Source organism: Vipera berus (assembly GCF_964194415.1).
Source record: "Vipera berus genome assembly, chromosome: 3".
Classification (NCBI taxonomy): domain Eukaryota; kingdom Metazoa; phylum Chordata; class Lepidosauria; order Squamata; family Viperidae; genus Vipera; species Vipera berus.
Window position 1 is genome coordinate 39,434,324 of NC_138204.1, and position 60,948 is coordinate 39,495,271.

At 39.3% G+C, this 60,948-nt stretch overlaps 2 protein-coding genes across 14 annotated transcripts; one reads left to right on the plus strand and one right to left on the minus strand.

Moving 5' to 3' along the window:
• Positions 1-8,452: 8,452 nt before the first annotated feature.
• MOV10 (Mov10 RNA helicase) lies at positions 8,453-56,997 on the minus strand. Of its 13 annotated transcripts, XM_081323397.1 has the most exons (29): positions 56,811-56,994; positions 51,307-51,403; positions 49,772-49,902; positions 47,713-47,939; positions 46,063-46,303; positions 41,792-41,917; positions 39,472-39,634; positions 37,482-37,636; positions 35,862-36,038; positions 34,511-34,658; positions 34,109-34,270; positions 33,837-33,940; positions 32,276-32,373; positions 30,984-31,103; positions 29,950-30,052; positions 28,725-28,842; positions 28,435-28,629; positions 27,636-27,701; positions 25,790-25,915; positions 23,549-23,637; positions 22,971-23,086; positions 21,719-21,859; positions 20,697-20,741; positions 19,766-19,832; positions 16,960-17,126; positions 15,939-16,030; positions 13,193-13,258; positions 12,827-12,894; positions 8,453-8,774 (listed from the first exon to the last, which is right to left on the minus strand). In XM_081323397.1, the coding sequence occupies exons 1-22, from the start codon at positions 56,942-56,944 to the stop codon at positions 21,795-21,797; spliced, it is 2,961 nt and encodes a 986-aa protein (XP_081179523.1). In that variant the 5' UTR covers positions 56,945-56,994; the 3' UTR covers positions 8,453-8,774; positions 12,827-12,894; positions 13,193-13,258; positions 15,939-16,030; positions 16,960-17,126; positions 19,766-19,832; positions 20,697-20,741; positions 21,719-21,794. The 13 variants fall into 13 exon arrangements, with proteins under 13 accessions (XP_081179523.1, XP_081179516.1, XP_081179521.1 ...); XM_081323390.1 differs by lacking the exon at positions 15,939-16,030; XM_081323395.1 differs by lacking the exon at positions 15,939-16,030 and having other exon boundaries at positions 13,193-13,274.
• On the plus strand, positions 13,199-19,749 carry RHOC (ras homolog family member C). Its single transcript, XM_081323403.1, has 4 exons — positions 13,199-13,370; positions 15,056-15,176; positions 16,951-17,081; positions 18,969-19,749. Exons 1-4 carry the CDS (start codon positions 13,215-13,217, stop codon positions 19,140-19,142), a joined length of 582 nt encoding a protein of 193 aa, XP_081179529.1. The 5' UTR covers positions 13,199-13,214; the 3' UTR covers positions 19,143-19,749.
• Positions 56,998-60,948: the final 3,951 nt, after the last annotated feature.

A 60,948-nucleotide genomic window follows, 5' to 3' on the forward strand; every position in this document is an offset into this window, starting at 1 on the left:
TCTACTGTCTGGCTTGGCTGCCTTGACCAATTTTAATGCTTATCTCAATCTTTTGGGGTATGTTTCATGGCTACTTTGATGCATCACAGTAGCCATGAAACTGATTTTTATGGGTTCAAATTTTGGTCTGCTGTTTTTCCTGCCTGTTTATCCTGTCATGCAGAAGAATGTGAGTGTTTACAAAGGGCACATAGGTATATTATTTTCCTTCAGAGTTAGTGTGAAGCCGGTTTGCCATACAGTAAAACCTGTAGCATCTCTAGGGTGAAAGAAAGTGGCAGAGTTACTCCTGTCTTATTTAATTTGTCCCCAAAACAAACTGAAAAAAATCAGTAAATAATATTTTTGGATAGGCACACTAGCTTGTAAGCCGCCCTGAATCTTCGGAGAAGGGCGGGATATAAATGGAATTTAAAAAAAAAAAATACAGATGAGGTCAGTAGATGCCAGGTTTTTTTCCTGCTTGCAAAAAGGACACATTTTGCAAAAGAACCAGCTGCCGCACTGAAAGAGGCAGGGAATTCTGTTTTGCTCAGGGCTGAGAAGTCAACATAGTGAAAAATAGCAGAGCAGCAGAGGCATAACATGAACTGCAGGATTTTTTTCCCCCTCAAGAGACAGAGTCTAAACAGGCCCCTTTGGAGGATTTGGGGTCTACTAAGCATAACGCTATAAGACAGCAATTCCTGATGCTGACCCAGACCACCAGTAAAATATTGGTATTGAATGATATATTTTTAATCTGCTGGGAGAAGATCGACTTTTGAGTTCTCTCCTAATACCCTTTATCACATACCAGTTTCGAAGAGGGTAATGATACCTCCCACATGTCCAAAGGGCAGATTAGTGATTTTGTATTTTGTTTTTAGATTTTGTTAACTATATTGAGTGCTCAACTGAATGGCAACATGGAATATGATTAAAAATATAAGAGGCATGTCCTAGTTAATCCCAAATTATTTTTGATGGAGCCAAGTCTAATATCTATTCTTGACAGGGTTTTTCCCAGTGTCATCTGGATTTCTAGCATATTTTGTTTTTAAATGAACATGTTCTGCAGAAAGAAAAAACTTTGAAAACCCCTGCACTATAACATCTTTGTTTGAAGTTTCTGTTTCCAGTTACATTTGTATTGATCTCTACTGACATCTGATCTAGATTTTGGCAAAGCAACAAAAGAAGTAAAGCACAGTTAATTGCAAAATGGCAGAGATATTCCGGAGTACACAAAAGATAAGTCTTTATCGCCCAAGTTGAATAATTCAGACTAAATCAGAAGGAAATAATACTTCAGCAGAGAGTTCAACTTCCATATAGTAAGCCTTCCTGTCATCTTCTTTTTGAATCCTCAAATTTGAATCCTCAAATTTGTAGTTATTAAAGATTTTTATACAAGAATGTTTTCTAAAATCCTTCAACTTTAATGCATGAAGACTCATACATTTTAGCAGATTTCTTAACAGTTGAGATTAATACAAATGTCACTGTAAACAGAAAGTGTATTTTTGTGATTTTTTTTCAAAAAAATTGGTCCTAGACTACAGAGTTTTGCTTTGATTGTGTGTTCTAGCAAAGCTGGATGGGGAATTCTGGGAGTTGAAGTCCATACATCTTCAAGAGGCCAAGGTTGAAAAATAACTGTGCTAGGTCACAGAGTTGGGTTTGACTCCACTATGTTGACTGAATCTAAAAAGGCTTTTGGATAATTTTCTCTGGAGTTTGATCTGCTAAGATGCCTTACATGTTGTCATCTTCTTTACCTTCACTCTCTGTGCAGTATTTCTGGAATTGGGTGCTGCTTCCAAGATTGTGCTTTTCATTTTGTGCATTATGCATAATCCTATTCATGATTTTTCTGTTCTTTCTTAAATGGTATATTAGAGGAGCACAGAATATAAACAGGGCTAGTGGACAAAAGATAGCATTTCATTCCCAGTGAGTAGTAGTCTTGATCAAGATTGTGCTGCTGTAGAAAAGATAGATGTGGCAGCTGGTCATTGTAGTCACCAAATCACATAGTTTAATGTCAATAATGGGGAAAAGCAGAACGTGTTTCATTTATGGTATTTCTAGTAGATTATCAGAACACCTGTTTCATTTCTTCCTTAAACATATTTTGGTTCTGAGACTGCCTTGGAAGTTTTGTAAATCTTCCCCCACCTGAAGATTTAATATTACCCTGTCACTCCCTAAACTACGCATTTATAGAAAAGTTCTGGATGACTCAGTTTGCCTCTTGTTTGTGTACATTGGTTGGTTTAACAAATTCAATAAAGTCAGTAAGTAGCTATTAACTATTCTGCATGAATGCTTCAGAGGAATTGTACTGCTCTAAGTTATTGAATGATTACACAAAAACCCTTGGCATATGAGAGGTTCTGGACTAAGAATATTTCTGTATATTATAAATGAAAAAACATGGCTGTTTGGGGTATATTTGGGGTTAATGTGAAAATGTAATTAATGTAATCTAATTAATTAATTTGATTATCCTTTTTTGGGCCGCAAAGCTTCCCTAACCATGGCAGCCAAAACCCAATGACATAATGTCCAACCATTTTCAGCTGAAAGAACATATGACAAGTGTAGCTTATGTAATGTATTGGGCTTGCTTGTAACACCATGTGGTAACGGCTGGTAGGCTGTTTAAGCTGGGAGCTAGCTAACGGCTCCCAGCACCTCAGACATCCCGTCTCCAGCGCTGCTATTGGTTGCCCCTAGGTGGCAATGGGTTGCTTCAAACCTATTGGCTGCCGACTAGGGGCCAGGGTATAAATTGCTGCATCTGCAGCCCAGCTCTCTAGTTCAGATCCTGCAAGCAATAAACCATGTTCTTTGCTGAACTCACTCGCCTCGTCTTCATTCCTGTGCAACGAACCCAGTACACAACACTGGCGACAAAGGTGGGATCCTGCTTCTCCGTCGAAGCTGAAAGTCACCAGGGGAGAGGCAGCGCATGCCTGGCGGGAAAAGCAATTCCCCCCCTACGTTCGGCTAGCAAGCCATGCTAGCGACCACGCTCTCAGAGGAGCAGTCCCTGAGCAACGGAGAGGCAGGATTGGAAGAAGCAGAAGCCAGCCGCGAAGACCAGCAGAATGCCCAAGGTCGGAAGGCTGTGAGAGTTCGACATCAAGAAACCAGAAGGATGGCCCTCGTACCTGTCCCAGGTCGAGAACTACCTTCGGGTGAACCAGGTCGCAGAGGATGGACTAAAGGCCGCCACGCTGCTTTCTGTGTGCAGCCCAGCGATGTTCAATCTGGCCGAAAACCTGTTCGCGCCCATGCCGTTGGAATCCGTCTCCTACGCTGAACTGAAGAAGAAGCTCGGAGAACATTTCCAACTGAAGATGTCAGTGATTGCATGGCGCTACGCCTTCAAACAATAAATACAGCAGCCGGGAGAAACCGCATCCGAATACATCGCGGACTTGAGGCAGGCCGCACGCCTATGCCGATTTTCAGACATTGAAGAGCGACTTCGAGACCGGCTCATCTGCAGCCTCCGCAATTGAGAGCTGCAGCAAAAACTTTTTGCCAGAGAAGTCCTGTCGTTCGAAGATGCCCAGAACGAGGTCATGGTGGATGAAGCTGCTGGTGGAGCCGTCCAAATGATCCGGCCTGCCAAAATGACACAATACGAAGAAACTGTCCACCACGAGGACACCGAACTCACCGAGGAGTCAGAAGAAGACGCCAAAGTCGACAAGCTGCACAGACAGCCCAACCCACAGCACCGAAACAGCAAGCAGCAAGAGACTAATTACAAGGCAGATCTCTTGCCTAGATGTCCAGGTTGTGGCGGCCACCACCAATGCTCAGACTGCAGGTTCCGGACAGCCACGTGCCGGGCCTGCGGAAAAACCAGCCACATCGCAGCAGTTTGCAGAGGTCGCCAGAGGGACCGGCCATTACATTGCCAATCAGACAATCCGACCAGGAGAGGTACTGGGGCCCTGGGGCTGTTCAGCGTGGGTTTTTGCTCAAGCCGCAGAAGTGTATGTCACACCGGGGCCCGACGCCCCCTTAAACCCAAGTATAGACTCCAGGTGGAGCTGCAAAGGGTCCCCTGTAAGATGCAGCTGGACACAGGTGAAGCCACCTTGGCCATTAAATTTAAAGGGTTTTCAGGGCACCTGGATGTTGTTGTAGTAGGGGGCCAGAGAACGAGCCTAATTGGGCTTGACTGGTTTAATGCACCAGGTATCCAAGTAACCGGTATCAACCGGACACAAGTCACGAGTCTAGCGTCAGTTTGCAAGGACTTCGCAGACGTATTTGATTCAGCCCTAGGAACTTACACGGGCCCACCAATAGCATTTAAATTAGACCCAAATGTGGTTCCCATCAGGATTAAGCTTTGCAGGGTCCCCTTTGCCCTCAAGCACAAAATTGACATGGAACTAGACAAGCTTGTGGAACAGGGCATGTTGCAACCAGTAGATGGTGGGGAGTGGGAAACTCCTATTGTAACACCACTTAAAGCCAATGGGCAAGTGAGAATATACGCAGATTACAAATGTACAATTAACCGGGCCCTTAAACAGCACACATACCCAGTTCTAGTGGTGAGCCACATCCTGGCATCTTTGCAGGGTGGCACCACTTTTGCAAAATTAGATTTGGCGCAGGCCTATCAGCAACTACCTGTTGATGAGGCCATGGCCACAAAACAAGGACTTCGTAATAAGTCCTTACTCAGGTCCACAAACTGGCAGCCAAGCCAGCCCATGCATAGACCCTGAAGGCTCACACAGCCCAAGCAACGAGGAGTTGGCCGTAGAGGAGGGGAGCTCAGAAGTGCAACATGGGTCCCCTGATGGAGAAAGCCAACCTGATGGCTACATCCACTGTGCTAACTCTGCTGAACAAACTGACTCTGGGGTGGGTCAACCTGGAAAGGCCAGCCAGAGAGCACCAAGCCACTCAGAATCACTTGAACTAAGAGACACTGGTCTACCCAGCCCGGCGGGCAAGCTGGTAGGCCAGGACGTGCCTGGGTCCCCAGGCGTTCCACAAGGCCATGCAAACCACCTGCATATCTGAAAAATTTTGTTCTGTAATAATAAAGCTATAATGTTGTACGTATGTACCTTGTATTTAATGCTGACCTACAAAATTGTAATGGACAATGGAGCTATAATGTTTTAAGTACTTTATTGTGCTGCTAAGTGGAACCTATTCACACCAGTGTTAAGTCTTTGTAAAGTGTATTGCTGTAATTACTATTGTTGCTATAGTGTTGTTTGTTCTAAGGGGGGAGGGGTGTTATTTATTGAGCTTGCTTGTTAACACCATGTGGTAATGGCTGGTAAGTTGCAAGAGCAGGGAGCTAGCTAACGGCTCCCAGCATCTCAGACAACCCGTCTCCAGCGCTGCTATTGGTTCTCCCTAGGCAGACGCGGTGGCTCAGTGGGTTAGGACACTGAGCTTGTCGATCAGAAGGTCGGCAGTTTGGAGGGTCGAATCCCGAGTGCCGCATAACAGAGTGAGCGCCTGTTACTCGTCCCAGCTTCTGCCAACCTAGCAGTTCGAAAGCACGTAAAAATGCAAGTAGAAAAATAGGGACCACTACGGTGGGAAGGTAACAGCGTTCCGTGCGCCTTTGGCGTCTAGTCATGCCGGCCACATGACCACGGAGACGTCCTCAGACAAGCACTGGCTCTTTGGCTTTGAAACTGAGATGAGCACCGGTCCCTAGAGTCGGAAATGACTAGCACGCATGTGCGGGGGAACCTTTACCTTTACCTTAGGCGGCAATAGGTTGCTTCAAACCTATTGGTCGTCGCCTAGGGGCCAAGGTAAAAATTGCTGCAGCTGCAGCCCTGTTCTCTAGTTCAGATCCTGCAAGAAATAAACCATGCTCTTTGCTGAACTCACTTGCCTCGTCTTCATTCCTGCACAACGAATCCAGTACACAACACTATCTAATGGTCATTTGGATGATTGTGGCTCAGATATACCGTAGTAACCTTATTTTCATCTACCTAGAGATCAACTGTTGAGGAACAGGTAGGCTATCCAGTGACCCTTAAAAGATGTTTTTTCAGCGTGAATGAACAGCGTATACATGAAACTAGGGAAGCTGAAGATGTGCTGTTAATTGGTATTATTTCCAGACACAGTGCTGTTTGCAGTGGTGGGATTCAGCCACTTTGGCATTTTGGTAGCTAATTTTTTGTTCCTCAGGCCTATAATGGACTTCCAGAAGTTGCATCCACACAGAGAACCGGTTGTTCACATATTTGAATCCCACCACTGGCTGTTTGTATTACTAATAATGGATATTCAGGTACAAGATGGAGCAAACCACAAATAGGTTGAATATCTGTTGAAACAGAAGAAAGGCCTTGTTAAATTAACTATCTCTTCACATTAACTATCTCTTCACATTCTTTTTCCACAACAGCCACTCAGATATTGAAAGAAAGCTTGACAGAACACCAAGCTTCTCTTCCAAGCTTCCTACTCATGTTCTTCTATATTGTTTACAAGGTAATACTGTAGTATAGCAATAGCAATAGCACTTAGACTTATACCACTCCATAGTGCTTTACAGCAGGGGACCCCAACCCCTGGGTCATGGCCCATTTGGAACCGGGCCACACCAGCAGTGGTGAGTGTGCGTGTGAAGAATAAATTGCTCAGCCTACCAGAGGGAAGGCTGCCCCCTCCCCCATCTTACATGTGGATTTGGTGTGTGCCATGGTCTTTCTGGCTCTGGTTCATGTTTTTATGCAGGATTTTTACATTTATGTGGCTCAGCATTCTCCTTGCTATAATTCCCTACTGCTAATACAGTATCTTACCACCATACCTCTTCAGAAATAGGAACAGCTGATTGCTGTCAGTTTACATTATACTTCTTTTCTCTATTCCTAAAAAGTCACTTCTACAGAGTTCTGGTACCTTTTGACATCACAATTTTCATTGGGTTATTCAACACTAACCCATGAATTTATTGCTGGGGGGGATAGCAAGGAGAAAACTAGGAATTGTAAGACAAGTACATTGCTCTTAAGATTTAAGGGAAAAGGCACTTACTCTCTTAAAAGGGTTGACAAGGAAACAGTGTGGAAATCTGGAGAAGATGCTATATTATAAAGCTTAGAGTATCCAAAATATTCTAAAGACTAGGTAGGGTGAGATTAACTTTTCTAATAAGCCATTCTTCTTTCACAGTTGAGCTATCTGCATCTTTAGGTCTTTTGTGATCATCGTCTTCATATAATAAGTAATAGAAAACCACAGCTGAAATCATGAAGAGCTTTAATAAAGGTGACTAATATTATCAGCCCAAATCATTCCAGTCAGGATGAACCTTCTGCATTGAAGATTATGAACCATAATCTACCATCTTAGTCCTGTGCAGTCTGGTATATAGATGTTTTCCAACTTCCCAGACTAGAATTGAGAATGACTGGTCCAAAGCCACCCAGCTGGCTTTCATGCCCAACAGAAATTTATAGCTGGATCTGTAACCTGAATCCTTCTGCTCCTAATCCAGCAAGTTAATCACTACATCAAAGCAGTCTTTATTAATGTTATATGTTCTTTTATTTGTGCTTTATTGAAAATAATATGTTTCCTCTTTTTAAAAAAATGCCTAACTTTTGAATGTGCACCCACCCATACCTGTATTCTCTTTTTTAAATCTCTGCCCAAAAATCACAATGTACCAGTAGAGTCAATTGCATATAAGGAGGGGTAGATCATCTACAGGCCAAATGGGGCGCCTGAAATGGGCAGAGCTAAAATGTCCAGCCTATCTTTTGTGGAGGGGAGCAGGAAATGAAATTTAATAGGCAAAATAGATTATTTAAGGAGCTCACTGGGTGACACTCTTATGTCACAGACTATTCCCACCATGGCCCTTGGAAAACAGTTTTAAAAATATTGTGTCTTGCAAGTGGACTGGAGGCTAAAACATATAAAGAACAGTTGCTGGAATTGGGTATGTCTGCGAGTCTAATGAAGAAAAGGACTAGGGGTAACATGATAGCAATGTTCCAATATCTCAGAGGCTGTGACAAAGAAGAAGGAGTCAAGCTATTCTCCAAAGTACCTGAAGGCAGGACAAGAAGCAACGGATGGAAACTAACCAAAGAGAGAAGCAACCTAGAACTAGGGAGAAATGTTCTGACAGTAGAACATTTAATCAGTGAAACAACCTGCCTCCAGAAGTTGTGAATGCTCCAACACTGGAAGATTTTAAGAAGAGACTGATCAGCCATTTGTCTGAAATGGTATAAAGTTTCCTGCCTGAGCAGGGGGTTGGACTAGATGACCTCAAAGGTCCCTTCCAACTCTATTATTATTAAGTGGACCATTCTGGTGCATAATTATTTTTGGATCACTGATTTGCACAGCAGCACCAGAATGTTGGGGTGGGAATGTTTATTTGAGTGTAGAAAGTTATTTTATCTTAAGTGTAAAATAAAACCTTTCAAATATGTTAAAAGGCTAGCTTAAAATTTTATTCTTGAGAAAAAGATGTCTCTTGGCATGTGCAATACAGAAAAATGATGGTTTAGAGTAAAGTCCCTAAAAGATTTTATTGCAATTTTCATTTTTCTAGTTTTTCCCCCCAAGTACAAATGCTTATTCATGATTGGTTTGCTTCTGTTGCATCACTGTATTCCAGGTTCACTTCATAGTTTCTAAAATAAACTCTGCTGGAGTGAAATCAGTGTAAAGGTTAGATGCTGTAATGCTTCTGTGGTTTTGTAGCTGATTCATACATCTGTTTCAAAATGGAGCCCAGTTCTTCAATTTCTCTGTGAGTAGGAAAATAAGCAAAAAGGCTTCAGTAATCATTATCAGTCTAAAGCACTGGGATATGATAATTTGTATAAAACAAATCTCCTAGATGTATCCTAATTCTCAGCCAAATTTTCATCACCATGAGACATACAAATGAGTTTCTAATTACCGTATATACTTGAGTATAAGCCGAATTTTTCAGCCCACTTTTTGGGCTGAAAAATCCACTTCGGCTTATACTCCAGTGAACAAAAAAAAAAAAAGAACTTCCACCCCCCAGTTTGGAGAGCTGCTGCTTTCATCAAACATGGACGAAGGCAGCAGCTCTCCAAACGGGCTGCGGCGGTTTGGAGAGCTGCGCGCGCAGCTCCGCCGCCACCTCTGCAAGCCTCCGCTGAGAGAATGGGGCGGTGGAAGCTTGCCACCCATTTTCTCGGCGAAGACTTCTTTCGGGGGATGCAGCCTCTGTCACCCCCTTCTCTCAGCTGGGCAGCTGAGAGAAGGGGGCGACAGAGGCTGGATCCCCCGAAAGAAGTCTTCGCCGCTGAGAGAATGGGCGGCAAGCTTCCCCGCCCCATACTTCGTGGAGCGCTCCAACGCCTCGTTCTCTCGTCTCAGCAGAGACTTGTTTCGGGGGATCCAGCCTCTGTCACCCCCTTCTCTCAGCTGAGAGAAGGGGGCGACAGAGGCTGGATCCCCCGAAACAAGTCTTCATCGCTGAGAGAATGGGCGGCAAGCTTCCCCGCCCCATACTTCGCGGAGCGCTCCAACGCCTTGTTCTCTCGTCTCAGCGGAGACTTGTTTCGGGGGATCCAGCCTCTGTCACCCCCTTCTCTCAGCTGGGCAGCTGAGAGAAAGGGGCGGCAGAAGCTGCATCCCCCGAAAGAAGTCTTCGCCGAGAAAATGGGCGCTGAGATTTTCTCGGCGAAGACTCACCTTCTCCCGTTCACCTTCAGCAGCTCCGCCAGGCCCGTCCAGTGCCCTGCTAGCAGAGCTTGACAAATGCAAAAGCTGCTTTGGTTAAACACTGGAAGGTTTAATGATTAACCCACCCCACCCCACCTGGTCTTCTTGCTGTTTCTCCCCATTCTCACTCCTACCCACAGGGGCTCTCTGCCTCTTCTACTACTTCTTTTTCTTTCTTTCTTTTTTGCTGAGGTGTGCGTCTCTCTCTCTCTCTCTCTCTCTCTCTCTCTCTCTCTCTCTCTCTCTCTCTCTCTCTGTGTGTGTGTGTGTGTGTGTGTGTGTGTGTGTGTGTGTGGTGTGTTATCTCGAACCAGATGGGATGGCAAAGTCAAATGCAAATGGGGATCTTGCAGATCTTGCCCTGCCTTTCCCCCCACGGTTACCTTCTGTTCTTGATGAGCTCATGAGTGCTCAAGGACAAAATAGGGCAGGGCAGAGCCGGCAGTTAAAAATAGGATGCAGATAAAAGGAAAGGTAAGGAGGGGTTCAGGTTGAGAGGAGAGGCTGCGTAGCCTTAGTGTAACTCCTGTTTGGGCTGACTGGGTTGCCTCTGATGGGCTCTGACAGTGGAACAGAATGGAATAGAAAATATGGAATGGAATGGAACAGAACGTAGAACAGAACAGAACAGAACAGAATAGAATAGAATAGAAATATAGAAAGAGAATAGAATAGAATAGAATAGAATAGAATAGAATAGAATAGAATAGAATAGAAATATAGAAAGTGAATGGAATAGAATAGAATAGAATAGAATAGAAATATAGAAAGTGAATAGAATAGAATAGAATAGAATAGAATAGAATAGAGAATGGTGAATAGAATAGAATAGAATAGAATAGAATAGAATAGAATAGAATAGAATAGAATAGAATAGAATAGAATAGAATAGAATAGAATAGAATAGAGAATGGTAATAAGAATAGAATAGAATAGAATAGAATAGAATAGAATAGAATAGAATAGAATAGAATAGAATAGAAATATAGAAAGTGAATGGAATAGAATAGAATAGAATAGAAATATAGAAAGTGAATAGAATAGAATAGAATAGAATAGAATAGAAATATAGAAAGTGAATAGAATAGAATAGAATAGAATAGAATAGAATAGAATAGAATAGAATAGAATAGAATAGAAATATAGAAAATGAATGGAATAGAATAGAATAGAATAGAATAGAATAGAATAGAATAGAATAGAATAGAATAGAATAGAATAGAATAGAATAGAATAGAAAATGGTAATAAGAATAGAATAGAATAGAATAGAATAGAATAGAATAGAATAGAATAGAATAGAAATATAGAAAGTGAATAGAATAGAATAGAATAGAATAGAATAGAATAGAATAGAATAGAATAGAATAGAATAGAATAGAATAGAATAGAATAGAAATATAGAAAGTGAATGGAATAGAATAGAATAGAATAGAATAGAAATATAGAGAGAATAGAATAGAATAGAATAGAATAGAATAGAATAGAATAGAATAGAATAGAATAGAATAGAATAGAATAGAATAGAATAGAATAGGAGCTGGAAGGGACCTTGGAGGTCTTCTAGTCCAGCCCCTTGCTCAAGCAGGAGGACCTATACCAGTGGTGGTGAACCTATGGCACGCCTGCCAGAGGTGGCACTCAGAGCCCTCTCTGTTGGCACGTGCACCACCACCGCTGCCAGCAGCAGGTCCTTGTCGGTTGGTGGACTGGAAGAAAAGGGAGGGGGAAGCATTTTACATGCGTGCATGCGCGCACGGGGCCACGAGCAGGCACATGCTGCAAAGGGGGCGGGGCTAGTGCCTGCGTGATACTCACTAGCCCAGCCCCGTTCTCATGTGGTGCGGTGCCTTGTATCTGCACCCTGCGGCGCGGCGGTTGGCGTTTTTGTGCCTTGCGGTACGGTGGCCCATTTTTTGCTCCCCCTTTTTTTTCGTGCCAGAGGCGGCACTCAGAGGCGCCTCCCTGTCCCCTCCCCCGAGGGCACCAGAATGCCGATGCTGCCTTGGCACTTTGTGATAAACAAGTGGGTTTTGGCTTGCGGTTTGGGCACTCGGTCTCTAAAAGTTTCACCACCACTGACCGATACCATCTCAGACAGGTGAATGTCCAGTCTCTTCTTAAAAACCTCCAGTGATGGAGCACTCTTGATTTCTGGTGGCAAGCTGTTCCACTGGGCAGCTGAGAGAAAGGGGCGGCAGAAGCTGCATCCCCCGAAAGAAGTCTTCGCCGAGAAAATGGGCGCTGAGACGCCTCATTCTCTCGCTCAGCGGAGACTTCTTTCGCGAGATCCAGCCTCTGCCGTGCTGCACCGAGAGAACAGCAAGCCGCCCCATTCTCTCGGCGGAGCACTCCACCGCCCCATTCTCTCGGCGGCTTGCCACCCCGTTCTCTCATCTCAGCAGAGACGTCTTTCGGGGGATCCAGCCTCCAGCTGCTGCATTTCCCAGCCTCGGCTTATACTCGAGTCAATAACTTTTTCCAGTTTTGGGGGGTAAAATTAGGGGTCTCGGCTTATACTCGAGTCGGCTTATACTCAAGTATATACGGTATTAATTTTTTACAGAGGATTCTGAATAACCTCTTATAGTTACCACAATATGTATTTGTGACAACTAGATAGATTCCAAGAAGAATGTAACACATAGTAAATTAACATACTGTATTTTATATTGTCTTTTTAAAATATAAATACTGTGGAAATTCTAAAATCATTAGAAAAGAAATGGTGCGTGAACAACTTTTTTGTTTCCTTTTCTCTTCTGTTGATATTATTGCTGTCTCTTTATTTCCAGAATTGCCAATTTGTTACTCTTCAGCTGAGCATACCCTCTCATCATTCTTAGTGATTTGGCCAATCCTAGCGGCATCAATTTAGGAAAACTTGTCTTAGATTCTGTCATTATCCAAGGTGATGGCATCTTAATCAAGATGGTGCCACCATGGAATAGGGTGAATAGAGCATTTGATGAATCTTTTGTCCTGCCAATGAAACAGATGGTGGCATATGGCAGGTGGTAGAGGAGATTTTCTAGCAGATTCCCTAACTGCAATTATGTTGGGCCCCTCAGGACAACCAGGCAATTGTACACCATGCATACCCTGTAGCTCATTGCTGCTTTCTTCTGAGATATACTGTACCAAGGCCCCAAAATTCTCACAGCATGATCTATTGGCAGGGAAACATTGTATTATTTCAGTACATTATTGGGTAGTGCGTATATTTTTAATCTTTCAATCAGTGTACAGATATAAAACTTAACTATGGAAGTTTGGCTTCCATTCCCTTGTTTTAAATATTCTATTTCTGATTACACACTTTCTCCATAAGTCATTCCAAATAAATAATTTACACTTCTTTGATTCAAACTTGTCCTATCTGGTCCAAAATATATTTTGTTCACAAGGAGTAATATGCTGTAATGTTAGACTTATTTGTTGTAATATGAACTAAACTGCAGGCCTACCTTTCTTTTTGTCTCTACAGTCATGGCAGCCATCAGGAAGAAGCTGGTGATTGTGGGAGATGGTGCCTGTGGGAAGACATGCCTATTGATTGTTTTTAGCAAGGACCAGTTCCCAGAGGTCTATGTACCAACAGTCTTTGAAAACTACATTGCTGATATTGAAGTAGATGGGAAACAGGTAACTCATCTTCTTTAAAAGAAGAAACAGCTTCTAAGTAATATTTGCTTTCCACCCTGGATGCTACTAGTTACTATTGCGATAAAGGTTTTTTCTGCGGAACCATTGGTATCTGATACCGATTCCCCTTAGAAATTTCACTGTCTGATTACTCAGCCATGAACAATCATATAATCAGGACTAAAAATTTTAAAACAATGGGTTGGAAGCCTTTTTTTTTCAAGTGTTAGGCTCCATATTTGTAGATTAAATGAAACACTAAATTTCATTTAATGACTCCTATCCAATACATACACTGAAATGATAATTCTGCATCAAAAAAGCCTACATTCCCTCTCTCTAGTTAAATATTTTTTTTATTGAAAAGTTTTAACATACAATTTTTCCCTTAGAAAATCCCCTCCCCCACCCTTCTCCCTCCCCCCCTTCCTCCCCCCCTCCCCTCCTCCCCCCCCCCGACTTCCCAGAGCTAAATACAAGGTATGTATAAAAAAAAACAATCATAAACAACCATATACTAACAACCATAAACTCTAAAATCTATCACTCTCTAGCTTATATAGGATAAAACAATCCTTAGTAATATTAAATATATATATATAAAAACTAATATAGAAAAAGAAACAAAGAAAGAAGCCTTATTCAAATATAAAACTTCTTAACCCTATACTTATTCTGGATAAACTCTCTCTAGTTAAATATTGATCAGCTTGTTTATGACCTTACGTAAATGGAATTTTAACATCATGAATACTGCTGTCTTCTTTCTAGTTGCATATGTACCCCAAGCTTCTTCACCACCAACATCTGACACCAACACTATCAGGGGGAAAAATGCTAACCTAACTGTAAACTGCTCACCATCATTTACATAATGAGTTGTGTATAAATTTGATTAAAAGATAAAATAAATTCCAGAAGGATTCATTTGAAATATAATTAAATTGATAAGATTCACTACGTAACTGTACATTTGCCAAAGATCCATGCCGTCATGCCCTGTTTATTTTGCTGAGTAGCTTTGAGCAATGTTTGCCTAGTTTCACAATTCTCCAGCTGATAAAGGCCAATTTGATGAACACGTATTTGTTTTAAGGACTACAGTGCAAAGAAGTAAATTAGGAGGGGTCTGATCTTCCATTTCTATCCAACACTCCCCTTTCATGTGAAGAGTCAATCCTCATCCTTACATTACAGATAAAATAAAACATTTAAAATGTACATAGCTGTCCTGCACTTCTGGTTTGGTTATGAGTCCAGGTGCCATTTGTCAGACGATTTCATATACCAAATTTGCTCATAAAATTAGTATAAAACTTTGAATTTCTGAAAAAGTGGAAACTTCAGTAAAACTCTTCTGGTGCTTCTTCTAACATTCTATTGATTGCCCTCAATAGATGTTCCTGTATTTAATTTTTATAGTGTTTGTGAATTTGGTGTTTGAATGCCCTTGAGAATGATGAAAAATAGCAGTCTGCATAATGGCCATTGTTAAGTACAGGGTGTAATATATTTAATTGCTTAATACTGGTAGATATCTTGCCAGGCTGCTTAAAATTGTCAGGGAGCCAAGTGAGAAATGAGGGAAGCAAAACAGTTGGATATTTTTTTTCTTCAGTATCTGTATTTAACTACAGAGTCACAATTACGTTGATTAAGGGACTGATTTTTTTTTTCATTTATAGGTGGAACTGGCCCTCTGGGATACAGCTGGGCAAGAGGATTATGACAGGTTGCGGCCTCTCTCTTATCCTGATACAGATGTCATCCTTATGTGCTTCTCCATTGACAGTCCAGATAGTTTAGGTAAGGCTATAAAATAACTCATATTATAGGTCAAGAATGGTCAACATACTGTAAGTCTTCCCATGTATTGCTAGAGCTCCATTCTATCAGGAGTAGTTACCATGCCATCTGAAGCTGCTTCTTTGGTCAATAAAGCAGGTGACAAACAATTCTCTGCTGGACAGCTTTACTGTTACAGTCAACAATCTTTTCAAATGTCCAGGTATTCTTCAAAGCGAAAATGATGTCCTGGAAATAGTATTGGGTGTAGCATGTAATTGATGTCACTTAGTTGTAAAGGTCAATAAGAAAAGATTCACATATTTCTTTGGAAAGTGCTAAAAAGTTATGATAAACTTCTATTGGAAGTGATAAGGCTTTGAAAAGTTCTTGCTAAGCATATGAAGCATATGAAATTCAATAAATTCTTCTGAAATCGGGATAGGAAGAGTATTGATGCTTTTGACTTTGGGGTTGAAAAAAGACTATGGACAACCAATACTTGGACAAATGGATCACTGAATGTTATCAACTCAGAGTTCCTGCAAATGACCAGGCTCAAATTATCCTAGTTCAGACACATTATGCAAAAACCTAACTCTCTGGAAAAAGTTCTAATACTGGGAAAGGTGGAAAGAAAAAGGATGACAAACCAGCAAGGCAGATGGACTGAGATGCAATGGCACTGAGTGTACCATAGGAAGGACCAGGTTAAAGACCTTTATGGAGAAGATCTATGTGGTCACTAAGAGTTGACATCAAGACATACTTGTTGGCACATACTGTAAGTTAGTCAGGTGATCCATCAATTCATTTCCCAGCAATGGTTGCTGCTTGTGGAATAGGCCTGCTTTTCCATGTGAATGAATTCATTGCTTTAGAAAAAATACATCGACTGTTGAAGAAAGCTGCTCTGTTCTGAAATCATATCAGATTTTTCTCAGCCATATTTGGTTACTTTTGTAATATTTGTTATCAGAGATCAGAAACAAAATCATAAGTGTATTTGTTTATCAGTCTTTTAACCATGGGGTCGCAATAGTACTTTAACATGACAAAAAGCTGAATTTTAGGGGTAAATTTTATGATTGCTGTAATAGCCTACTTACATGGATGCTGCCTAAGAGAATGCAGGCTCTGGCAGAAGTTCAGGATGTCTCCTCTAAGTCTGTACTAGACAGAGGAATCTTTTATGGATCAAATCTAGTTTGCTAGATGGAGAATGAATAGCTTCCTCCACTGAAGATTAGCCAGTTTGGATAGTTCCTTGGATATGTTTGTACTATGACACCATTAATAGCTTTTCAGTACATAAGGACAGAAAGGACTCAACAGCTGCTTTCAGGAGAAAGATGAGGGAAATGAATGTTGGCAGTATTACAGAGGGCAAATTCAAGGATGAAGGAATATGTACTTTTTTTCTGCACAGAAAGCCTTTGTGACATTAAGCCTTTCTGTAGCCCTATACTAGTACATGTCTGCAGGGATATTTCTGACTGTGGTTCTGGGGTTTAGATGGGGAACTTCCAACACACTCCTCAGTCACTTCTTCCCCTGTATTTTACTGGTCTAGAGTACAAAGTTCCCTTACATTTGTAGTGGGGTGAGGTGGATGAAGTAGACTGACAGTTGTTTACCAGTCAAGATTCTGGAAATAAGACTCTCATTTTATTCAATCTCACTGAAATGGATCTTTTCCCTTATATTAACGTGGGGATTACACTTATGAATCTATCTGTGTTGTGCTAGGGATTTGCTCAGTGAGCAGGTTCTCCCATCTCATTGTTTCTTCCAGAGAACATACCAGAAAAATGGACACCTGAGGTGAAACATTTTTGCCCAAATGTGCCCATCATCCTTGTAGGCAACAAGAAGGACTTGCGGAATGATGAACACACACGCAGAGAGTTGGCAAAGATGAAACAGGTATGGATCCATCCACAGTTGTTTGCTTTTTTGAATGCCATTCTCCTATTGCAGATAAAATATTGTGCAATTGTGGTTTAATTGCCTTGTTCACATATTTATTGAAGTTTTCAGTGCCTTCTACTTCTAGGGAAAAAACAGTCATTATCACATGGGATCTTTACATCTAAAGAGTAATTGTGATGTTCCGGTATTGGTTTGTTACTTTCACAAATAATCAACCTGAAGCAGTTTCTAGCTATCTCTGGATAAACATTCAGGCTGGCCTTTTGCCTCTGCTCTTAAAGTTTCTTCCTAAACCTTAAGTCCTGCAAGAGTTCCTGTGTTCTTTTTTAATAGCAAGTTTCTCAATGTCCCTTTGAATGTGCAAGATCACTTTTTGAGGAAATAAGCACCATCAAATTTCTGACTTATAGCCAAACACCTTTGTGTTTCTTGATTTTCTTTTTTAGGACACTGTGAATATATGGAATTTATGCTTAAAATATAGTTTAGAGTATAATCTTAGAATGCAAGTAAATGAAAAAACTTAAGGTGTAATATATATTTACTTACCTAGAACTGGGCAAGTCTCACTGAACTCTGGGACTTAAGAACAAACCTATACATGTGACCTCATTTACTTTTGAGAAACAATACATGTGTGTACTTATTTCTGTTCTGCATTACCTGTAAACAATGTTTGAGGATTCTAGATTAAATTTAAACATGGATTTTTCATGCTATCTTTCACATAGGCTTTGTGAACATATTTTTTTCATTGTAAGTTCTTGTAGAATTAGGTTCCCTCATTTCCTTCAATAGTCTGTGGAAAATTCTGAGGTAAATATTTCATAAAGATTTACTGTTTATAGTTTGACCTAATTAATGCTACCTCATCAATTCCACCCTCATTTGGGATTATGACTGATTAAAGAAGCTGTAGATTTTGCATTTCCAATTCTAAACAGTTGAGCTTCCTTTGAGGAGTGAAATTTGAGTACGAATTGATGCTCCTCTTTGACCATCCCAGTGAAGTTTTTAATTTAGTTCTGCTTTTCTGTACTTTCTCAGGACATTTAGGGAAGAAGCTGCATCTTAAAAACAGCTTGAAAATAAAATTAAGAAATATTTATTATTTGTATATGTCTCTCAATTACATTTTATAGTTTGCTTTAATTGGTTGTTTTTGATCATCATGACAACCCATTTAGCATGAAAAAATGGGGTATAAATTAATAAATCCACAGGCTTTTCCATCAGTATCTTTTCTCAAGTCCAACATTGCTTTTTCCAGCCACCATGGATAGGAATTGATTCTGGAGACACTGGCAACTACAGTTCATCTTCATCCCAATAGTGTGCAGCAGATAAGAACCCAATTTAGTCCTGCATTAAGGATTTATGCCAGTGTTTCTTATACATTAATGAAAACATGTTGGGCCTTTGTCAGAATAATGGCCTCAATCCCAAAGCTGCACAGCCCCATGCCCGTTTTTTTTTAAAGCAGCAGACGTCTCAGGGCCATCTGAGTTTGTTTCTTCTGTCATACCAGCAAGGTGCACAATGATACTCTGAAAATATAAAGTATTAAATTATGTAATATGTATGCTTCAGGTTGCATCTACAAAGGAGGGACACCTGGCAGGGCCCAGGAAAGGACCCTTTTGTGTTATTGTGCCCAACCTTTAGAATAGCGGCCCCCAACCTTTTGAGCATCATACATACATACACACACACACACACACACACACTTGCTGTGGTAATCAAAAATGCTTTCTATTATATTGTCTGAGGCTGAGAAAAACGATTAAGAGGAAGTACGCACTGGGGTTACCTTGGATTCTTCTATTGTTATACCAGGCAGTGCTAAATAATAAACTGTTTTGTGTGACATTTTTTCTGAAGGAGCCTGTGAAGCCGGAAGATGGCAGAGACATGGCAAACAGGATCAATGCATTTGGCTACCTTGAATGCTCAGCCAAGACAAAGGACGGAGTGCGGGAAGTGTTTGAAATGGCCACCCGGGCTGCCCTGCAAGTCAGGAAGAACAAAAGGCGCAAAGGTTGCCCCCTCTTTTAGGAGAGTGTTGGCAAAAGTTGTGACTGTGCTGTCTGAAGTGTGCACCTGTTTCACAGATTGCATGGAAGCAAGCATGGAGTCTCGATAGATATGAAGAGTACAAATTTAATATGATAGTTGGCTGACTTCAGTCTCCATTCCTCTGCACAGAAAAGGTCACCCAGGGTACTAAACAGTGGTCTTTCCTTGGGAGGTGTGTCTATACCATAATTTTGTATGCTTGGGAAGTTACAAGAAATCATTTGAAACCTTTTTGTAACGGTTTGAATATAGGGCCAACAGTTTATATGACTTAATACTATACTTCTTGCTCTTTTATACTAATTCTATAATTTGGTACTTGTATGGATTTTCACAGCTTTATGTTTTCACAAATAACATAAGATAGATTTTTGGAATTCTGCAACATATGAAGCTGGCCTACATGCCAATGTTACTTGCCAGTCCCTCTCCATTACTGGAAAAGCAAGGGGCTGCCAAAATGTTCATATGAATCTCTGGGAGGCATTGACGTCTATTGTGATTAGTGTTCTCTATTGCACTTCTGTCTGAGGGGCACTGCTTGTGTTTTGTTATTATATTCTCAGTTCCTTATTAAATTAATTTGATTTTATATCACTTGCCTTTTTTCTTTGTCCTTGAAGTCCTGCCAGCTGGATTAAGGTTGGGCAGAGTTGGCTTTGCCATCTACTATAGAATAACAAGTGTTGAAAGGAATGGTCAGTGTTGCTCTAAATATTGAGAGAAATAGCCTTTAATGTGTTTGGACTTTCAAGAAATGCACTGAAAGGACTAGTGTTTTCATCTGGTGATCATCTGAACTGTATTTTACAGTAAAGTTAGGTAAATGTGCATTTCCTTTTTATTGCTTTGGGGGGATTTTTAAACACCATGGACCAAGAAAAAGACAAATGTACTTCAAAGTGAGCCTAAACTGGACAAAATATTCAGGATCAAGTTTTAAGGAGGGAAGACACTTTCATCTGGACCTTTTTGAAGATATTCTTTTTTCCAAAGTGGAATGAGGAAATGATGAAGATGGAATGATTGTATTTCGTTGGGTAAATGTAATGTCATTTTTTATAATCACTCCAAAGCCTCAGAAATTCCATGAGAAGGAAACACATCTGACCAGCCAATGGCTAGAGCAACAGATTTGTGTGTCAGAAAGATAATTTTTCTTAGGAACTGGTGTGTCTTAAGCACAGGATCTGCCCAAGTAATGAATATATTACAATGTCTTTGTAAACACAGCTGCACCAGGAACAGCATAAGACACCAGCATTCATTTTCTGTTTACCTCATAGGATGACAAAGAGCCAAACACTACTGTTGCAGTTGGCGCATGGTGCCAGCTGCTCCCTAATCATGCAGATCTTTGAGGACCTACTGAATAACCACCACCCTTTTAACATACAGGAATAACAAATGACCTAATTGTTCCTTTGAGACAATATGACTGTAGATAATTAGTGCTTTTCTATTGGCTAATCTAGAGGTAAAAATTCTTTGCTTCTCAATTAAAGCAAGTCTTGTACTTAAATAATTATCTACCTAGTACTGTTCCCAAGGCTGAAAAGGTCCCATCGCTGAATAACACTAGAATGAAAGAAATTGAGTCAGAAGTCAAGGCATCCTTCAAATGAAAAGTAAATTCCATCACTATCTAAGAAGTCAGAAAGATTATTTCTCAATCTCAGATTAATCTAAATCTGGGGGAGGTTAATCTAAATTCAACACATCTGTGTAACGCTAGGCAAGGTGGGGGGAACAGAAAATGAACAACTTTGCCTCCACTCCCATTTAATCTTGTATATTCAACTTTGAATGTAGTTTTTTTTAATCTTGCATATTCAACTTGGCTAACCAGAAGTAGATAAAAACTCCATTTCAGCACTCTGATAATAAGGGAGAAAAATAAGTCCTCTTTCTCCCATATTGTGGTTCTGACTGATTCAGGCTGGGTCCTCACAGGAGCTGAGTATCATGCTGCATATGATGCTGGTTGGGAAATCCTTTGCCCTCAATACAATATTGCAATAGGATATAAGCAGAGAATTATTTTTAAAAACCCTTGTCCCTTGCTATTCCCCTCCCCCCAAAGGGGGGAAATGAAGCAAGAGAATTTTATAACTAATACAGAATCATCATGCACTTAATTAAATCTTATAAATTTTAATAAATTTAGTACAAAAACAGATAAAATCTGATAGTCGTGAAAACAACAAGGTTTGATACGTTTCCCATTTCCATATCCTATCCCTTCCCCAAAGTTCTTCATAATCTCTACTTAATTCTTTATACTGAAATCTAAACATTCTTTGAAATATCCATAATTATTCAATTGCCATTCCTCGGCCCTACCCTACATGTGCCCATATGCACTTGTTCTCAACATTACAAATGTACCGGCACTCATGAAAGAATACAGAATAAGACTGAATGCTTAATTAGATCATTATTGGTAACCACATGTGAATTTCTATCGCATTATTAATTTTTTAAACACAGAATTTTGGGAACTCTGATATTTACTCCTGAGAAATAGGTATGAAGATCAAATAAAATTTGGCTACTTGTCTGTTCTGTCAATTCTGCAGAAATGTTCAAGAATGCAGAGTTCACCCAATCACGTTTGAGATAGCACTAGTCTCAATGTTCATATCTCCATTGTGGCTCCACTTGCTGCTGGATGTAACTGTCTTGTAAGCCTTTATCTGCAAAGAAGATAACTAGATGAAGAGTCAAGGAGGCACACAGAAAGGAGAAGGAATTCCGCTAGCTCTCCTTGCACTCACCAAGCAGCTTTTCTGAACATTTAAAGGGGTGCGCTCAGTGGTGGGATTCAGCTGGTTCCCACCACTTCGGCAGAACCGGTAGATAATTTTTTGTTGCCCAGGCCCAGAATGCACCTCCGGAAGTGGCATCCACACAGAGAACCGGTTGTCCACATATTTGAATCCCACCACTGGGTGCGCTTAACCCTTATTCTCCAAGGTGCATAAAGCTGCTATGTAGAACAGTTAAGACTGCAAGTGAGGTGGATTTTGACTGGAAATCAGTTTTCAGTTTATGTAATGTTTATAAAAGAACATCAACCCTTAAACAATGACATTCCAATTCCCCATCCTTCTAAAACACATGAGGCAAGTCATGAGAACCTCCTCTTCCTGCCTGCTGATCTCCAGCAAATTCAAATCAAATCATGCCAACCTATGAGCCATCAATGATCTCACCAGCCAACACGGAAGTTGAAAAATCAGCATTCAGCCAGTCTTCTGGGCTTCCAAGCAAAGATACCTCTAGGGCTAACAAAAATATTCCCTCCCTTACACCACACAGAAGGGGGGCAATTGCCAACTCTAATCTCTAATCAGTCCTCACCCTCCCATTTTGCAAACAAAAAAGCTGGTATGATTTTTCCAGAGTTCATTATTCCCGAGGTTAATAACACAAAAATTCTTGCTTCACACATACTGGACACCTCAAAGAGGCTTGGCTATAATTATTGTACAATTGAGTAGCAACTGAGGAATTAAAACACTGACTCATGATCTAACATTGTTCCAATTTGTTCTGCATTTAAGAGGACTGTTAAATGTTTATTTCACAGGAAAGAGAACATTTCCTAATTCTTGCTTTTGGCTTCCTTCAACTTAAGGTTGTAAGGCTTATTCCCATTTTTCCTTAATTTGAAGATTGACTCTCCCTTCTCATCCCCCAAGTCCACTGCTCTGAGAACAAAAGTATTAAATTGGCTCTCTTCCAAACATCCAAAGAATGACTAACAATTAAAAGTTGCTTTCAACACTGCAGCCCTTTTCTTACCTGCTGGCTGATCATTTATGTTGAGAGAACTTAACTCTTCTATTGGCAACTCATCCTCTACTCCACTGTGTTTATATCCTGCCCAAGCTTTGTTGGCTTTGCAGTATTCAAGAAACCTATGGACATATTTGAAGTATTAATGCAATTTAGGCAGATCAGAATTTGGAATGGGAAAACAGGATACATTTGGACTTAGACAGAGTATCTACTCACTCTTGCGAACCACTTACAGAAATGGCAGGGTCACTGAAGCAGTCACAAATCAACTATATGAGATTCCAAATGGCAAATAAGCCTTTCAATACAGGCTTTATGAGACTTCTCATGCTGAAGACTGTAGGAATAGATATTACTGGGCTATGTAGCACTTTCATGTCATAAAAGTATAAAATCTAGATGAACGATTGATTCCTAGTTTTCATGTAGCACCAGGTACTGTAACTTAGCAATTCTTTTACCTGAAAATCTCAAAAAATCCCTAGCACTACTACTTCAGTTACACCTCTGATTTCACCGCAGGAGGAAAAATAATTTTGCTAGCTGGGCAAAGACATAAGGATAAAGGAGTCAACACTTACTCATTCCAATATGGATCCTTGCTTAGTGTAATTGGGTTGCCTACAATGATCAAGAGTGCCTTAGCTCTTGTAAGGGACACATTCAGACGCTGAAAATGAAAAAGAGGAGTAATACAGAGAAAATGTTAATAACTTAGACTACTGGAAATGAATTCTACATACTCCCCACATTCAAGTATGAGACACAGATTTCATAACTGACATTAGAAAAAGCTTCCTTAACTTCCATCTCCTAACTGAATCTTCTGGATGTTCTAAGTAATAACCTTTATCTAACACAACACGACTACAAATGGATTTCATTCCCAAATGTTTGCATATCCTTGGTTCAGTGATTAAGAAGCTGGACTAAGAATGGAGAAAACGAAGTTTTAGTCCCACATTTGGCACAAAGAAACAGGGTGACTTTGGGCCAGTTGAACTCTCAGCCCTGGGAAGTTGGCAAAAGCAAACCACAGGCAGTCCTCATTTAACAACTGTTCAACAACTGAACAGTGAAGTTACAATAGTGCTGAACAAAATGAACAAAGGGACTTACAACTTGTCATTGCAGTACCCCTATGGTCACATAATGAAAATTTGGGCATTTGGCAGTCCATTTGCTCTTACTACTGACCATAGGAGCATTTCAACTGCCCCCACCTGCCTATCTTTCCTCCCCCATCTCTGCCACCTACCTGTCCCACCAGTATATGCAAAACTGCCACAGTCCTGGAAGCCTAAGCCTGCTCCCCAAGTCACCATGCCTGGGATGTCTTGGCCTGTCACAGGGCTGAGCAGTGCATATAAATTGTTCCACTCATCTTTGTGTTTTTCTGCAGCTGGTTACAGGCACACCTAGCCAATGTGAGGTATGCTTTTCCTACAGGGCCATTTCATGCCATTCTGCAAGCAGGGGCCATTTATGCCATTCAGCATGCACAATTTGGAAAAGGGCCTTCTGAACGATCACAAGAATGGCACCCGCTTGTAGAACGGTGTAAGGCGGCCTCTGTAGAAAGGGCGCCTGTCAGCAGCTGCAGAAAAACACAAAAGGTAAGTGGAGCAATTTACACGCACTGCTGGGCTTGGTGACCACTCAAGTCACCCCAGGTGTAGTGGGGTGTGGAGAAGGCCTGGGCCTCTTGTCTGCAGCTGTTGAGTTCTGTAATCAACCCAATTCTTCCAGGCTTGAAGCAGGCGAGGACATCCAGGGTTGCAGCAGGAACCCACATGTGAGAGGGCCTGTAGCCAGCCAAGGCCTTCCAATCCATGGCAGGTTTCGGTGCACAAGTGGGCCCTGCAGTTTATACCATCCAGGGCAGGGGTAGGCAACCTTGGCTCTTTGATGACTTGTGGACTTCAATACCCAGAATTCTGGGAGTTGAAGTCCACAAGTCATCAAAGAGCCAAGGTTGCCTACCCCTGATCCAGGGCCACCCTCCTCTTAATGTTATCTCACTTAATGACTGCTTCGCTCAATTACCAGAGATTCTGGTCTCAATTACGTTTGTAATTTGAGGTCTATCTGCACTTCTAAAACTGTTGCTAAGAATATTGCAGGGACTTACCCATATAGTTCCTGTGAATCAAGACAAATAGAACAAAAAGGAGTCTAGAACTTAACTAAGGATCACCACCTGGTGGTACAGCAGAGTTAAGAAGCTCCTACTTTGCAGAGCAATGCAGGCTTCAGGCTACATTAGCTTTTGTTCTAAAATGCTTTGGTAAGATATTGCTTGTACAATAAAGGGGTTTAAAGAAAGTTATAAAAATTTCAACTGATGAAATTCCTATGTCAAGCATACACGGTCTTGGTCTAAAAGAGCTATTAGATTTACAGAAGTCTTAACAGCCTTATAACTGGCTTTGGAGCATCAGAACAGAGAATATAACGTTAATAATCCTTTCCTGGAATTCTTCCTATATTTCTAGGCTAAAGTGGGGCTACAGAAATGATATGGAGATGTGTGAAATGTATACATTATATACTAACTTATGGATTATTTATCCAAGGTTTCTTAAATAATCAGAAATGGCTTGATTCACACATGTTGAGTTATATACAATAACTTTACTAGACAAGTCTGGGCACATACAAAGCATACAAAAAATTACATTTTGTTATAGCTTCTCTAATGGCCCCTAAAAAGGAAGAGCCATTTGGGAGGATATATTTCTGGATGGTTTCGGTCCCACAAAAAAGCCAATTAACCCCAGATGTGCTAAAAATTACAGCATGTCACCTATTGAATGTGATACCTTGGGATTATTGAGGAAACCAAGGTTGAACTCTTCATCTATTCCGAAGTAATTGCTGCTGCTGCGTACTGTTGAAATGAGCACCACACGCCGCTCCTGACCCTGGAATTCCTCCACAGAACCCACCTGAGATGCAGAAACATAAAAGAATTCTAGCCAGGATACAGAAGTTACAGAACTCCAAAGGGATAAATAGGCTTAGCAGGGAGCTTTTTCCTTTCATTATATCAGCGTTTCCCTGATGTAATGAAGCATACAAGTATAGTCTTTGTTGAATCACATCTCACTCAGTGGTAATGAATGAGAGGGACTTATAACGGGTTTTAGATATTCTAACCATGATGGCATCCCAACTTGCCGTTACATGATCACAATTTGGGCACCTGGCAACCAGCTTGCAATTAAGGTGTCACAGCATCCTGCAATTATGTGATCACCATTTTTGATCTTCACTGCCATTTTCCAACAAGAAGCTGGCAAGAGATTGCAAATGGCCATCACCTGACAATGGAAAGCTGTGACTGTGTGGGATTCGCCTAGGAGGACTTGGGAGTCCTCCTAGATTCACGGCTCACCTTGGAAGACCATATAGGAGCTGTGACTAGGGGAGCTTTCGCCCAGGTTTGCCTGGTGCGCCAGTTGCGGCCCTATCTAAGCCGGGATGATTTATGCACGGTCACTCATGCGCTCGTGACCTCTCGTCTGGACTACTGCAATGCTCTCTACATGGGGCTGCCCTTGAGGACCACCCGGAAGCTCCAACTGGTACAGAATGCAGCCGCGAGAGTTGTGTTGGGAGTCTACCGATACTCCCACGTTACACCTTTGCTCCGTGAGCTGCATTGGTTACCAGTTGCCTTCCGGGTGAGATTCAAGGTACTAGTAATGGTGTTCAAAGCCCTACATGGCAGGGGGCCGGAGTACCTCAGGGAACACCTGCTGCCGGCATCAATCTCCCTGCGCCCTGTGCGTTCCCACAGAGAGGGTCTCCTCAGGGTGCCACCGATCAGAGAATGTCGATTGGGGGCCCCCAGGGGGAGATCCTTCTCTGTGGGCGCTCCGGAACTATGGAATCAGTTACCGGTAGAGCTCCGGATGGCGCCCGATCTTCGCTCCTTTCGTCGCGATCTCAAGACGTTTTTGTTTGTACAAGCCGGCCTAGCCTGATGGGGGATTGGTGGGGTTTTTTATTCTTGTATTCTTAATATTATCTTTGGGGTTTTATAATTGTAATATATTAATTGTTTTAAAATCGGGCAATTATTTAATTTTCTTTTAATATTTGTAACTTTGTATTTTATTCTTGCCCTGTGAACCGCCCTGAGTCCTTAGGGAGAAGGGCGGTATAGAAATATTATTAAATTAAATTAAATTAAATTAATGACAGAAACTGGGATGGCCACAGCTGCCATTGTTAAGTTAGCACAGTCACATGGTATCAGACTAAAAAACTCTTTGTCACTTAGTGACTGAATTTCGTCTCAATTATCATGGTTAAGTAAGAACTATCCCGGAGAGGTTCAGACAGGGAAGATGTGAAGAATCCTTTAGTACATTGTTACAATAAATCCACCTCTCCCGAAGTTCCGCTGTATTTTCATTGTTCATATGTGTTCATCTTTCTAAATGTTTAGCACAAGTATGTACATTAAAATTACACTAAAGGGTGGTATGATTGCTGGTTCTTAGTAACTGAAGGATTCTTTTTTTCGAAAGAGAAAATCCAACTGATGCTGTGCATGTATTGCTATTGCAGCACATTAGGTCCTACCTGGTCCTACCAGTATAGCTTTGAGCTATAGGACATAAGAGTAAATAACCAAGGCTCCGTTGGTCCAAATCTCACCTTTAGATCGTTGATATTCATCACGGACTTTAATTCTATATTTATGGCCCTTCTTATCTTCTCTACCTAAGCAGAAAGAGAAATTAGTGTATCATAAGTCCTTAGTTCGATTATTGGTCCTCAGCAGAGATGAAATCTTTGTAATGCTGATTTTTTTTATTTAATGCAGATTGCAGATGTGGAATGCTTGCCTTCCCCCCCCCCTTTATCTTAAGTATATACATGTCTAGACAATGCTTTCTTCTTTCAGTGTTACAGTATATGCTGGGAATAAAGGAAGTACAAAACAAACTACAAAACGTCCAGTCCATAAACATCTAAGCATTTTTCCTGCAATACTGAAATATAACTCCTTTAAAACTATAGTATCAAAAGTAGAAAAATATCTAATGCATATTGTTATATGGCACTATAATACTATAATATTCAAAGCATACATATGGAGAATATAAGGCCTAATGTAGGATAGTTGCAAATTGTCAAAACAAATCCCATGTCTGGAATAACTGTCTGATGCATTTTTGATGCCATGCTGTAAACTGCAGTTCACCTATGCCAAGGGTAGGCAACCTCGGCTCTTTTATGACTCATGGACTTCAACTCCCAGAATTCCTATGCTGACTATACCCCTATGCTACAGATTGCATCCTCCTGAAAAATCACAGGCATGGAAGCAACTGAGGAAATGTCAGGTTACATCAGAGACAGAGGACATTTTGACCATGTGAAGAAACCATGAGTTTACCAGTACTGAAAGAAGAGTCTAGTATACTTACCTGAAACTAGAGGAAGATCTCACCTGCTTTCTGTATGGGGAGATAACACCAATCTCTTTGGGAGGAATTTTAGTTTGTCCTTTTTTGCCCTGATTTTCCAGAAGAAGTTTCTTGAGATAATACATCAACACATTAATCTCAGCAGTATTAAAAAATGAAGGACTCCTCTCTTCTCGCTGGTCTTCACCACAGACCCCATGGAAGATGATGGGAAATTTCTTCAAGAAACATAAGGAAAAAAACCTTAAGTATTTCACAATACATGTGTGTGATTATGCAGATGTGATCCTGCTCAATGTATATAGGTCCTCACCGGCTTGGGCAGTTCTTTCCAATCACAGTAGGAATGAGTAATTAGTTGATCACCACACTTCAGGAGCTTACCATCATAGAACTTTTTATTGGGGAATTCGAGGATGGCTTCATGAGACCTGGAATTGAAGACTGAACTTTTAGCATCTAAGCAAACTTGAATAGCTTACAAGAAAAAGGATGATGTTTTCTTTTATCTCCTACTACAGATTAGAACCTGAAGGCCCTAGTTGCCTGTTCTTGTGCTACTCCAGACTTTCTAGACAGCATGGTCAAGTCTATCAGAGATAACCTCCATTTACAAAACTAGAAAAGCAGGCTTTTCTTCATAAGCATATCTGTGGAGAAGATTGAGCAAAGTACAGGACAGAACTTTGTACATGGAATGCACAGTGGCTTTCCATATGTATTATAAATGTTCTGAGATTATGTTCTAAAAAGCTGCACTCTTTCCAAGGCGCTTATACTTCTGCTTAGCTGAGTTTGGACGACACATATAAATAAATCAATTGAAGCTATACCCGTTCCATTTTCACAACGTGCTGATCTTATTTACCTCGTTATAGCTGAACTCAAGTCTGGTTAATTTCTCATTTAATATCACAGTACTATCTGAACTGAATTCAGTAGCTAAGTTAGGTGTGCAGGGTAGATCAAGCTCAGTGGTTTAGGGTGAACAGGGAATTTTACAAAAGCTACATTGTATTGGTCACCCAGGTACTTATATTATTACAAGTAGTCCTTTGTTTAACGATCATTCGATATTATGACACTGAGAAAAGTTACTTATGACAGTCCTCACACTTAGAACCACTGCAGCATCCCCACAATCACATGATCACAATTTGGGTACTTGGCAACTGGCATGTATTTACAATAGTGGCAGATTCCCGGAGTCATGTGATCATCATTTATGACCTTCCCAGCAAAAATCAATGGGAGAAGCAAGATTCACTTAATGATCACATGATTCACTGCAATGGATTACTTCACTGTAGCAAGAGGTGTAGGTGTATCAGTGCATCATTTGTACAATCCTCTCTTTACATGCAGTTTTTCCTTTAAAAAGAAACTCTCAGACCGTCGGGTGCAATTATTATTGTAAACTATCACTGGAGAAATTTCCCAAATCGAAATCCCACTCATTCAGCCAATGTCACTGAAGGATTTGTGGCAAAGCAAAACCTACTCTTGATTTTAACCTGAAGTCAGAGCATGGAATGTACCTGTAATTACGTAGCAGCATAGTGACAAATTGTGGGTTGTATTTCTCATTCGTCTTTTGGTATAATGGGTTGTTCCGCATCAGCCGCTCTAGCAAAGAAAGCCCTACAAAAGCAAAAATGCCTCATAAGCATTGACAAATTGGGACAGTTGTCCTTCCACAACTTCCCTTTCTTAGAGCAGTACAAGAATCCAATCTAGAGAAAAATCCTATATGCTGGTTACCGCTAGAAACAGAAACAATAAGATAACTACCTCTCTAATCAGTACTCTAATCCATACAATAGGTAAAGGTAAAGGTAAAGGTTCCCCCGCACATGCGTGCTAGTCGTTTCCGACTCTAGGGGCCGGTGCTCATCTCCGTTTCAAAGCCGAAGAGCCAGCGCTTGTCCGAGGACGTCTCCGTGGTCATGTGGCCGGCATGACTGGACGCCAAAGGCGCACGGAACGCTGTTACCTTCCCACCGTAGTGGTCCCTATTTTTCTACTTGCATTTTTACGTGCTTTCGAACTGCTAGGTTGGCAGAAGCTGGGACGAGTAACAGGCGCTCACTCTGTTACGCGGCACTCGGGATTCGACCCGCCAAACTGCCGACCTTCTGATCAACAAGCTCAGCGTCCTAACCCACTGAGCCACCGCGTCCCTCAATCCATACAATAGACTACTCCTATTATTTCAGCCAAAGTAACCAACATATAACATACATTCTTGGAACATTTTGTGGATATATTTGAAACAATCTTAAGCTACCAAGGTAGAATTTCGTAAGAAGACTTCATTATTGCTCATTTGCAATGAAACAACCCCTGCAGAGATATCGTTAATTAAGTCTAAAGACAAACTGAAGTGGGATTCAGGGAAGATAACCAAGTCGCCCAGAGCTATTTCTGAAACAGACATCACCAGCAGTATGGTTATACAATGCCCATGTGAGAGTTCAATGGCTTTACATTTCTTTACACTTTTTTTGTACTCTTAGCTATTTTGAAGCATATAAATTGATAGAATATTAAAATATGACTTCCTTTTACTTGCCCAAGCCATGTTCAATAGCCAGAGGAGATCTCAAAGTCGGTCCCAGTTGCTGAGGATCCCCTGCCAAAACCAGCTGACCTCCATTCACATTTGTCTTTGGGTCCATCATGGCAAGAATACCTGAAAGAGAGATGGACACCAATTTGCTTTGTTAGCATTTTCTTCTAATTTTTTCTACAAAGTTTTCTCGTTTGCTTACTTAAATATAAAAACCATTTATATTAAAACATGGGCGTGGAATAAGATAACGCAACATTAAAAATGAGAAAACAAGTTATTAAATATTAGCACTTATAAAAAGTTAGAAAGAGGATAAATAAAAGAACTAAGCAAACAAATAGCCTTTCAACATACAACAGAAGTACCTACAGTAAGAATTCCTAGGGGTTTTTCTATTATTAAATTTATTTGCTGCCCATCTTGCTGTGGGGCTACTCTAGGCAGCTTACAATGCAGATATAACAATAGGAAAACAAAGAAACTATAAAAATAAAGAGAATACAATAATATGAATTAAAAAATGGGCTGGGAGGAAACAGGATGCATGGGGGGGAGTGGGGTCTGTTATTAGTTATTAGCTGCCTCCACTGTGGTACTGCCCTATTGGCTCTCCAGGCCAACCAGCAGAGCCAGGTCTTCAGGCTCTTACAGAAGGACAGAAGGGTGAGGGAAGACCTCACTCCAGGGAGGAAGGATGTTCCAAAGGGATGGTGCCACAGCAGAGAAGGCTCTTCTCCTGGATCCCACCAGCAGAGTACCTTGACTGATGGGATCTGTAACAAACTTCCTGTCAACACAAGTGGGAAGGGCCTGTCCTAGAAACCCGCTTCACAAAGTTTCCCTTTGTGGATTGTTCAACAATAGGCAAAGATTATGCCTATTTCCACATCACAGCAATAAGTATTAAACCTAGAACTGATTAGCTCCACAACTGCTAGTTGTTCGTAAGACGCTAACACGATATGCTAAATGCTGCTGGAAGGCTTTATATAAACACACCATTGCCATTCAAAACGTTCTGTATCTTCAACAGCAAAACATGAAAATATCTAGAAATGGGCTTCCTCAAACTTCCCCAGGACCCTGTCTCCCCAAAACACTGAAACTACTGGCAGTTTTGGAACCACCCGCCCAATTACCTCTGGCAAATGCCAGACTGGGGAAGTGTGAGTTAGTTGACAACAACCAGAGCAAAGAAATGGATCATTTCCATTCTGTCCTACTGGAAATCAACTTGCTAGTCTTGTGTAGAAGAGAAAGGAGGAAAAAGCTACAGAAAAATCATTCCTCACCTGAAATGGCAATTAGGCTCTCTGGTTCCACGGCATGGCCACTCTCATCAATAAAGACATGAGAAAAATGTCCCCGAGGGAACTCAGCTGAAGCCAATCTAATTAAGAGGTACACAAAATTTCTGAACACATGCAGAAATATTCTGCTTCCAAGAAAACACTATTTACCCCAGGCCCCCTCTTCCATGTGTGCAAATGGCCTTTTCCCCTAAGTCAAGGGTAGGCAACCTCGGCTCTTTTATGACTCATGGACTTCAACTCCCAGAATTCCTGAGTCAGGAATTCTGGGAGTTGAAGTCCATGAGTCATAAAAGAGCCGAGGTTGCCTACCCCTGGCCCTAGGTGATATGAAAATTCTCTGCATAAAAATAAACAAAATCTCACCTACTCCTTATCTACCCTTTAAAGGAAATACTCATTTCTTTCCCACCTCTCATGTGGTCAAGAATTCAGAGAACTGTGATCCTTGATCCTCTTGCAGCAACCACACCAAGGAAAGGTAGTCTAATATTACTTATTTTATTAATTTCATATACTGCATCTCTTCCAGGAAAGTTTGTGAGATCTTCTTGGTTGCAATACTCTTCCAGTATTTTTCTCCACAAAAAGAACTCTGTGTTTGTCAACCTTAGCAACTTTTAAGATGTGTGGATTTCAACTCACAGAATACCCTGGTCAGCATGCCAACAGGGGAATTCTGGGAATTGAAATCTATACAACCTAAAGTAGTTGAGGTTGAGAAACATTGCTCTAGAGAACATTAAGCTAAAAGACAACGATAGGATCCAGTCACCCCCAGTGAAATTCCTGACATGAATAAACTTGAACTTGTGTCTCTCTGGGATGAATCTAACATCTTAGCTATTACTACCCAAGATCTTAACCTCTTATAGTACAGTTAAGCAAAAATTTTAATTTAATTTAAACTTATTATTTATATCAGAATTTATATCAGAATGGATATTGCTTTACTTTTTGCCTAACATTCCAGTAAGCAAACCAAGTATAGATCCATTATCTTGGTTCATGCCCTTTCCTGGAATTGGGAATACTAACATAATGCTCTTGACTGTCTGCCTTTGGATCTGTTACCCGTCACAGCAACCAAGAAAATGTCACAAATCTGCCCATTTTTTGGTATTTCAGCAGAAATTTTTAACTATGTGAAATAATGCCCTAAAAACAGTCTTTCTCCAGAGTTGGTAAACTATAATTCCTAATATACTTGTTGGAGGTGGTGGAAACTGTACAATAAGTGGTATTAACCCATGCTAATCACTTAATTCTTGTGTTTGAAAATTTCAGAGATCAGTGAATCATTTTTTAAAAAACATGTGCTGAGAAGAGGTGACTATAAAAAGTTAATTTTCTCCCTTCTTAGCTAATTATACTTTTCATCTCCCAAAAGTGAATGCAATTTTTGAAAAAACAAATCAAATTTCATTTTCTAATGACAAAGTTTTCCAAATGACTAACATCTTCCAAATCACTATGCCTCGCCACAATAATTTCATAATCTATTTTCTCCCCCATCTTCAGTAGTTATTTACATATGGCCTACCTTCCCGCTGTCACTAACGTTGTGATAATGACCTGGTAGTTTTGCAGTTTTTCCTTTTTTGGAAATATAGGGCAATCCTTTGTCTTATCCCAGTTACACACAGGCTGAAAACAAAAGCAGGCATTAAATAACACCCAAGAATGGAGATCTATTCTGTTTAAGTTTATCAAGCCAAAATTTTAGATGGTAGACATATGGGAATGCTACCAGCTATTAGCCTGGCAGATCTTAGCCAGAACAGAATGCTTAGCTCAGAGAGAACTAGAAAACACCTTGATATCCTCAGGGATTGTACGGTAATCCCTACTGCTAGCATTCATCCTGTAGATGTTCCTACTATTCAAATGTTTCATGAGGTGCTGGCAGAGCAGATCTGAGGCACTGTTGGAAGGAGCACACGCAAGCACATGGGCACCTTCAATGCATCGCAGAACCTGAGAAGGACAAGAGCACAAATAAGAGCCTTTTTAATTGAAAAAAAGAAAGAATACTCTTTATTTATGCTTCAAGCTTTGCAGGAAGCTCCTTAAGGATGGTGCAAAATAGAACTGGATCTCCACAAGTTTCTTGGTTTAGGAACATATTCATCAAGGTTGTAAGCAAGACTTCTTTGCTCCTCCTCAATCCATTTGACACTTTTATTATAATTAGATCTGTGACAAAAGTGTATTCACCTGCTTAATGGCCTCCACCATAGTGACTGTCTTGCCAGTACCTGGAGGCCCAAATATAAGATATGGGGCTGGTCTGGAAGTCCCCGCCACCACCTGCCGGACAGCTTCCTTTTGCTCTGCATTATTGCTCAGGTTAGAATTATACAGGCTGGAGGGTACAGACAGAGAAAAGAAAGAAAATGAAACAAAGCCCAGGCCAAAGAGCAAAACTATATCTGATTAATCTTATTTACAGGTAGGCCTGTTAATTTTCACCACATGAGCTTGGGGACACTGCAACAGACATAGCTTCAAAGAACAAGTACCATTCATTCAGCGTTGGCATTAACAGCTGTTTAATAAAAAGGCTGTTAACCAAGGACTACCTGTATTGTTTTGCAAGTCAGCATCTATTTTTTACAATTGTGAGAGTATCTTAGATCCCTAAATATCTTTCCAACGGGCAAATGAAGTTTCATATGAAGTGGTACATAATAGGGCAAAAAAAATCCTGCTTTTATATAAAAGCTGACGGGATCAGAGCTAGTAGTGAATGATGAAGTGTAGCAACTTTACAACCTAAGAGTATCTTAGGTTGTATTTTAGGACTAGATAAGAATAACCTAAGAGTATCTTAGGTTGTAATGGCATGGAAAATACTGACCAATATCTGACTGCTTTGTAAAAGGTAGATTCCATATTGACAAAGAAATAGAGAACTAACAACACAATGCATTTGCAGAAACCTATGAAGTAATCACAGCTGAAATACCATGTACAATATAGCAGTCTAATAATCACACTCAAAAAAGTGTTATAGAACAGAAAGAAACATCTATCCCTTGCTCTGGCCTTGCTGGACTAGGATGGACTAGAATTTCCCTAAAATCTCTTGTCATTTGTAATTTGGAAAAAGACAGAAGTTACTGGGGCCTGGAGGGAAGAGAAATATATACCCTCATAAAACTATGAATAATGTAGGAAAAGCAAATTCTCCCTCATTCAAAATATTAGAATCCAGAGTTATCTAATGAAGCTGATATTTAAAATGGATAAAAGTAAATATTTCTGCTTATTACATTATTCAGCTAAAAACATTGTTCCTATAAGTTTAGCGATGTACCACAACATCTGAGAGTTTCAGAAAGAATTTCACAAGGCTACCAAAAGGATAATCAGCGGTGTGACAGCTATTTGCAATTGGTGAACCATCTGCTATGGAACATAAGTAAAAGCTTTTTCTCAGCTTACCACAGAAATTTAGCTAGTTGTGTCAAGAAAAGGCTGGACTATTTGACCAGTTCATTCAGCAGTGTTTTTGTGTTCCCCTTGTCTACTGATATTCTCTCACTCCTTTCTTGTCCCTACTCACCGGAGTTCCTCATTAGTAGACAAGAGTGATTTCTTGTAAGAGAAGCATGGAAAGAGCAGATGGGACAGTTGCCTCTTCTGGGCAAGAGTAACAGCCCAATGCTGAAGGCGTAAGGGCAGACGATTGAAAGTAAATTCCACATCAAACTTCATGTTATCAACAAACTTATTTAGTAATCTAGGAAAAGAAAAGAAAGCTGATGGATGATTGAAGAATGTGGCATTGCTAAACATGCAACACTAAATATGCACCATCATTTCAACTCCCAACGTGTTGGGGTTTTTTTTCCTGGTCTGCTTATGGCCACCTTTCCCAAATCAGGAGCCTCATGATTTTCTTCCACATGATCATACTTGTTCATTTTTCCTTGGCCTCACCCACCTTTCAAAATAATCTTGATCTAAGTCAATTTGCTTCACAGCTGCACTTCTCAAACTGCTGATCCCTCTATTCCATACATAAGTACTGTAAACCAAGGCTTTTCAACCAGTGGTATGGGTACCACCTGTGGTACATTGGCACCTGGCAGGTGGTACATGACCATCCTAGAAAAGTGGTAGCGGGGGAGGGGAATGAGCTGAACCAGTGGCAGCACCGCACAAGCCTGAGCAAGACATGGCTGGAGCTGCAGGGCTGTCAGGGCTCAGAGGAAGCACCAGGATCAGCGCCAGGCTCCAGCTGAAACTCGGCGCTTATCCTGGCACTTCCGCTGAGCCCAGAAGAAGCGCCGATCAGCTGGAATGTTACAGCATCTCCAGGGTCTTGTGATTTACATTCAGATGCTTGGCAACTGATTCATATTTATGACGGTCACAGTGTCCCAGGGTCATGTGAAATGACCAAAACCTGCTGCAATCATCCAGCAGATGGAGGGAATAAAAACCAAACACCCCCACCCCACCACCACTGCCAATCCTCAACAGAAATGCTCACAACAATGAAAACCTCTGACAAGAGGAAGAGTGCTGCCAGGCAGGCAGGCGTCTTGCTCAGCTGTGTCTTGGGGGGCACTTTTTTAGTGCCATTGTAACTTGAAACAGTCACTAAGCAAACTGTTGTAAGTCGAGGACTACCTGTACTTCATCACTTTTTTCCCTTTTTTTTTTGGTCAAGCTTTTAACACCTTGCTAGGCGACTGGTGGTACTCGAATGTTGCCATATCCTAAAAGTGGTACAATGGGTGAAAAGGTTGAAAAGCCCTGCGTAAACAATATTTGGTAATCCCTTGTTATAGCCTTCTCCCACTTTGCTACCAGAAGGAATTCTGATGGAAATTCTGAATTTCGAGTTTCAACACAGAGAATAAATACCAAGTTGAAGAAGGCTGAACTTTCCTGTACATTTGATTTTCAATAATATTAAATGGTCAAGCTACTAAACTGTACAACACACAATAAGTTTGAGGCAATGAAGATTCCCATAATATAAATTGTCAATTTTTGAATATTTTTATTTTAATATGCATAATTTAAATCATACTCTATTAAATTATGCCTATTAAATGCTATTCCTACCTTTCCCAGTTAAAATGAAAGCCTTACATAACTATCCATGCTGGATTAGGAGCCAATTATCTCAGTTCTCATAAAAAAAAATCTAACCATAGGCTGAAGTACTCACTTTTCAGAAAACCCCAGCTTGACTTGGTCCAACTCTACAGCATGGACATAACCTTTATAGAAGACAACTTGGGATTTTGGCTGCCCTTCAACCAAGTTCACAAACAGATGGTCACCTTTCAACACGGAAGGCCGGTTCTCTGCCACACCAGGTGCCTGGAACAAAGAATCAGACCAATTTGAAGTACAAACCTTTTAATTCTCCTGCCTGAGTAACGAAGCTCTTGAATAACAAATGAAATGCCTTGTTACAGACAGACAATTGCTTCTGATGGAGCAAATGAATTTAAATCATATGTATTTGCTATTTGCATTCACTGTGACATTTGGGTGGGTTGGGCGGGGAATATTCCTAACCTTCTCTTTCATCACAATTCATGCACAATTTTGGATTTAGAAGATGTAACATATTACGAGTGAGTGTTTAAATATGCCTAGTGTTTCCCCTTGATTTCTTTTTTTTCCCTCCTACAGTTTCAGCACTTTCTTCCCTCTCTTTCTTTCCTTTCTCCTTATTCTCATCTACATGACTTAAACTTAATTTTCAACAGCTAGTGAGTATAAACAATACTGTATGTGCAATCTGATATTAGTTATCTGTACAATTTAGTATTGCAACTGTCATGCTTCACTCATAATGCTTGCAGCCATTTTTAAAGATCTAGCTTGAATAAGATACTTTAAGCACAGATACTAAAAAGCCCTTAATACCAAACAACTATTGAACTAAAAACAACAACTCTAAGACTCAAGGCCTAGGCTTAAATTTCTTTTGCCCTTATGCTGTAATGGAGCATCACTGGTTTCTTAAGAGTAAGAAGCTGATGAATAAGTGCAATGTTATTGTAACAGAGCAGTTTGGTCTCAGGTCCTTCACTTTTGACCTTGATCACTTTAGATTTCACATTTCCATGTTGTCGGCTTAGAGCTCCAATTGAAGAATCTTTTTATCCATATGAAATACTTTAACTTTTTACCACAATTGTTTTTGTTGGGTATTATCACTGATTGTACTGCTATAGAAACCAAATTGATGCTGAATTTAATAACAGCTGCAAGTCTTTTGGTAGCGCAATACTGGAAGAAGGAGGACCTGCCTACTATTGAAGAATGGACTTTGAAAGTTTCGAACTTGGCAGAAATGGCTAAAATCTCGGCATATGTGAAAGATCACTCGCAACAGAGATATACAGTGGAATGGAAAAGATGGATTGATTTTATTCAGAACAAATATGGGACTACAAAGTATCATTTAGCATTTGAATAGTTATTAGTTATTGTAATTAGGGGCTATATTATTTTTCTTTTCTATGGTTAAGGAGAGTTAAAAGTGCGATAGGGTTTAAAGAGTAATTATAGTAATTAGAATATTTTAGAGTAAGATTGTATGATGTAATACCCTGTATTCGGCTCTGGGAAGTCGGGGGGGTGTTGGGATGGGAGGGATGGGGAGAGGGGTGGGGTAGATGGGGTATATGTTTTAAAAATGTTTAAAACGAAATACTTTAACTTTTATGTACAGATCTTTGGGGGATGAAAAGGTGAATCTAAATTGTTTGAAAAGTGCTAGCAGTGGGATGTGGAGAAGGTAAGCGGGGGAGGGGGGAAGGGGAAGAGAGAGAGAGAGAGAGAGAGAGAGAGAGAGAGAGAGAGAGAGGAGAGGGAGAGAGAAAGATTGTGGGAGGCTATTTGAAACAAGCAACTTTGATTTTCATTTTGTGGGAGACTGATCCTGTATTTTCTCTATTTTTTATTCTTTTTGATGTTCCTATTCCTTTCTTCCTATTTTTTTTTCTTAAACTCACCCATAATTTTATAAGTATAATCCATTCACTCTGAACCACTCTCCCATTTCTACCATATGATGTCTTACTACAAATCAGGAGCAACTAAGAATGGCAAGCAAATGAACTGAAGTTGAGCATCTATGCTCTACTACAGCATTCACAGAATAAGGATTTCTTCTAGACTCTTAGGTATAAGTCACTCACCTTCAGAACAAGGAGTCTCTTATTGTATTTGTCTATAAACATGCTAACATTCTGCATATCATATCGATGGATGTCCACCTCCATTTGGATCTCTTCCAAGTGAAGAAGCAAACAAAACTTCTCAGAATAATTGTCAAATTCCAAGGGGGCTTCCAGACTGCTCCTGTTTGGAAGTATACGGTAGCATTCTAATCAAATTAAATCTGCTCACCCCTACCAGAATCACTTTTCTTTTCATCAGAGATGGGAGAGTTTATTATAATATTTGGTAGGGAGGGAGAGATAAAACCACAACATATGCCTACCTTAAAATATTCCCTACTTTATTTGGATGATCCTGGATAATTGCTGCTCCTTTCTGCACATGAATGCAGACAAATGAGCTATCTGAACTTCCTAATATTTGAAAAAAGGTAAAATATGGTACTAGCCCAAGACAAACCAATGCTGGTATTTAAAAAGAGCTGGTAGCTAGCTTCCAATGATTCTGAGCACTTGACAAGTAAAACCTCAAAAACGATAAAACAGTACACAATGAACAAGAATAAAAGATGACATAAACTGGGCAATAATAAAAGTGGACCCCCACTACCCAACAGCGTCTTGCTATTCCAAGAGATCATAAAAGGATCAAAGAGGGTCAGTCTGAATATACACAGCTATCTCTGAGGCTGCTCAGCTACTAGTTTCTAAGTAATTTAAAATATCTTGTTGAGCAATGCTAATCCTTCTAAACATCTCAAATGTCTAAAACACCCAGAGATGTATATAAATATTAGCAACAATAAAATCAAAATGAAGAGATGAATATCCATTGTAAGGACTTGCTTTTACAAGGCGGGATACAAACACACAGGGATTTTTTGGATAAGCAATCTTCTTCTTCCACATTTGGAATTTCAAAGCAAGCTATAGGTGCTTCCCCATACGGCTGTTCAAACTCTGCAAAACATTCTGAGGTTGAATCATGAACCCACTCTAAACTCAGAACAGCCGCTGTTCTGATCTTACTGGAAGTGCTTTTGAATATGAAACAGGGTTCAAAACAGGAGCATTGTGACTTTATAACACTTCCAGTGAAAGTAGAAACTGTGATGAAATTGTTTGATTTGTTTCAAAAATTCTAGACGTTGCTGTATATCTAGCGTTTCCCATGAAAAGAAGAGGGGCATCCTTGTCCACAAAATAGCTGCTGTGATTAATGTATCGAAATATGAATGGATGTGTTTGTTCCTCCGCACATTACCTCCTCCCTCTCACCACAGCTCATTTTCATTTTTTTTTAAAAAAACTGAAGGACCTGTTGCCAAGCACAGTATCATTTGCAGTTCCTCCCATTTTTATTTTCTAAAAATATCTTGATTTGCAGTATGAAGACTTTTTCATTTCCATTAAGAGTTGGAAGGCACTTCAGAGGTAATGTAGCCCAAACCCCTGCAGGTTTGCGCAGGTTCTGCTAAAGCATTTCAGCCAGGTGGTTATCCAGTCACTGTTTGAAGATCTCCGCCCTTAACCATTTTATCAGCTGCTTCACACTGGTGGGTTACATTCAACTACACTCATACACATATTCCTTTCATGCTTCCTACCATAAAGCCAGACTGCTCCCAGTCTTTTTTTTTTTTACCACCAGAAGCAGAAATTAGATTTCTTTCTGGTAAATTTTACTTTTCTGTTTCAACCCAATATTCAAGCCTAGCTATAACTTTTTCCTCTTAATTTTTTTCATTTTATCATCACACCACATAGCATAGACAAAGGTGCCTGTCTTCACAGACACATATTGCTCACGAGTGCCATATTAGCTATCGCTAGGCTAGTCTAAACCAGAAAACACAAGAAAAAATGATACTGAAGAACAAATATTTATGAAGGCACACATTACTTCCAACACGAGCCTTCTCTTATCAATCCTATTATATCCAATCAGAATAGTTAGTGGGGCGGGGCTGATATATCGCAATTAATCTTGGTGGTCATTAAGCAGGAAGAAAAAAATTCATGACTTTTTTTACATTTATATACCCCATATTTCCTCTGGGAGTTCAAGCCAACAAATATAAACGTTTTCCCTTATTGTATTCTCAAAACATGAACAAAGCTGTGAAAAACAAGGTCTGAATGATAGCAACTGGGCTAAACTCACCCTGAATTCATGGTCAAGCAAGGTTTCTGTCTAGGATTTGCTAGTTATAACTGCATACTTTAATTATTGCATCAATATGCTGTAGTAACATGATGGGTAGATCTCTCTTCCTTAAGACAAAGAGGTGGGTAGAAAGTGAAGAGAATGACAATTTCTTACTTAGTAGGAACTCACCGTAGATGGGCAACCTTGTCATTGGTACTATCACCACCTTCATTCAAGGGTACAATCAAATCCTTCAGATCACTTGGGTACTTGTACTGATCCAAAGGTTTATGTTCCAATTCGAAGCTCAAAGAGCTAAAAACACAAGACAAGCATCAAGTTGCATGATTTAAGATGTTAATCAGAGATACTCATAACAAGGAAAAAAAATTCCAACTGTTTTCTGATAGACATGGGTTCCTCTTTCTATTATAGTAATGGATATCAATGGACTATGTTTTTACAGCTTAGTTTTTACATCATGTCCTAAACTGTGTCCCTAAATTTTGATGACAAAATATTAAAAAAACATGGATACTTTATCCTTTTCCTCATCTTCAAGCTACCTCGCCCAAACAGGGGGGAAAAATTGTGCCCTCTGCTGATGTTACTGAATCTTTGCCATTCTCCTGTGTCTTTGGGCACTGGAGATAAAAAAAATTAAAAGTTAAAAGTGGTTTCCTCTTCAAACATTGTTCATCTTTACCTAAAAATTTAATAAAGGCCATCCCAGATTATCAGAACATACCATTAGAAGGAAAATGTGTGACTTCTGGTTTGATATTGTGGCAGAACGGGTGCAGACAGATGGGACTCTGTCTTCCGTGTTTGATTTCGCCCCACTGGGGACCCTGGAAAGGGTCAAAAGTCACCCCATAGAGGTGACAAGCAAAAGGGGACCCTTGTTTGATTGCGGGAGGGTGGCAGCCCTTCCATTTGATCCGAGGAAACCCTCCAAACCGGTGGGGGAAAGACTGGCTACATTCATGTAGCCAGTTGGAAGCTGCTGACAGCCGAAGCAAACAAGCACCGACGAGCAAACTATCAGCAACGTGGATGAAACTGGGTGAGACCTTATCCTCTCTTTATGACTCTAAGACTTCTTCCTGAAAAAATTACCCAAAGCACCCTCCCCGATGAGAGGGAAGGGGAACTTTTACCTCATTCCCTCAGGAAAAGAGAATTTTTTTGGGGAAAGAGAAAACTACAAGATTAATTTGGAACTAATATATTTACATGGCATTGAAATTTGGGGACTAAAAGTGCTTTTTGAGACTTTCTTTTAAAAAAAAAAGAGAGATTTGGAGTTTGGATCTAAAAAACTGGGGGGAAAAGGCGCTAATGACATCTAGTGGTGAACTATGGCACTATAATTTGTTATGCCTAAAGGAAACTTGGCTTGAAGCCCAGATTTAGATAAGACTATTGCTGTTCTTGGAAGCTTTCACTTTTCAGACTGCAGCTGAGAAAAAGGAAAACATTTCAGCTGCTTATCAGCGTGGCAGAGACACTGAACTATTTTGAAAGCAGCCTGCCTGAACTACGAATATAAATATTCACTGACTTTTAGAGCTATGTTGTGGAACTATTTCCCTGCAGAAGAAACACACATCACTACCTAAGATGATGGAATATTTTGGATTACAAATCTTTGATTGAAGAACAGTTGTTATGGTAAAAAACCATCTCTAACACCTGTCCCAAAGACTTCAGTTTGATGTATGGTTGAATATGGTTGAAGACCAGAAAGAAATTTTCGCCACGCTGAAATCAATACAAGAGACTATTGCTTTAGCCCAAGGTGAAACTAGAAATAATACAAAGGAGATAAAAGAACAATTTTCTAATCTAAACCTACAAACCCAGAACATGTCTATAAAGAAGGAACTAGCAACACAGAAAATAGAAGGAAAACTAGAGCAACTAGATCCTAAGATGGAGGAACTAAAGGAAGGAACCAATTGACAGATTCAGACAACTGAAGAACTAGAGGATGGAATGATAATATCAGAAATGGAAAAGATATTTTACCAATCAAGAATTCAGAATACATTTGAGGAAAAAGAAAAAGAACTGACTGAATGGAAGATAAAGCTGTTAGGAGAATTGTGGGGAATTCGAGAAGGAGGGAGGCGGTTTAATGAATATGAATGGATTCCTTCTTCCAAAAATATCGTACACAAATGGTCCTTCTTATTCCAAACAACATATACAAAAACAGAGGAAAAATTACTTGATGATTCAAATGCATTGACTTGAAAGTTAGTTGGCAAAGGAAGAAAGCTAGAGTAAGACTGAAGAAAATAGAGGTTTTGATCTGCTAGAAGGGATACTATATTATTAATGTTTGAATATGGTAGATGTTTGAATATGGTAGAGAATAGATAATTACTAGAAATAGAAGTATTACTATAGCTGAAAAGATAAGAATTTAGGTATGAGAAGGGGAAAAGGAAAATGTTATAAAGTTTGAATAAGGGAAGCTTTTGGTTACCCAAATATAACTCACTTGGAAATTATAAACAACAAAGACATTTTGAATACTGATGGGGGGAAAAAGCGAAAACAGGATGCTGATTGAATGTATGGATATTAAGTGCAAATGCAATTAAGCTATGTTTTGGTTAGAAAAGTTATCTAAAACTGACATTATTGATATTATGAGAAAAATGTAACAAAGATGATTATATTTAGTTGTATATTTACTAATAACAATAAGAATTGTATTTGCTAGTGAGGGAAAACAGGTACTACCGGAAGAAGAAACATTTGATGGTGAAATATTGACTGTAGAAGTTAACACATACCACTGAATTACTAATGGACCCAGACAACATGTTGTTTATTAAGTATTTGATTGTAAAACTAGAAAATTAATAAAATATTTACAAAAAAAGGAAAATATGAGAAATAGTCACCTCCCCACTGTGGAAAATGAAAATATTGTTCTTCTATGCAAGGTTTAGTTTTGAACTAAATCAGGCCTCATGGAAAAAGTATTGAACCAAGTCTGTGCTATTCTTAATTTTGCAGTTTGCAATTTGTACTTAATATGATTTTGCTAAGCTTGCTTGTTTTAAATATATTTAGAACATAAGGACTCGAACAATAAGAAATAGGGAACTGAAAGTAGCTGATGGATACGGGTTCCAATGGACACGAGTATGTGGAAAGATATGTTCAGCACAAAGTGTAAGATTGCTGACCATCTGTCTATAATCTTAGGATGGGAAAAAGGTATAAAAAGTTGGGACCGGACCTGATTGATTTGCCATTGGCCAATAGCTGTCCTTATTGGAACTGCTATGTCACTGGACCTCATTGCAATGGGTTTTTAACTTAGGTGATGTTTATGTGTGTGTTCCAAATATTGCTGAAATAAACCTCTGAATCTTAAAGTAAGAAGTATTGCTTTGTGTTGTTGTCTCGTTTTTTTCATTGGGTTTTTCCATGACACTACTTCTGATATTAGTTCCACCAATATCCAGTATTAATTTGCACATATGATTTACATATAAGAATTACCATAATACAAATGGGAAAAAATTGGTCTCTTTAAGTGCAAATAAATTATTATAATTGTATCCTTGCTATTTTAATTTATAAAATTTTGATTAACTATTTAATATAATTAGTTTACATTGCATGCAAATTAATCTTGGCTGCAAGATAGGACTAAAAAAGCAATCAACACATAACTTTTGAAAAAAAATCATTTGGTATATATTCATAACACTGCAGAATATTTTCCTGCTCTTATGTTAGTACACACTAGATATCCTTAGTCAGTTCCTGTGTAGCTGGGATATTAACAACTAATTTCAAATAAGGCTTAGGAGAATAAAAATGAAAAAGATTGAAACTCTCAAAGTTTCATAAATATAACAAACAGTAATTAATCGTTTTGGCTGCATCCTATTTAGCTCCAGTCTTTATGAGAGGACTTGGGGTCCAGTCTTTATCTCAAAATTTATTTAGCACTGACAGAGTGTTAATGATATAGAAAATTAAAATGGTATGGCTAATCCTGGTATGGCTAATGAAACCATGGTTGACAGAATATAGTATACTCTGCCCACTGCCAGGAGTTTGATCCTGAAGGGATTCATTGATTCAGCCTTCTATTCTTCCAAGGTCAGTAAAATGAGGACCCATATTGTTGGGGGCAATATACTTACACTGTAAACTGTTCAGAGTGCTGTAAAGCACTATGCGTCAGTATATGTCTAAGTGCTATTGCTAGTCCATGTAGCCAACTGCATCAATTGGAAAAGACACAGAAAAAAGAAAATCCCAAAACAAAGGACTGCAAAATCGATGAGCAAAACATAGTTATATGGCAAGAGGGGGGAAAATTCAGAAAAAGGAGTTGGGAGAAAATATATGATAACGAGACAATATGTCCAGGAAAAACAAGAGGAAGAGTAAAGGGAGAAAATTAGCAGAGAATCCTCACGTACTTGTTTGGTGGAAAGCCATCTTCTATATATCTGAACTGTGGTATGTGTAGTTTGACTTGATAAGGCTGATAAGGTGATGAGGGACCAAGTTGTTGTGCTAACTTAGTATTGGCAACAGCCTGCACAAAACGTCCAATGCTGAATTCCCCAGTCTGTTCACTGGTGAAATTAAACTCCATGGTAACTTCGAAGAAGCCATAGTCCGGTACCTGACACATGATTGGGATTGCATGGACTGATCCTAAAGACAAGGAAACCTTTTTTTCATTTACAAAACAGCAAGGAAGAGGACTCTTTTCTAACACTAGATTTGAAATTAAGAACATGGAATTTCCAGGATATACAATATATATTCTCTAAAGTTTGCAGCAAATCTTTTTTATATTTATCTCATTAATTAGGTTAATGATAAAAGATGCTTCTTTCTAGTATTGCATTTTCCCAAACCTACATTAAAAAACCTTAAGTTTCAGTAGGAATAAGAAATTAAGCACAACCCATTTTTCAATTGTGCTTCAAAAACCTAACAAATTGGAAAATAAGTGTTTAATTCTTATGCACCTTGACCTGTAGAAACTTTGATAAATCTCATATGCTGTTATTTAGAAGTCTACAATGACATTATTCAGTTATGCATTAGCATGTCTAATTCAATCTCCCATTACTTTCAATAGATATACCTCCTGGAGTTTTGACTAATGCTTATTAGCATAATTGTCACAAAACAGTCCTAGCTACTGTAGTAACTGTGCAGACAAGAAATGAACAGTTTCACAATCTCTTACAGGAACCTGTACATTAGTTCTTTAGTCCTCGTGCATTTCTTTCTGATGGTTCATGAATTATCGATGCATGGTGTCATATACAATAGTGCACATATTGCTGGGTAGTGTGGTTCAGATTAAGCTAAAATATGAGAAATTATTTATTATTCTCAATCCAAGTAAAACAGCATTTCCCTCCAAGCATTTGTGTTAATTTCCTTTTTAATCAATGGTCCCCAAATCTAATATACTGCTGAAAGTGAGCCACAGCCTCAAATGTATGTAAGTTGGTTAGAGAAAATGATTCCACATTTACATATCATCTACAGCCAATGCTTGGAAACAATTTAGATTACCATTTTACCTCTGGAAAAATCATTAATGATAAATCCATTTAAATAAATGATAAATCCATTTAAATCCTTCAGTCTTCTTAGATGGAATATCTGATACTACACTACTTCAATTTAGGACCCGTTCAAGTGTACACATTCAACATTTTCTTCATGTCTCAAGATCAGTATAAATTTCTAGTTAAGAAAGACTTAGGTATGGATGCTTTCTATCTTTTTTTTGTTTTGCACCAGATCTGTTAATTTTTATGGGAAAATATTTGGAGAAAATATTTGGAGAAAAAATATACACAAGTTCATTAGGTCTGCATTAATGGTAGGCTTTACCCTTGGACTTTTATCAAGGCACAAATCTTTCGCATGTATTCCTAAGCATTTTGCGTTAGGTTTTAAAAGCTCATGTTGCAGAAGGAGACTTCTGGCAGTATTTATTTTTTGCAAATGCTTAATTGTTCTGTAATGGTTTTACAATGATTCATGTCAACTCTTTCAAGGGCTGTAGCAATGTTTCAACAAAAGTAAACACGTATTACCTGGTGGCAGTTTCACAGGCAAAGATTGTTTAGATACTACAAAGATGAATTCACAACGTTTCCTCAGTCTGTACCTTTCCAGCATAATTTCGTTTGTTCCACAATTCTTCACCTCAATTTTAATAGTCATACACTGGTTTGGAGAAATGTTGAATCGGATTTTACCATATGGTAAATCATGCTCTGAAGTAATTTTCACGTCGTTCTTACTGGCCACAAATTTTGACCTGCAATAAAGAGACTGAGGAATCAGATTTCGCACAACTTCTAATACCACGTGCACACATTCAGGATTCTGTTTAATTGCTCCATGGTAAAGGTTTTACATTTTCAGAAGATATAAATAATACCAAAATAGCTACTCTAGAACAGAAAATAAAAATATTAAGAAAATTAAATTTCAGGATTTATTTTTTTAAATAAAAACCTAACTGTCATCATCTTCAAGGTGGCATGGTATCAGCAAGATGACAGTGATAGGAGCTGTAAAGCTATAATTTAAACCACGGGTGTCAAACTCCTGGGTCGGACGTGTCATCTGGAAGCCACACCCACCCCATTGCCGGCAATAGCAAAACTGTCCCAATACATTGTGCGATGTCATGTGATGTCGTTTGACATGTCTGATTTAAAGGGACATATAAACATGTGACTTAGAGTAAATGGACTCATTTATTCATGTTTGGATAAAAGTGGGTACTCCCATAAGGATGGAAGAACCCCAAATGCACACTCAAGCAAGTATATATAGGTTTCTTAGTTTCACTTGGTTACATAAGCAGGAAACACAGCTCGTAGTAGATAAGGAAAGAAGTTACAACAATACTTGTTTACACATCTATTGGCAATGAACAAAAAAAGGTCAATCAATTCCAACTTCCAATTCTGCGAAATTGGGATTGACTGACCTTTCCACCACCCCACAAACTTCTTTTCTTTCCTTGCAAGTGGCAGCGGATCGCGAAGGAGAAACGGGATGGGGCTGGAAGTCAGGTAAAGAAAGAAATGTAATTCCTGGGGGAAACGAGGACATCTGGGCGGTGGTGTGGCAAGTTCTCCAGCTCCAAGGGGAAGGGGCAGCCACTTCACCACCCTCCCTCCCCAAGCCTCCAGCGCTCCACCTGCCACTTTGCTTGGCCTGGCCACTGACCAGCATGGCCGCTCCGGGGCCGCAGGGGCTGGCCTGGCACCAGAAGGACACATGGAGTAAAATGGATGTAAGCCTTAGCACAGGTATATGATATCTCAGGACAAATCAAATTGTACACTTTCTCTGTGATAGAAGAATCAACAAAGAATGCTTACTTCTGTATCTTCATAGCATCCACACAAAAACAGGCTGAATCTGCTTTTCTGTACTAAGTTCCATGTCCCCTATAAAACATCTATAAGTATAAGATAGGGTGGACCAGAACAGTTGATGGTTCATTGTGAAAATTTCCATGATTTTTTTTAGATAAAATTGAATAAATCGATTATCATGGTGTTGTGATTTTCAGAAACAAATTGGAAAAAAAATGGGAACCCTGCCTAGGATTATATGAATATGGGGTAGATTTCAATAAATATCTCGTACAGGTTCCAAGAAAGGATACCACATAGATGCAAATCCACGCATATGGTGTACAAAGATCATGATGACCAATCAAACTCTACAACTAAAAATAGTTTTTTTAAAAAAAAAATATGGAAGATACATACATGAATGTATGTTCCTCCCAAAGCAGAGGTGAAGTGAGGCTCAAAAAGTTTGGGCATTTAATGAGCAGTAATATTTGGGGTGTAATTAGCATCTTGGCCTTTAAAAATGTAAAGAAAAATATCCAGACAAAATAAAGTTCTGCTATTTTCTCTGCTTAATAGGGTTTTTTTCTGGCATTTATAAGAGTTGGAGCATTCTTTTCTTAAATAAATCTTAGAATTCAAAACTTTAAAAATAATTCCAAGGCTCAAACTTTTCATTTACAACATAGGACAAAACATTCTGAGAATACATAAAAAATTAAGTCCCCTTAAGTTTTGCTCCCATAGTTACACCATCCAATTTTGCATTACATACCTGCGCTTAACACGTGCTCCAGGGGGAAGTGGATTATTGCATGTGTTTTTATCTTGGGTAGAGTCATCTTCAGCTCCAGCATCAGCTTTTGGTCTCCAATACTGATCAATAAGCTTTTGTTTCTTCTTTCCCTATAGAGAAGCAAAAAAGAAATAGAAAAATGGTTTCCAACAAATTGTAGACTATTGGAAAAATATACACAGAAAGTAGTTCACTACTTAATCTGAAACAAATAATAACACTCATCAAATTCAAAGGGACGTTCATCATGTAAATTTTACCATTTAGAAATATTTTCAATAAAAAACTGGTTCTAAATCTATACAATAATTTTAATAGTTTTGATATGGTCCAGGGGTAGGCAAACTCGGCTCTTTTATGACTCATGGACTTCAACTCCCAGAATTCCTGAGTCAGCTATGCTGACTCAGGAATTCTGGGAGTTGAAGTCTATGAGTCATAAAAGAGCCGAGTTTGCCTACATTCTAAAACTGCTAAAACAGGGCTAGTCCAGAATCTATGCCATGAAATTGTCCAAGATGAACCCCACCAGGTGAATCTTATCCACTGATCCTACCACTTTTTTTTTTGACATCCCAGAATCATATTTCAGTAGTACTGAGATTAATAATACAGGCAGTCTTCAAATTACGATAGCAATTGGGATTATAATTGTGAGTCCCTAAATGATGTGGTCATAAAGCATGCTGTCATATAAATGTGTTGCTTAGTGACAACAGTTATGATTACCATTGTTAAGTGAAGATCATGCAGGTTGTTAAATGAGGACCACAAGTGGCTGTGACTCCTGACTTCTTGTCAGTTTCCCCAATGACTTTGCTTATGGGAAGCTAGAAGGGAATCAGAATGGGACAAGTCACAGCAGCCAACTCGCCACAGTGAACTCTCCATGGTCAACTTGCTGCAGGACAACTTGCTTCAGGATAATTCAACAATTCAATTATTTAAAATAATTAAAACTTTTTTGTATTCTATTTAATTTTGACCTTCCTTTGGTATCCTTTCTTTAATGATTCTAATTCCGCTATTTCTTCAATATTAATGTAATTCTTGTCCTGTGGCAAGGTGTCCCATGGTGAATTGGCCACAGCATGTTAGCTATAGTGAGTTGTTGTGGACCCATAGGAAATGTCAGAAATTGTGATCAAATGACAAGAGCTCCCTGTGTTGTTGTAATCCTAAACTGAGCATCTGGATCACAATCATGTAACCATGAGGATGCTGCAAGCAAGAGTTACAAGGATGGTCATAAGTCCCCCTCATTCAGTGCTCTTGCAGGTTTGAACAGTTGCTGAAGGAGTGGTTGTAATTTGAGTACTACCTATAATGACCACCAATATAAATAAATTGTAAAAAGATTACAAATCAACAAACTAGATTTGTTTCTTTCCATGATGATATTATATCTAAAGAACCTTATTTTAATGCCTTGGAAGCCATAAGGATCCATTAAGCCCAGTTGTTCAACATCAACTATCAAAGAATGATGCAGAAAGTCAAATGAACCTTCTTACCTGAAACAAATTCACGTAATCACCATAGACAAAAGCACGGTTTGACATCCGTAGCACATAGAGCACATTGGAAAAGTTGGGTCTTTTTATATTATCTCTGTCAGACAATAGAATATAATTTTTATTCAACTACTAAACATGTGCATTAGTTGACTACTCACACATACACAAATCCCTTCTCACACTTATGGTGTTCTGGGTACTCCTCAATCTCGTTTCCTCTACTCCAAGGGTGTCAAACTGCTGGCCCGCGGGCTGCACGTATCATGCAGAAGCCGCAGCCACCATATTGCTGGCAATGGCAAAACTGTCCTGATACGTTGTGCGACGTCGCAAATTTGACATGTCTGCTCTACTGCTTAAGAGAAAGATCAGAAGCAATTTCTTAACCTAAACAGTCCACAATACCAAAAATATAATACAGAAATATAACTGAACAAACAGGCAATTCTATTTGTTTGCTCCTGCCAACCATATAGCCAACCAATCACAGAACAAAGTATCAGAAAAATAAATGAGAAATGAAGGCCACTTAGAATATAAAAGAATATAAAGCTGTATTTCCTTCAGGGCTAGCATACTGCTTATGAATAAAATTAATTTAAGAGGCTCAAAGACTTAGTGGATCCTGAAAGCTAAAGCTACTGTCATTTAGAATTACAGGAAAGGAACAGCACTACATAGGAAGAAGCAAGTTAAAACTCAACATAGGTTTTTTTTCCAAAGTTATCATGTGTATCTACTGTATATGTGTGCATATGTGTCTGTAGTTCAATCCATCAGAATAAAGTTGGAAGGGATATTGGAGGTCTTCTGGTCCAACCCCCTGCTCAGGTAGGAGACCCTATACTAGGGGTCTTCAAAATTGGCCCTTTTATGACTTGTGGACTTCAGCTCCTAGAATTCCTCAGCCAGGCTGTTCCACTGGTTAATTATTCTCACTGTTAGAGAGTTTTCTCTTTAATTCCAGGTTGCTTTTCTCCTTGATTAGTTTCTTGTCTTGCTTTCTGGTGCTTTGGAAAATAAGTTGATCTCCTTATCTTTGTGGCAGCCCCTCAAATACTGGAATACTCTGTCATGTCACCCCCAGTCCTTCTTTTCTCTAGACTACTCATACTCAATTCCTGCAACTGTTCTTATCTTTTAGTCTCCAGACCCCTTTTTGGCTACATACAAACAAATTTAAAGGATATATACATGCATTTCATATAGCCCCTTCAATTTATTAATTGATACTGCAAGTACTAACTAGCTGGTACAAAAAGTTAATCCTGATTTACATAAGGAATATGGATCGATATGAAGAATATTGTTCAATAAATATTGCTTTGGAATAAATAATGGAGGCAAAGCTTTTTCCATTTTTTTTTAGTAAAACCAAACTTTGGAGAGATACGGTAAGTTCAAAAGTAAATGGAAGCAGAAAAAGACTTAAATTTTATTATGTTAAACGAGTCACTTTGTTAAGGAGATGGCCAGCATAGAAATTTAATAAATAATAGCTATTAATGTTACACCACATTTAACATCACAATTCAATGGCAAACCTTTAGGGGGATGTAGCCAAGGATACTAGAGGCTTAGGTAACCTTGATATAGCTTGATATTTATCAGTACTATAATAGGAAAACTATATAATTTCAACTAGAAAGCTTGAATTCTAGCAACAAATATTTTCTATTTAATTGTGAGGCCTATTTCAATGAAATATTGTAATCTGTCATTGTCTTTGGGATATCAAATACTCCACATACTCATAAGCATAAAATCCAAGGATCAGCAGTAGCAGCTTATGGGGAGAGGGCCAAGGTTTGAAGCGTACGTAAGAATACATCACTGTGATAAATATTGCAAATATTTATTGTATATACCTGCATAAGCACACAGACAGTTTTTGAGCAGCTCAATTCTCTTGGATATGTTCTAGCTTCCTTTTTTTAGAGGGGCTTTGTTATTATTCTTGGAAATCTTAGGATTTTGCATAATTAAGTTTCAAACCATTCTTTCTGCCATGGCACAAATAAAAAGCTATGTTCTGGATTTACAGCATCGAGGAAGGGCAAGCACATTTTTCTAACAGGAAGGAAAGTGTTAGCCTCCTTCTTTCAAATGTAGCTCCAATAAGAATCTCCCACCTTAGTTTTTTAAAAATAATTTATTTTTTTATAAATGCATTTAACATAAGACAGAAACTTGGATTACTAAATTACAAAACCCAAAGGAATATGTTTACAATTTGACTTTCTTTTTGCAGTATCTCAGATTTAACTGTAGTTTAAATTTCAGTTTTATTTGTCCTATTATAAAAAAAACCCCACATCTCCAGTTAAAATTTCATTTGCTACATAAATGTCAAACTTCTACAGTAACCAAAAATATTTGAACTGATAAAGTTCAGTGTAGAAAATTCAATACTCTCCCACTTCAGGATCATAAACCTAGCTTTCCAATCTTAGAAATGCACAAATTTCTTATGTATACATGTTTTGCTTTCTATTCTCCTGAAGTGGATTTTATACTGCAAATGACTCATTGGCTGTACTGTATTTGTTTTCTATTTATTAACCTCTGCTTGTAGTTTACAGAGAGGTAAGTTACTAGACCTGTTATTGACATTGCAAACATAAAAAATTTAAAATTGTGTTCATGATCATCAAGCCCTGTTTGTAACAAAATGTTTAACATTTTAAAATCATTTTTTTTAAAAAAATTGCTCATGATGTTACTATTAATGAATCCAGTAAATATTCATTAATGGCTGTGAAATAATTTAAGACAAACTCTAACTGAACTGCTGTTTTAGAGTGTAATAGATTGTTCAGTGGTTAAGAGTATTGCTAGACGCAAACAACTGGGAAATGAGAGACATCCTAGTTGGCTTATCAAACAGATTCGTAGCCCATTATAAAACACAGCCTGGGGAAAAGAAATGCAAAACCTTCAAGAATACCTTGTTAATAAATTCAGCCATAAAGGACTAGACTACCATACTGTAGCGTATTCCTATATCGATTTTTAAGATTTTGAATTCTGACCAGTAATTCCTAACTTTAAATTTCATTAATGAAAGGCCTTATGAATCTTGCCTCCTTGATTATGGTCTGCAGTTAAGGAGCTTGATACACAACCTATTTTGTTTAGCAGTAGATGAGAGTGCACCTGTTGCATAGCTGTAAAAAAATATCTAGCACCAAGTCCAAATCAAGATGAAAAATATTTTGACAACCTGGCCCTATATCATTTAGGCTAAAATTATTCAGAAAAAAATTAGCAAATATAAATCTTGGGGGAGGTTTGGGGTATGTCTCTGTGAATGGACTTAGGCGCACAATCTTCAATGAGTCTTGGCTTCTTGTGACTGCTTGGATGAGTACCAGTAGCTTTTCTGGTGAGATTTTTGGAAATAGTTTGTTATTGAGAAACTTAAGGACTGAGGCAAGATACAAAACATTAAAGGCATACCACAGAATGGGGGAGTTTACCTCAGCAATGCAATCACAAGCTGCCTGCAGGAAGCCTACAAGCTAGTCTTCTGATTTCTGATCAGTACCTTAACTACTACAGCAAACAGGTTCCTACTTCATTAATGTAGTAAATAAACAAAATGGAGACTGCACCTTTCTCCATTTTTTTAGATGTGACTAAGATCAAACCCAGTTTCAAATCTTTTCTTTTTCCCTTTGGGAAAAATGTGCAGCAAGTTGCAAAGCCAGGTAGAAATCCAAGTGATGAAATAAGAAATCCAAGTGATGAAATAAGTGGACAGTTAGGGACTGGCCGGACAACAGCAGTATAAGTGGCAGAATCTCTTCCTGTTAACAGTTCTCCCAAAAAAAAAAATCTCTATGTTCCAGAATGGTGGGGAAAATTAGTCCTCAGCTTCTTCAAGGGTCTTAAAATAATTGCTCTTGAAAAACTGTTTGCAATCTGTTATGTTAACTAATTTTACAAATCACAGATTGTTTGATTGCCATTGTTTTTACTTTGTCTTCCTTCTTTGTGGAAGGATGATTTTTGAACTGATTTAACAAAGGCGTATAAGATTTCTTTCAATTGCTAGAAGAAAAGTCTTCGCCGTGGTTCCTCCAAGCGGGGAATAAACATGGCAACTGCTTTGGGAAGAAGGTTGTAATTTATTGCAGAAGAAAGTCAGACAGAAAGATGGATCCAAAAGAAAAGAGTGAGAGAAGACAGTGACCACATGTGGGCAGTGAGTTTTTATACCCCCTGGACTCTATTGTCTGGAGTTATTTCCTGTTTCAAGCTTTGTATTTCCTTGGTCAGTATTCTGTCCTGAGCCTAGGTGTGCCCCTCCAGGATTCTTGCTGGTTGTCTGTCCCAGCCCACCTCCCTGGGGCCGGGGTATGTAGATTTTAGATGTCTGAAGTCTTCTTAGCTTCAACCTTCCTGAATGATTTACATCTGCATTTCTATAGAGTTGGTTTCTGCTTGGGGGAGGGAGACTTGGGGCTATTAAGAAAAATTGGGTATGCTTTTCTGCCTTTTTAACTTCTTTTTAGGAAATGTACTTTCCTGCCCTTTTAATATTTCCTTCTCTGGGGAGCTGACTTCCCACACCTTACAATAGAAATTCGAACAGCAAAACGAAGATTAAGAAAGAGTACCAAGGCCTCCACAGAGCCTCCTCATAAAAGTTACTTAAGATATGGAAATTACATGTGTTTTAGTCTCCCCTCAACACCAGAAGAACATACAGAACCGGAAGAGATACGTCTCAAAGTAGGCCTAATTCTTTGGGAATAAGTTCCTTCTAAGTGAATTGTCCAAATTTAATAAATCTTCTGTGCACAGAATCTTATACCTGTCTTTTTGTAACATCAAACCCATCTACTTTAACGGAAGTTAGTTAAGGGTAAATCAGGTTTCTTGCCTTGAATTGTTAAAAATAAACAAAAAAGACGGACAAAATGGCTGTAAGTCACCGAGGAAAGGTTTACTAGCCAAGGATACCCAAAGTGGCTTATCTAATGTCTAGTTCCAATAGAAACCTTCGAAAGCCAATTTGTTTAACTTTAAAGCAATCTACCAAACACGGTTGGGCTTCGCAATCTGAATTAATTCCACTCAGATCTTCTGCAAAGACAACGCTTACTTTAATTCTCCTTCCATACTGTTTCCTCCCCAGATCTTCGTTACTTTGCTCAAGGTTTCCTGCCTACCAAAAATGTTTTCTGGGCTAGCATTTAATACTGAATGGAAAGCTGTTAGCTCCCTATCCTCCTACAGTAATCGCGGTCTTCCGCCCCTCATCACCTCATTTCCAGACGGCGCCCAGCGCCCATCAGATGCAGCGCCGGAATTAAGCGACGCCGGGGGAAAAAACGGAGCCGGCGCCCCATGCAGTTCATGCCTTCGATCTTACTGTTAAGGAGAAATAAGTTTAAACTCCCCTTCGGAGGAAAACGGGACCCATTTCTACGAAAAAGCTAGTGGTCACATCACAGTGCTCTGCAGACCCATTTTTCAAGCGTTCGACCACCTACCGATACCGGAACTCCTGGTCGTACAGTGTTTTCAAGGCAACCCTGCTGTTCGTTTGCCGGTTGCCAGAATCCTGCAGGAACTGTACAAACTCCTCTCCGATCTCCCTCGTCTTCCAAAAGGAAAGTTTGGGCATGGCGATCGGTTTCGCGGGAGCTGCTTCACTTTCCTTCGCTTGCTCGTAAACGGAGGCGGCGGCGGGACCGTTTCCTCTCGCCTGGGGAAGTAAGTGCCTACCCTGAGCTCCTCCTCTTGAAAGCTCAAACTTGAAAGAGGAAGAAACGAAACTAAAAACACACCGGCCCCTCTGCCAATCCCTTTCGTTTTCCCTGAAGCTCCTCTCTGTTGGCCCAGAAAAGAAAGATACGGAAGCCGGAACAGCTTTATCATCTGGTTTCGGTTTCGGTTTCCGTAAAGGAGGTACTTTCCCATAGATACGACAGTTATAAATGTCACACATAAAATGAATCCTCATCATTATTACAGAGATTTCCGGAATTATTTCATTAGACAAATCGAAGGTGTGTCAATTGTTTTTTTGACTTTTTTAATCACACCGAGGAGGGGATTCGGAATTTACGCCTTAGGCATCGAAATGATTATTTAATTAATTAATTTGTATCCCACCCTTGTTTTTACAAATGACTCCAGGCATTTGTTACTGTAGGCAACACACCTTCCTACTCCTATTTTCCCCACAACCGGAGGGACTAGATTTAGTGTCTCTCAGATCGGTAGAAACTGGTCTTTATTGCAAAACTTACCAATGTATAAGCCCAACATGCATCATTGCAATACAGTAAGTTATGTATTGCACAAAATACACTTTGCAGATTACAAATGGTGTCTCATATACATTTAATCATACATGTGGTATGATAGACTGCTACAATGTGATTATTTTTAAAAATAGCTTCAAGAGCTAATGGCTCTATTCAGTGCTTTTCTAATTTTGATCCCTAAACTGAGCCTTTACATTTGTTTAGCTACTTACACATATCCTTCTGTGGGAAGTCAGCCCCCCAGAGAAGGAAATATTAAAAGGGCAGAAAAATATATTTCCTCAAAGGATCTCGAAGAGGCAGGAAAGCATGCAGTTTTCTTAATAGCCCTGGGTCTTCCTTCCTCAAGCAGGGACCAGCTCTACAGAGATGCAGATGTAAATCCATGGAGCTAGGAGATTAAGAAGACAAAGTCCTAAAATCTACATACCCCAGCCCCAGGGAAGCAGGATATGACCTTTGCACATAATAGAAGTAACCCATCACCATCAGAATACCAGAAAGAAACCCAGACTCAGGTCAGAATACATGACACAGGAAATAGCCTCAAAACAGGAACAGGAAACCACTCCAAAGAAAAGGCTCCAGAGGGTATAAAAACCTACTCCCTACATGTGTTCACTCTCTTTTCTGCCAGCCATCTTCCTGTCTGGTTCTGCTCTTCAATAAACTACAATCTTCTTCCTAAAGCAGTTGCCATGTTTGTTCCCAGCTTGGACTGAATCATGATGAAGACTTTTCTTCCAACACTTCCTTTGATTAAGATGATTTTGCTTTCATGTTCTGGACGAGCAGCTGCCCTATATACATTTTGTTATATAATTTGCATAATGAAAGTTTAGGTATAATTTGTGTTATATAGTTTGAATAATGAAACATCTGCAAGATAACCAAGCTCAGAGAGCACTAAGGACTCTCAAACAAATAAAGTGTCTTATCAGCACTTCTCTGCAACCAAATGACCTTCTATTGTGAACCAGACATTCCATAAAACTGATATGATTAACTACGGCATTTGCTTTTGCTACTAAATCTACAACACTCTGTTTTAAAGTGAGATCAGTTTTGTGCTGCATCTTCCTATGTCCAAAATAAGTCAGTTTGAGTGTCCAGTCCTTGCACTGGTTTTCGCCTAGCAAAACTTTTTAATTTAGCAGTTTTTAGGCAATATTGCTGCTAATGTCTAAGTGGCTCTATTTACCCACAAATGATTAACTTTGGATGTAACGTGTATGGGAAATAAACTGATTTCAAGCAAATATTTACAATTTTGTTGCTAGCAGGGATCTAGCTGATGGTAATACAGGCAAAGTAGTTTGGTTTTCATTGCTTCTTAAAACTGTTCTGGTATTCCTATTCTGTTAAGTGTTGGACCTGGGGTGGAGAGAGATATATTAGCAGCAACCAGGCAAAATCCTCCCAGACTAGTTTCTTTTGGTCCTTTAGGGTTGTCAGGTTGTGAACCTACTGTGTCTGAGGGAGCACAATCTCTTAGATACAATCCTAGAATATAGGACAACAAAGATTTTTGTGTAGCTCATGCCCATCCAGGCATGCATTTGGGGCATATTGCATAATATTTGTGGAACTGGTATACTCTGGGAATGCCTAGGCTGGGTGGATGTTTCCTGGAAAGGCGATAAAAGTTCACATGCACAAATGCTACTTATTTCATTGATATCCGTTTCCATGTATTTTGATGTGATTGTTTCAATGCATAGAATTGTCTATGTCCATGTAATTTACACAACAAGCAACTCAATAGACTTGCCATTGGACCATTGGTGATAGAAGAAATGTCCTGCCAATGTCACAACAACCTTGAAACATTCTGCTGTATTTGTGGTGAATACACTCTAAAGCCTCAATGGCATTGCACAGCTGGACTTGTTAAGAAAGTGTACAAACTGTACTTTGGTTATAAGACTGGTGATGAAGAGATAAGCCTGGACTTCTCACATTTGTTGTGCAGAGATGTGCTATTAGCCTTGGACCTTGGCTCAGAGAAACTTGGAAATTAATACCATTTGCTGTTTCAATGATACAGCAAGAACAAAGTGATCACCTCATGTGACTAATATTGCTGGTTTCTCTCATAAAAATAAGAAATCAATTAAATACCCACTCTGCCTTCAGCCATGAGACCAGTGCCACATGATGACAATCTGCCAGTACCAAAAAATTACCAGAGACTTAGACAAAACAGATGAAGATGCTGCAATACATCAGCCAGACATGGACAGTGACAATGATCTGGATTTTGTCTGGTAAGCCTCATCTCATAACATAGTAGAATTAAATGACCTGGTCAGGGACTAGGGTTTATCAAAATCAAAAGCAGGATGGTGTTTGCTGTCACTAGGTATGAAATTTCTGCCTTTCAAAGCTGCCAACATGATTTAACAAGCTTCTTTGCATGGGTTGACAACCTGTTTTCTGGACTGACATTAATAGTTTATTCACAACATTGGCTTGTGAGCATGACCCATAGGAATGGTGTTTCTTTATTGATTCATCAGTGTTAAGCTGCAAGACTCTCTTCTTACATAACAGCAATTTACGCTGTTAAGTATCTGTTAGCTAAGATGCACAGGAAAGAAACACAAAAACATGGAACTGTTGTTGAAGCACAACCAGTGCACCAATGACAACTTGAATATCTCTGGAAATCTAAAAGTAGAGACTCTGCTGCTCGGAATGCAGCTACTGGTATATACCTAGTACTGTTGTTAAATATGCAAAAGGGATAGCCATGCAAGAGAGTCACATTACATTAAAAAGAAATAGCCACTCTAAAAGAATTTGTTCTGGGACCGAACTATGTAGCACATGAACCATTTGTTGACCTGTCAAAGACACTTTTATCTCCACTTCACATGATACTATGATTGATGAAAAATTTTGTGAAAGCGATGAACGAGAAAGATGAAGGATTTTGTTATTAGAAACAGATATTTAAAAAAATCACATGCAATGTTTTTTAATAGCAATAGGTAAGCTCAGATTTAGACTCAAATCCAACCTTGTCTTCATTGCTACAATCCAAATTAATCTCCATACTGCCATATCTCTCTAACTTGCTGTTACATTCTCTATATAAAACCATATGTGAAAAACATATGTGAGAGTTTTTGTATTATGTAAAAGAATGTATTAAGTGTGGGTTTCTTTTTCCAATACATTTTAAATTTCTTTTCAAATTGGAAATCAACTGAGATGTGAATGTATCATACAAACCAATCAGCCTAACATCAATCAATTCCTGGGAAGATACTGGAAAAGATAATAAAAAAACAGATCTGTGAACCTCTGCGAATATCTAGAAAAAGGTTATAAATAAAAGCCAGCATGGGTTTGT

Excerpts from the sequence above, each read along its gene's own strand:
- RHOC (XM_081323403.1), top strand. The coding sequence starts at position 13,215 with ATGGCAGCCATCAGGAAGAAGCTGGTGATTGTGGGAGATGGTGCCTGT. Across the intron at positions 15,177-16,950 it reads TGACAGTCCAGATAGTTTAG|AGAACATACCAGAAAAATGG; the intron begins GTAAGGCTATAA and ends TGTTTCTTCCAG. Across the intron at positions 17,082-18,968 it reads AGTTGGCAAAGATGAAACAG|GAGCCTGTGAAGCCGGAAGA; the intron begins GTATGGATCCAT and ends TTTTTTCTGAAG.
- MOV10 (XM_081323392.1), bottom strand. The coding sequence starts at position 56,944 with ATGCCCAAACTTTCCTTTTGGAAGACGAGGGAGATCGGAGAGGAGTTT. Across the intron at positions 49,903-51,306 it reads ATTACGTGAATTTGTTTCAG|GGAAAGAAGAAACAAAAGCT; the intron begins GTAAGAAGGTTC and ends GCTTCTCTATAG. Across the intron at positions 47,940-49,771 it reads GGAGCACGTGTTAAGCGCAG|GTCAAAATTTGTGGCCAGTA; the intron begins GTATGTAATGCA and ends TCTTTATTGCAG.